This window comes from Gorilla gorilla, chromosome 12 (assembly GCF_029281585.2).
Source record: "Gorilla gorilla gorilla isolate KB3781 chromosome 12, NHGRI_mGorGor1-v2.1_pri, whole genome shotgun sequence".
Classification (NCBI taxonomy): Eukaryota; Metazoa; Chordata; class Mammalia; order Primates; family Hominidae; genus Gorilla; species Gorilla gorilla.
The window spans coordinates 54,028,297-54,098,672 of record NC_073236.2 but is presented as its reverse complement, the minus strand read 5'-3'; the positions used below and the strand labels follow the sequence as shown (position 1 = coordinate 54,098,672).

At 52.8% G+C, this 70,376-nt stretch overlaps 1 protein-coding gene across 1 annotated transcript; it reads left to right on the top strand.

Moving 5' to 3' along the window:
- Positions 1-23,517: 23,517 nt before the first annotated feature.
- ATOH8 (atonal bHLH transcription factor 8) lies at positions 23,518-57,952 on the top strand. Its single transcript, XM_019020676.4, has 3 exons — positions 23,518-24,738; positions 33,770-33,961; positions 56,773-57,952. The coding sequence occupies exons 1-3, from the start codon at positions 23,962-23,964 to the stop codon at positions 56,776-56,778; spliced, it is 975 nt and encodes a 324-aa protein (XP_018876221.3). The 5' UTR covers positions 23,518-23,961; the 3' UTR covers positions 56,779-57,952.
- Positions 57,953-70,376: the final 12,424 nt, after the last annotated feature.

The following is a 70,376-nucleotide window of genomic DNA, read 5'->3' as shown; positions in this document are numbered from 1 at the left end:
AAACTGGACTCATTTTTGGCTGATGATCTGTGTGGTCCCTGAAGCTCTGTCCTCACCCAAGATTGGCCCAGAGGGGAGTGGAGTTGGAAGGGGAAGGCCAGGCATGGCTGCGGCACTCCATTTGCCCCCAGCAGCCTGGCGGTCTTCACTTGTGCTCACCCCACAGGCATTGTGGATACAGGTGCATCACCAAAGGGCCATAAGGCTCCTGTGTCACGTGGGACACCCCTGCCTTGCCAGTCTTTAATTTATTATTATTATTATTTTTCCTAGAAGGAATTTTGCTCTTGTCGCCCAGGCTGGAGTGCAGTGGCGTAATCTCGGCACTGCAACCTCCGCCTCCCGGGTTCAAGTGATTCTCCTGTCTCAGCCTCCTGAGTAGCGGGATTACAGGTGCCCACCACCACGCCTGGCTAATTTTTGTATTTTTAGTAGAGACGGGTTTCACCATGTTGGCCAGGCTGGTCTCGAACTCCTGACCTCAGGTGATCCATCTGCCTCGGCCTCCCAAAGTGCTGGGATTACAGGAGTGAGCCACTGCACCCAGCCATTAATTTTTTTCCCAGGCAGTCTCCCTCTGGGCAGGTGAGTCCCAGGTGGCAGTGTCCGGCAGCCATCCTCGGACTTCTTCCCCGCAGCATGGCCAAGGGCAGGGGAGAGGGAAGGGACGCAGGCCAGGGCATGACATACAGTGGCCCAACATAGGAAAAACATTTTTTTTTGACCTCTCATTCATTTTCTTAAAAGTTCACATGCCTTTCACCTTCTTTTTAGTGCCTCCTGGCAAGTTTTATCATTAAAAACAATCTTTTTTAATGACTTGCATTTCCATTTAAAGCGATTTGTGTGACTGGTTTATTTGCTTAGTCTTAAGGTGATGTCACTGCAACAGGCACCATGGATTTAAGGATATATAAATCCTTACATATCCTTTTTTCTTCTTTTGAGAAGCAAAAAACATGACCACATTAGATGTTAAAATGTTAAAATTAGATATTAAATGTTAAAATATGGGGAAAATGCAGATCTTAGAACGAGGGAAATTCTTGTTGGTAATTTTCATCCTCCCAAAAAACTTTGGAATAAAATTGGTTCTCCCTGAAGATGTGTAACATTTGTACTTGGCTTCATGTCCTTATCCTGCAGTGTTGGGGGGCACAGGGTGAAGTCACGCTTGTTGTGAGCTGGCCCTGTATTTTCCCAGAGAGAATTGTTTCTGGCTACCCAGAATGTTCAAGGGCTGGAGTTCCAGTTAATTGAACCATTCTGGGTCAACAGCCGCTCTTGATAGATTTGAATTTTCAGCATTTGGAGTTAGAAATCTTTCTTAAGAATGTAATCTCATCAACAAGCATTCAGTGAGTACCGAATATGGACCTGTTTTTCTGCTTTTATGTTGTTGTCTCCAGAACATTCAGGGATCCTCATTCAAGCAGTTGACAATTTCATGGAGTTCCTCAAGGCCTTTGTAACTGACACCAGTTTTCTAGAACTGGAAATGAGAGAAAGGAGAGATGGGGCTGCATGAGACGATTCTGTGGGTGTGCTGTACTTTTTTGCCAAGCACTTTGTCACCTGTCATCTCATTTGTTTCTTACAACAATGCTGTGAATATTATTACCAGGCTCTGACGGGTGAAGCAGCTTGCACCTTGCCTGGCACCATGTGTCTGGGTGGGTGCAGAAGGGAATTTCCTCCAGGCTCCCAGGCCTCCCTCTTCCTCATTAGGCTTCTTGGGTGGGGGAAACATCTGGGCAGCTTTGGTTTCATTGGTTTGTTCCAACAAAACTCAATTGCTTTTTTTTTTTTTTTTTTTGGGACAGAGTCTCGCTCTGTCGCCCAGGCTGGAGTGCAGTGGCGTGATCTCGGCTCACTGCAAGCTCCGCCTCCTGGGTTCATGCCATTCTCCTGCCTCAGCCTCCCGAGTAGCTGGGACTACAGGCGCCCACCACCATGCCCAGCTAATTTTTTTGTATTTTTAGTAGAGACGGGGTTTCACCCTGTCAGCCAGGATGGTCTCGATCTCCTGACCTCGTGATCCGCCTGTCTCGGCCTCCCAAAGTGCTGGGATTACAGGCTTGAGCCACTGCACCTGGCCTCAATTGCTTTTTTTTTTTTTTTGCAACTTTTCCCCCACACTGAAGACCAACCCCCATATAACTCCAAGACACAGAAGAGAGAGCGGGAAAGAGACCTCTGTGGCTTGGGGTTGCATGTGGGCCTATGATAAAGGCCTATGTAAGTATATTCAACCAATAACAATCAAACTGTTATTATTTGGCCCTGGTCAAATAGTTATAACTAATATTTGTTTGAGCCCCAGCTGTGTGCTCAGCACTGGGCAAAGAAGTGACTATGTGTCTACAGAGGACCCAGTCAGGCCTGCTCAGCCTGAGCTCTGCCAGGCCTCCTTGGCCTGCCCTGAGGTCCTCCTGGTCAGGGAGCTGGATGTGTGGGCTGTGAGGCCATCTGCTAGCACAGTGGTGTTAGCTCGGTGGGGTGGCAGGGCCGCTGGAACCCCAGGATGGCACTGATGAATCTGTTTGGGGAGAGGGTGGGGCCCCTGGAGAGGACATTTCACAGAGGAAGTGACATTTTAGTGGTCCTCTGAAGAGTGAAAGGAATTCTCCAGGTGGACAGAGGGTGTTCCTGGCAGAGCAAAACTCAAAGAACATAGAGGATGGGATGGGTTATGAAAGTACACGTGTGTGTGTGTGTGTGTGTGTGCATGAGAAAGAGAGAGAGAGAGAGAGAGAGAGAGAGAGACTCCTATCTGCATTCATCTCTCTCTCCATGGTCTCTGGCTTCCCCCTCAACACCCTTCCCCAGCACTCCTGGCCTAGCCCTGGGCTTGGCAGGCCTCTCCCTGCTCCCTCTGGGCTCAGAGTTTCTGCCCTTCCACCCCACAAGTGCTTCTCTGTTCCCTCAGCCTCTACTGGCTTTCAGTTTGTCCTTTGAAAAAAAGCCGCCTTTGAATTTGTTCTTCCAAAGCCTGCCCTATGCTCGGCCTCCAGAAGGATGGACACTTGATCCCATCCATGGCTGGCCACAGGGCGTGGCCTTCGGAGCAGCTGCAAGGATAGTGTTGACTCCAGATGGAAAGTGTCTGGAGAATTCTGACCTGACATCACACCACCACGAACTGCACAGGCAGTCAGTGATCTGGGGGTGCCCAGGTGAAGCTGTTCCCAGCCTGGCTTCTTGTCAAAAGCTGGCTTTGAGTTGGAGTCCAGAACAAAAGCGTGGCCCAGGGAGAGGCCAGCTTCTCTGAGAGCAGCTTGGAGGCAAACGGGCGTCCTTCATATATTCCCTATATTCCCTGTGATGTGAGCCCAGTGGAGGCCCTGCACTCACGGTACTGGCTGCAAGCGGGGCCCGGTATTGGCCTCTCTTGACTCTCCTGCCCACCCTGGGGCCTTGGCCATCTCTCCCCTCCCCGCTGGGCCTCCACTCCCAAAGGTTCTAAGTCCCCACATGTGGCCTCATGCAGCTCAGCCCTTCTGCCCTGCTGAGCCCTACTTAGCCAGGTGAAGAGCTGGGGTTATCCCAGCCACATGCTGGAGGATGAAAGGGGAGCGCCTGGCCACAGCTGACACCGGCACCCTGGGCCCCATCCCAGGACTCATCTTCAAGGCACCATCTGTCGCCTGTGTGGGCTAAGCAGGGACAGAGGGTTGGCATGGGGGCCCAGAGGGCAGGGCTAGGAGGGGAAGTCACAGGGGCCTGCACAGTGGTTTTCACCAAGTCTCTGTGGCGAGTGAATCCTCTTTGGCTTCTCTTCTCCTGCCACCATCGCCCACCCCAGGCAAAGTCTGTATCTGAGGCTGAAGAATAAAGAGTTAGACCTGGCCAGCTCCTAGCAGGCTGGCGTCAGCTTCCTGACATCTAAGAGCATCCCCTTCTGGGGAAGCCAGAGGGCACAGCCAGATGGTCTGTAGCCCAGGCAAGAATCCAGTTCCAGGCACCACAGTGGTCACTGCAGAATCATGAGACAGGAGCTGGACACCAGGCATTGGGCCACAGGACAGGCTGCCTGAGGTTGGCACCCTGCTGACTCTCTGCCTCCTCCCTGGGTGCAGGCTATCCTCAGAGCACAGAGCTGGACACAGCGGGAGGCTCCCCTGGGTAGGAGCAAATCCCCAGCAGGCCAGGGCCTTTGGGACAGGGACACATTCGCAGGGACCAGGGAGCAGGAAGGCTCTCTGCACTCTTGGTGTCTGTGCCCATCACCTGCTATTTTGGAAGAAGCTAGTGGGTTGGAGAGAAGAGAGGAGGGGAAGGCGAGGGGCTTTGGGGATTGGGAGAAAAAAAAAGGAGTGGGAGGAAGGAGGAAAAAGAGAAAAGAGAATAATATAAAGAAGAGAGAGGAGGAGAAAGAAAAGGAGGAGAGGGGAGAGAAAGGGCTGGGCTACAGGTAACACAGACCCCAACATAACAGTGGCTCAAACAAAGAAGATGTAAGTTTCACTTAGATAACAATCATAAGTAGGAGGTCCAGGGCTGCTGTGGGAGCCCAGGAACCTTCTCTTTCCATTATTTTCAGGGTGTCAGCCTCATCCTCATGATCAAACATGCCAACCCCTAAACACAACAGTCTATTTCAAGCAGCAGGGTAGAGGAAGGGCACTGTACCCCACTTTATGGCCCAGCGCAGGAGCTGACACACCTCTTCCCCTGCCTCTCAACGGCCAGAATACACTCCCCATAGCTGCCCCCAACTGCAGGGGAGACTGGGAAATGCAGCCTTGGTTTTGAGCATCCACATGTCCAGAATAAAAATCTCAATGCAAAAGGAGACAATAGATATTGGGGCCGAGGAAAGTAGAGAGGAAGAGAAGCTCTTGGAAGGAGAAGAGGGAACAGGAAGGGAAGTGGGGTAGGCTCTCTGGAGTAGTTTGCGCCCTTGCCAGACCTGACCCCCAGCATGCCTGGCCCCCACTCCTGGGTGACTGGGTCTGAGGGGTCTATCATAAACAAGTTCCTTGAGGGCTGGAAGCCCTTCCCTTTCCCCAGAGATCAATGAACCTGCCACTGGGTGCCAGACCTGAAGTGGCTCTGGATTCCTTTGTGAAGGTCTCTGGAAAAAGATCTGCATCTAACAAAAGGAAAGAAGACAAAGTGCAGGGTTCTACTTTCCTACTTAGCCAAGAAGAGGCTCCAGACAGCCTTGTGATCCTGAAGAAGGACGTGATAAGTCATATTGAGTCATATTCTGCAGGATGCCAGGAAGGAACTTGTCTGGTTTTCTTCAAGGTATATAAAGGAACATAAAACTATCTTGATATGTGGGACTACCTCACATATCAATTAGTTTGCACTGGGCCACCCATAACAGAAAACCCAATTAGAACGTTCAATAACAGCATTCGTTATCGCTCAAAACAAGAAGTGCAGAGGAGGGCAGTTCCAGGATCAGTGAACCCAACAGCTCCATGATGTCTGGGCTCTGGTTCCATCTCCTAGAAATTCTCATAGTTTTTCCTTTGCGTTGTCATGTGGCAGGCTGACCTACAAGCATTATGTCCTTCTAAAATTGCTTTCAAAGGAAGTATTCTCCCCACCACTGTCATTTAATCTGGAAGGAAAACCTTTTCCAGAACCTCTCCACCAGAATTCCCCTTATCTTGGCCAAATTGTGTCACAATTGCTGGCAAGAGCAAATGAGATTACCCCTTCCCATGGGAGGGATTGTTTAGGACAATCCTGATTCATGATGGGGGAGCCACCTTCTCTGAGCACACTGCAGCTGGATCCTGAACAAAGACAAATTCTGTTATCAAAATCATAGGAAGCAATGATTGTTGGTTTGGCCAAGAGCAGACATTAACAATCAATCTTAATTCTCTCATACAGTCATTACAAATCAAGCAAAGTTGGCACATGAGATAAAGCATATGTATTATCTCAGTCTTAGATAATGGGAAGTAAGGAAGCCGTAATTCAAGGCATCTTTAGTGACCCAGTTATCTTGTCATTGTCTCATGGAGTGCTTTTAAATTTGTCTGCAGACAGGGTGTGGTGACTCACACCTGTAATCCCAACACTTTGGGAGGCTGAGGCAGGAGGATCACTTGAGGCCAAGAGTTTGAGACCAGCTTGGATAACACAGCAAGACACTATCTGTACAAAAAAAAAAAAAAAAAAAAATTTAAAATAGCTGGGCATGGTGGTGTACGCCTGTGGTCCCTGCTACTTGGGAGGCTGAGGTGGGGGGATCACTTGAGCCCAGGAGTTTGAGGCTGCAGTGAGCTATGATCACACCACTGCACTCCAGCTTGGGCAACAGAACAAGACTCTGTCTCTATAAACAAAAAATAAATAACATTTTTAAAAATTAAAAAAATATGTCCACAAATTCTTTGACATTCCTCCCTACAAAAGGTGGCAGCTAATTCCCCTCCTCTTGAATATGGGCTGGACTAGTGATTCATTTCTAAGGAATAGAAAGTAGCAGAATGATACTGTATGAATTTTGAGACTATGTCCTAAAAGGCAGGACAGCTTTCACCCTGCTCTTTCTTGGACCACTTGCTGTGAGGGAGGCCAGCCACCATGCCATGAGGAAGCCCCAGCAGTCCTGTGAAAAGACCACATGAGGAGGAACTGACATCTCAGTTCCTGGCAACAGCCATGTGAAGGAGCCATTTGGAAGTGGATTTCCAGCCCCAGGCAAGCCTTCTGATGACTGTAGCACTGGCTGACATCTTGACTGCAACCCCATGAGACACCCCGCGCCAGAACCCCCAGCTAAACCACTTGCAAATTCCCTTCCCACAGAAACTCTAAGATGATAAATGTTTGTTGTTTGGAGCCACCAAGTTTTGGGGTAATTTGTGCAGCCAGGGCTCACACTGTCACTAGGGTGAGGCAAATGGCACAACATCTAAGGAGATGCTCCCTTTCAGGGCTATGACAGTTCAGGGTCCACACATGACCCTGAGAGGGAATGTCTTCTTAAATTCTGTGCCCTAGGCTCCTCGCTTGCCTCAGCCCCGCCCCAACCCTGTGTCTAGCAGCAGATATACCTCCATGGCCCTTTTCCCTCTTCTGAACATTCTCCAGCTTATGTTGGGAATCCACGCAGTTCATTTTTTTCCTCTTTCTCCTCTTGAGACAGAGTCTTGCTCTGCTGCCCAAGCTGGAGTGCTGTGGTGGAATTACGGCTCCGTGTAGCCTTGACCTCCTGAGCTCAAGGGATCCTCCCACCTCAGCCTCCTGAGTAGCTGGGACTACAGGTGTGTGCCACCATGCTCAGCTAATTCATTTTATTTTATTTTATTTTTTGTAGAGACAGCATCTTGCTATGTTGCCCAGGCTGGTTTTGAACCCCCAGGCTGGAGCAATCCTCCTGGCTCCCAAAGTGCTGGGATTACAGGCATGAGCCACTGCGCCCGGCTTTCATGTAGTTCTGAAGAAATTGGCTTTGGAACTGCATGGTTCTGGTTCCAAGGTGGAGCATGTGACTACGCCAGTCAGCACATTCCATTACCCTTTGGTCACAGTGATTGGATCAGTGTGGCATGTGGCCCAGTCCTGTCCAATCAGAGTAGGTGGTGTCAGGCTTTATTGCTAGCAACATGGGGACAAATATGGACCCACTTTTCTGATATTAGCAAGATAAGTGAAACTGTGCAGACTTCTGGCAGCCTTTTTGGGACCTCCAAGGGGAGCCAGTTCAGGGATAAAACTGATATCAGGAAACAGAGAAACTGGGTCCTTGGTGACATTGTTCAGCTGTTAGATTAACCTGAAGCCAGCCTCATCTCTGGACTTTTCAGCCCAGCAAGGTAAAAATTTCCCTTTTAAAATTTAAACCAGTGTGAGTCTGGTTTTCTGTTACAGGCAAAGGAAAGCACAAACGTGATGTTAAACACACGGAGGAGACCCCACATCAGTCACTCCCGCAGATGCTGCCAAGGATCCAGCTGCTCCACACTGTGCCGAGTGCATATCCAGATGTTCTGTCAAAGTGCTCTTGTTTCAGCCAGATGTTTAGTATCTTGTAGATGGAAGGTTAACTTGATTTAGTGCTTAAATGCAAACATCCTTCCCTCTCTCTCACCCACTCCCTAGGCCTGGTATCTGCCCACTCATAGCCCCTGCCATGTGGCTGTGCCCCATCCACATCCTGGGGCAGGCGCTACGTTTTGTATCTTGTAATAGCACCCCCTTGCTTGTCCTCATCCTCTCTAGCCATTTGGGCCAGGGATTGGGATCCAGCCCAGAGAGCCAGTCTAGAAGCAATAACCGATGTGTAGCTTGGCATGAAGAGATGCGCTGGGGCAGTCAGTCTTTCTTTGTCTCTCTGAAGTAAGAGATCTTGAAGAATGAGGCAGTTACAGGTAAAGCCACAAAGCAGAGATAGGCCCTAGAAGAATGTCAGGCAAGTGGAAGTGACGTGGAAGCAGAGATGAGGAGCAGGTGATGGCTACAAGGAAAGAAGAGCTATCCTAGAGTCCGGGGAAAGAATGAGAAGAGGATGGAGCAGATTCAGAGGGAAGCAGACTCCCTGAGAGAGGGGATGAGCCACTGAGAAGGAGATAGAGAGCAATCAGACAGGGCAGGCTAGGTTCTGCTGTGGAAAGAACCCCAAATATCAGGGGCTAAGCCCAACAAGAGTTTCTTCTTGACCACGCATGACCTGTCCATCACAGGTCAGCAGGGAAGGCTCCGTGCACCATAGTCACATGGGAACGTAGGCTGATAGAGGCTGACGCGTGCTTCCACAGTTGCAGAGGCAGGTGAAGGAAGTTTAGCCAATTGTACACTGGCCCTTAAGGCTTCTGTCTAGAGTGACACATGCCCCTTCTGCTTACAATTCATTGACTAAAGCAAATCTCATGGCTGTGCCTAATTTTAAAGATGGAAGAGTCGTGCAATGCTACTGTCTGTGTGGAAAGAGGAGAAACAGGAATATCTGTGACCAGCTTTATTGACTGCCACAGAGTAGGGAGCTGGTCCCTAGAGCTGCCTAGATCCAACAGGCTAAAATTTCATGTGGCCCTGCCATCCTGTGATCCTGGTTTATACTTACACAATGTTCCTCTTACCCCACACATGCTTCGCAGTGCCCACCATCCTCCATGTACATTTGTGTATTTCTTGCAGCTTAAGACATCCCTCCATAGACTTCTTCCTTCTTTTGAATGCTCCTTTCCCAACTGGGGGCTCCCTCCTTCAAACGGTCTAATGCGGCACAAATTCCTTTGTGTCTTTGTTTTGCAGCAAGGTGGGAGGATCTACAAACCCTTTTACTGGGGAATATCAGAGAAGACTGCCAGAAATTCTACTTGTACACATAAAGACCTTGTAGGTTCCCCTGGCAGACACTGTTAATAATACAAATCTATATGGTATTCTAGTGCTCACTATTTGCTAAGCACTGTGCTAAGAACTTTGAATTATCTCATTTAAAATACTTTTGGCTGGGTGCAGTGGCTCACGCCTGTAATCCCAGCACTTTGGAATGCAGAGGTAGGAGGATTGCTTGAGACCAGGAGTTTGAGACCAGCCTGGGCACTATAGCAAGACCCCCATCTCTAAAAAAAATTAAAATATTAGCCAGGCGTGGTGGTGTGCACCTGTAGTCCCAGCTACTTGGGAGGCTGCAGTGGGAGGACCACTTGAGCTCACGAGTTGGAGGTTGCAGTGAGCTGTTATTGTGCCACTGTACTAGAGCCTGGGTGACAGAATGATACCCTAACTCTAAAAGAAGAAAAATAAAATAAAATCCTTAAAACCTCACTTTGCAAATGAAGAAGCTACGGCATAGAGAGGTAAGCAACTCTCTCGGTGCACCTCATATTCCAGTACACACCCAAGAGAGATGGTGGGGTTTTGGGGCTGATGGACCAGCCCTGGAGACTGAGGTTAATCTCTGGGGAGGGAAGTAAAAGGAAGGAGGCTGCTTCAGGTGGGCAGAGCTTACCTCCAAGGAAGAGACAACCTGGGATCCAGGAGAAACACACTTAATGGGGCAGAGTGTGGTGTCCTTCAGATGCACTTGGCCCAGACTCAAGTTATTCGAGAAGATTGAGAAACAAAAAGAAAAGAAGCTGTCTCTGGTTGAGCACGTATAGTGCCCAAACTGTGGTCTCTAACTATCTTTTCTCACTGAAGGGAACCAAGGCTTCTTGGAGAATTGCCTGTTTCCAGGTCTGGGGCAACAAATACACAAGATGAGCCCAGAACATCCTGAACCAGAAAGCGAGGAAGTGACCAAACACCACGAGGGGCATGTCAAAAGGACTCAGGTGCCAACTTGAAGGAGCTCCCACTGGATAAAATGGGATTATTTGTGCATCCCAAAACAAACCAAAACAAACATACAAAAATCCTGCAATGAGCTGAAACACATCAAAAATTGTAAAATCCAAGAATTCAAAATGACAGCAAAAAAGAACCAAGTCACTATTCTGAGAACTGATCAATTAAGGAAACATGTTTTTTTAAAAACTGTCTTTGGGGCCTCCCAGATACACAGTGAATTTGAGGGTTAGTTGGAAGGCACCCCATGTTCTCCCCAAGATTCTTTTTCTGGCTTTCTCCAGGCCTGAATTTCCACCATTAGAGACTCATTTCTTTGGGTTTACAAAGTTTCGGAATCAAAGTCAAAATACCCTTGGGAAAGGTTTGTTGACTACTCTCCTTGAAGATCGTGGTAAAGGGAAAGTGGAAAGTCCTGTGGTTCCTAGGGTCTGGACAGATAGTGCTACAGCCAGAGAAGAGGAGCCAGGAAGGTCAAAGGATTTGGCAACATCAGCTCGGGCAGGGATTCTTCAACTTGAATGTGCAGGAGAATCCCATGGCTCACCATCTAAAGTTCAGCTCCTCAGTGGCCCAATCACATGGGTTCTGATCCAGCAGGTAGAAAGAATGGCAGAAAGGTACATTTTATTACATACTCCAGGTGATTAGGACACAGGCGGTCCTGCCATCGCCCTCTGGTGGACACTGAATCTTCCTTCTTGGACTGTGTACCTTCCTGCTCCAGAGCCCCTGACCATCAAGCTGAGCACCGACAGCCACTGCAGACTCCATCAGGCCCTCTCTCTGGGATCTCTTCGGTACTGCCAGCTCCCTTAAAGGTGCCAGGCTCTTCCCTGTATGGAGAAGCTGGCACCTTAGAGAAGCGACCCAGCCACACGGGTCCTGGTGCCAGCTCTGAGCTGCCTGCTCTCGTCCTGTCTCACGGCTTCCCAAGCTGACGGACCTGCCTGGCTTCTCGTGTGACTGCCCACTCACTCCTGGCCTGATGCTTGACAACACATTTGGGACTCTCCTGGGCCAAGGACCCTACATCTCAGCCCAGGTCCCGCATGTTCTCTCAGTCCTGGGACCCCTGTCTCCTTTCCCATGCCACCTCCCAGCATCCTTGTTCGTGGGCAGGAGGTGCTTTGCAGCCCTGCTCCTCAGCTCTGTGACCCAGCCAGATTGGTGGCCAACTGCCCTCACTCTGGGGTCAGCTAACCACCTCTCTGTCCTCCTCCTCACCCTGCCACCTCACCTAGTCCCTTCCACCTCCATGGACTTCCCCTGGGGCCTCCCTCCCCACATCACAACCCTCCTTTGCTGAGATGAGCCCCACATCCCATGAGCTCGTCCTTTCTTAGCAATGCTTCTCAGACCACGTCTTCCCCATGGACTGAGCCCCAGCTGGGGGCTGACCTTCGGCATCAAACGCCTGGCCCTTGACTCACAGCTCCCCTGTTCTGACACCCGGCCTTTGCCTGACCCCATGGGCAGGCCTGGGCGCCAGCCTTGCCCCCCCTGGCTGGCCCGTCCCCCTGCCGCCTGAGCCTGGGTTATGACATCTTTCCACTGAGCAGCTCTTATTTTGAGAAGGCAAACACGGCGGCGCCCACAGGCATGTGCACACGCCAGCACACGCACACACATACCCTGTCCATCCCCGGACTCCTCGCGCACTGGGGTTAAAATGTGGCTGGCCATGTTTATTTTTCTTCCTCTAATTTCCCCTTTGGAACAAACAACAGTCCTGTAACCCCGATCACCCTCCCCTTTCAGATCTGTGGTCTCCCACCACCCTTCTCCTGGGTCCTCCCCTCGCAGCTGTGAATGAGAACAGAGTAAGTCTTTTAGCGGGAGGCAGCAGCCTGAATGAATTGATCACAGCCTCAAAGCCAGTAGGATGGGGGGATGGTGAGCATGTGTGTTTGCTTCTTAAACGCTCTTTGCACACCCTGAAGCTTCTATTTTTCCATGTGACTTGGAGCAAATGGCTTCCCCCAGCCCTCCATCCTTTTAAAATTTATTTCATTTCATTTTTGGTCCCATGCATTTTGTTTTCTGTTTTCTACAAGGGAGCCCGAATCAGAGCCTCAGAAAAACAAGGCCGAGCTGCCAACTGGAAATGTTTGCTCTGGGGGCGAGTTCGGAGGCTGGCGTCAGGCGGGGCAAGATCCGTGCCAGTGGAATGCGATTTGGGGAGGAAGCTGCAGGTCACTCAATCGCTGGCAGCCGGCCCGGGAGCAACTGGATGCTTTCTGGGCTGTGTGTGTGTGCGTGTGTGTGTGTGTATGTAGAGTTTTTTCCCTCATGCAAACAGAGCTCTGGAGACATGGAGACAGAAGCATTAGGAACAAATGAGACAGAGGGTTGGAAAACCAGGGGATCTGGGGGAATAAGGTGGGCCGGGGCGGGGAGAGGGTGCCAGGAGCTTGAGCAGCCATGTTATTCAGCATGTGCTGTGTGTTCAGCTCTGAGCTGGGAGCTTGCAGGAGCAAGGAGGGCTGCAAACCACATCAGCCCCCAGTGATCTGTGGGTTCTTTGGAGAAACAAGGCTTTCAGTATAGAACACCGGCAGGTGAGCCTGGAAGTTCCCAAGAGCGGAGTGTGTTCCTCTGGGCTGAGTGTGTCCAGGGAAGGCTTCCTGAAGGAGGTGTGGTAGGATCAGAGCCCTGAAGCATGTATGGTACTGCACTGAGAGGAGAGGAGAGATGTTCAAGGTGCAGTTATTAGCTACCATCTGCCAAGCCCTGTGCTCAGCCCTTTACATTGATAATCTCCCTTTAATCCTCACAACAACCCTATGAGGGCCAGTAATCTTTCTATCCTAGCTTTGCAAACAAGGAAACTGAGGCCCAGTGAGATCAAGGAACTCAGCCAAACTCCCAGCTTGTAGGTGGTGAGCCAGGGGTCAACTTGGGACCATCCCTGTCCAAAGCCTGGGCTCTGTCCACCACCGCTGAGGGCCAATTTTCACTTAGCCGAGTTCCTTGTGGAAGGGCTTGTTTTCCCTGCCCCACTCAAAAGAGGATTGTTGAATTCAAGATGGGGAATGTTGGGGACCTAAGATGCCAGGGTAGACTTCCAGGGGGCAGTGTGACAAACGCTCAGAAGCCAGAGAGATAAACTACCTTGTTTCCTTGTTCCCAGGAGGTAGTGGCTGGGCCCCTTGGCAGTCCCCCCAGGGTTCATATCAGGTCAGCCCTCTCCTGCAGCCTACCCCCCTTACCAATGACCCACGCCCCCCTCACACTCCCCCACACACCCCCATCACATGTCAAGTTCTTTGCCACCCCAAAGTGAAGGTCCGCCCACTTCCAGGAGTCCTCAGAAGTTATCTGTGTTGTTCTGAGTCACGCACGAAACTCAGTGAACCAGACAGAATGGATTTTCCCCAGGCAGCCACCACAACCCTGGAGCTGGAATCAGGAGACCTGAGCCAACTGAGTGGGGGGCAATTGGTTAAAGTCAACAGTCTACCTCCTGTGTGATATCAAGTGAGCCATTTCCATTCTTGAGCCTCAGTTTCCTCAGTTTTAAAATGAGGAGTGGCCTGAATGGTTTTTGAGCTGTCACAGATGGAAGGAGAGGCTCTAAGGCAGTGGAACTATCTGCAGGTGTTGGAAGGGTCAGTCAGGAAGACTTTCTCGAGGTGTTCAGCCCACTGCAGAAGGATTCTCTGGCAGAGGAAGCAGGGTCTGTCACGGGCTCAAAAGGGGAAAGGAAAGAAGCCAGGCTGGAAGGGCAGGAGGAGATGATGGTGAGGGAGGTAGAGTCCTGGCCAGGGTGGTTAGAACAGCTTGACTCAAGCTCGTCTGGTAGTAATCAGACGGCCAGTGATCCATCTGATTAGAACAACTTTGTTGACCACTTGGGAGTTCTATTGTCTTGAGCTCAGATACTTGGTTAGCCTCCCCCATGAACTCTTTTTGACCAAACTGAGCACTAATGTTAGGTAGACACTGGCTTGGGGCTTACCTGGGCCTGATACATCACCTACATTGGTTGAACTGACCAGTCGATTCCACGAGACAACTAATTTTACCGATTATTTCCAGGAAACAGGCAGTTTATAGCATTAACTAAAATCAGCAGTTGTTCTGGCTTTTTGGAGACAGTCTTTGGATCTGACATCTTCAGTCCTCAGAGACATTCAGGCTACCTGCCACTGACCAACAGTAGTCAGATTCCTGAGAAGGCTGGGAAAAACCCTACCAACAATGGGCGTCAGGACTCAGTCTCTCTCATCAAAAAAAAAAAAAAAAAAAAAAAAAAAAAAATGGCAGGATCGAACTAGACCAGGAGTGGCAAACACATGGTGTGAATCCTGCCACTCCTTTTCTTTCATCCATGGCAGGCATTGCTAATCAATTATAGCACTCATTCCCAAAGGGACCCAGATGCAGCCTCAGGATCCTTTTCAACAGAGAGCTTCAGGCAGCCTCTACCAATCAATTAGATCTGGCATGCGTGATAAAAAGCATTTGTCCTCTGGACTAGATGATCTCCAAGCCTCCCTCCAGCTGTGCTGATCTAGAACTGCAACTGATTAGGCATCTTGAGGACTCAGCCTGGGGACCACCAGGTCTACAGCTGTCCCTGGGGCATCCAGGTCTGTGGGGCTGCCCTCGAGCTGGTGCCTTATTAATTTTCCTCACCGCTAATAAATGTGCATTGCGTCAGCTCTGTTCTAACCCCTCATGTTCTCTGGCTGCTGCCATCAGTGGGGACTTTTTCAGAGAGCTGCAAAAATAGTTTTTTGTTGTTGTTGTTTGAGGAGCCTACACAGAAGCAGCAGCCAAGGCTTTTTTGCTTCCTTTCTTTTCTGAGGGAATGGGGAAATGCGGAGGGAAGACCTCACAATGAAGGAATGTGCTCCTTGGGGAACTGAAAGTTGTTTTCCTTAAAGAAGAAGAAGATGAAGAAGAAGTCAGCACACTCTAACTTCACATCTAACCGCAAAGCGCATCTGCGGGGATTGCTAACAGCTCCCAGGAGATCGCTGGCTCAAGCCAAGCCTGGTTAGGCTGTTGACAACTAGGTCCTGATGAGCAGAGCCCTAATGAGCAGCTTGCTCCCTGTCTGCCCTCCCGGCTCATCCCTCGTTGATGTTCACTGGGCTCATCGAGGCCCTGGGAGACAGTTTTTCTTGCCTGCGATGGATGTTAGGCATGCAGGGAAGCTCACTTTCTCACGGGTGAATGTTTCACTTTTCCCCACTGCTGTGCTCTGGGGTTTTTAAGAGGCTTAAGACAAATCCTAAGACACTAGGGATGGGAAGAGCTTGAGATCTGTGGGTTCCACCTCCCCCTCTCTTTTCTCCGTTTACAGATGAAGAGGCTGAGGCTTGCGGTGGGGCGGGAGGGGGAAGACAGAGGACAGGGGAGGCAGATGCCGAAGGGTACCAAGCTGGTCCTGGGAAGAGAATGCATCTCTCAACTTCCAGACCACTAAGTCAGAGGTGCAGAAAACTCAGAGAAAGTCCAGCCCAGAGCTTCTTGAACTTGAGTAACATATGCCCTTGTCCCAAAAGGAAACACATTGTCCCAGAACCCTAAGATCAGAATTATGCTCTTGTACTTTATATTTTTAATTCTTATATAACTATAAACCCAAAACAAATTAATAAATGAATACAAGCAAAACTACAAAGGTGATCAAAATTCACATTAACAAACAGGTTAATATGATGAATAATTGTTTTGCAGAAACAGAATCTCACAGGGCACAGGAGAGGAGCAGAGCATCAGCAGGGGACCCTAACCTTCTTCCTGCATCCATCAGAGCCTTCAGAATGAAGAATGTGGGGGACAGGGGGATGTCAGGGGGAGGGAAGAGGAGCAAGAGAAGGCAGGGACAAGTCAGATGCCAGGCAGACGAAGCCGAGAGCCTGGAAACTTGGCTGTTCCAAGGCAGTGCACTTATCCTCTTGAGGCCGACCATGTTTCTTCCTTAGGCAGGGCTCCTTGAGGCTGAAATCATCCCTAACAGACCCTCAATGGTCAGGACAGTGTCATGTCACCTGCCAGTGGGAACCTCACTGGGCTCTGCCCACACCCAAGCACTGCTCCTACCTGCCACTTCCTGTCTCCTTCAAGTGGGGACACAGAACAAGCACACTGCACAAGTAAAGCATAGAGCATGTCATAAGGTGAAATGGCTGGTGGCTCCAGGTGGAAACGGGTGGTAAGGGGAGGCCTCAGTGACCAAGTGACATAATGGCAAATGTTTGGAGGAGGAGAGGAAGCAAGCCATAGGCATTTCTCAGGGAGGTGGTCTGCCTGGCCAAATCCCACCATCTTTCCAGCCTGGTTTAAATGCCTCTTCTTCCAGGAAGTCCCCCAGAGCTGTTTGGCTACAGTCTGAATTCCTACAGCTTTTTCCTTAGTGTCTATCACTTCGTACTGGTTCAGACTTGCATTATCTTTCCTACTGGACTCGGAGTTCCTTGAGGTGGGCACTGTGTCTCCTCTTACTAGAATGTCAGCTCCACAGGGTAGAGGTTTTGCTTTATTCACTGCTGCATAACCCCAGCCTTAGCAGTTGCCCTACAGAGGGTAGCGAAGGCTTATGGTGGATAAAGGAAGGGATAAGGATGGTCTCTTTGCAGGATGTGAGCTCTTGATGGCAGAAACCTCACCAAACTTATCTTTCTTCTTTTTTTTTTTTGAGATGGAGTCTCGCTCTGTCACCCAGGCTGGAGGATAATGGCGTGATCTCGGCTCACTGCAACCTCCGCCTCCCAGGTTCAAGCGATTCTCCTGCCTCAGACTTCCAAGTAGCTAGGATTATAAGTGCGTGCCACCACAACTGGCTAATTTTTTGTATTTTTGGTAGAGACAGGGTTTCGCCATGTTGGCCAGGCTGGTCTCAGACTCCTGGCCTCAAGGGATCTACCTGCCTCAGCCTCTCAAAGTGCTGGGATTACAGGAGTGCGCCACCGTGCCCAGTCACCAAACTTATCTTTCTAACCAGCCCCATTACAGTGCCCGGCTCAGCTCGAGTTCTGTCCAGTGTAAGAATGACTGTTGACTTGAATCCATTGCTCCCAACTCAATTGATCAGGTTGGGGAACCCAATGCCAGAGAAAAGATTGTGGATTCAAGACAACCACAAGTTCTTGGCAGTCAGGGCAGCTGTGCCTTTGACATGACCAACTCTGTCTCTGGATCCACTGTTTTTTTCTGGTCAAAGCAGCTGACTAAATAGCTGAGCAGGTCTTGGTCCAAACAGAGGAGTGGGCCTTCATTCACTCAGTAAGTACTTATTGAGTGTCTACTGTGTACTAGGGATTGTTCTAGCGGCTGGGATATAGCAGTAAACAAGGCAGGCAAAAATCCCTGCCCTCATGGAACTGACCTTCTAGTGTATGGGAGACAGAAACCAAGCAACCAGTGATATCTATAGTATGGCAGATGATGGTAAATGCCATTGAAAATAAAGCAAGGAAGAGGTAGATAATACTGAAGGGGAAGGGTACAAACTTCATAGAGGGTGATTAGGGACAGCCTCACTGAGAAGGGGACATAGAAACACCAGAAAGGGGTGAGGAAGTGAACCCTGAGGCTACCTGAGCTAAGGGCATTTCAGACACAGTAAACAGCCAGTGCAAAGGCCCTGAGGTGGGAGCCTGCTGGGTAGGTTCAAGGAACGGCAGGGAGCCCTGTGTGGTGAGAGCAGAGTATATGGGCTAGGGTGGGGGATGAGGTTAGAGAGGAAATGGGGGACCAGATGTCAACTTTTGCTCCTACTCGAATGTTTCAGTTCTCTATTTCTGTATAAGAAACCACCCCAAAATGTAGTGGCTTAACACAACCATTTAATATTCTTTCTCATGGTTCTGTTAGTTGACTGGGTTCAGCCGGGTGGTTCTTTAGTGGGTTCCCCCATGGGGCTGCAGCCAGCTAGAGGCTGGGGCTGGAGGCACCCATAAGGTTCTGCTAAGCGCCTTCTTCACTCATATGTCTGGCACTGTGTTGCTTTCTATGTGGCCTCTCTCTTCAGCAGAACCCACCGGGATTTCTCACTTAGCAACTAAAGGCTTCCAACTGGCGGGAAGCCTAAACAGCCAGTCGCCATAAAGCACAGCAGCACTTCTGCAGGGCTCCATTAACCAGAGCAGCCACAGGCCAGCCCAGGTTCACAGCAATGGAGGGACAGACTCCACCTCTCCATGCATGCAGGGAGGGAAGGAATTCATAGCAGCCACTAACATCCGAGCAAAAGAATTCAAGCGGAGGTTTTAAGCAGAGAAATGACATATGTCCTGTTTTAACAGGACACCTGGCCAATGGTGTGGAGATCTGTCATGCCAGCCTCCTCCTGTTTTTTGTTGACAACCCTCGTGACCTTTTTCCCTCCCCACTCTTCCTTTCCACTCTGACCAAGAGTCAGGACTAAACCCTACCCCCTGGGCACTGCCCTCTGCACATGTGTTAAGAAGGTACACAGAGCATGTGCTGAGATGGTGCACACAGTGGGTCTCAGGGAGAGAGTGCCCTTATCTGGCATCTGCCCAGTCCCAAAGACTCGGTTTTCCATAATCGGGATGGCCACTTGAATAGAGGAAGGTAGAAGGAAGATTGCAGGAGAGTCTGAAAGAGCTTCCTGCCTGGATGCCTCATCACTGTCCTCTGGATCCAATGTCCTGCTGGTTAATGGTGGCAGTGCTAGCACTGTGAATGGGAGGTGGGGAGGAGCTCTGGATTCTTCTTATTCCCCTGGTTGGCCCTTTCTGGAGCTGCTGTGAGTACCACCCCAGGGGGGCACCATTCATGCTGTGTCTGTTTCCACCAGGAGAGTTTCCTCATGGCAGTCTAGTTTCCACTCTTCCTCCCTTTCTCTAATGGGTGCCACACCTACTTTGGAACAATCTGAACAGCCATAAATAGGGACTCCAGATTCAGGAATGCAGAGCTTCATGTAGCAAGCATCCAAGGTTCCATCCTATCCAGCCAAGAAGCAGCTAATCACTGGCCGGCACCCTGCAGGGCCATCCTGTCTGCACTCGGGTGGTGTGTGCACCAAGGAACTGCTGGGCAGATTCTACTGGCAAGGAGGGAGGGCTCCAGTGCCTGGATACCAAGATCTGGGCTCTATATGCCCTTGCCATCTGACCCTGACTAGAAGGAGCTAGAAGTGCACTGTGCTGGACCAAGGGAGGCCAGTGGCTCCAGCTGAGAGGTTGACAGCAAGAAGCCCACCAGGCTGGCAGCACAGCAGGAAGAGCTGGCTTACACAGGCCAGCCCTATAGGTGGCCCAGTTATCACCTCCCAGATGCTAGTCACTGAGCTCTCAGGAGGCAGCGGATACAGTGGTTCAGAGCTTGGGTTTTGGGGTCAGTTGGCCTGGGTTCAAATCCCATGACTGTTTTTTTTTTTTTTTTTTTTGAGATGGAGTCTCGCTCTGTTGCCCAAGCTGGGGTGCAGTGGCGCGATCTTGGCTCACTGCAAGCTCCGCCTCCTGGGTTCGCGCCATTCTCCTGCCTCAGCTTCCCAAGTAGCTGGGACTACAGGCGCCCGCCACCATGCCCGGCTAATTTTTTTGTATTTTTAGCAGAGACGGGGTTTCATTGTGTTAGCCAGGATGGTCTCAATCTCCTGACTTTGTGAACCACCAGCCTCGGCCTCCCAAAGTGTTGGGATTACAGGCGTGAGCCACCACGCCCAGTGACTGTTCTTTCTGTTGGCAAGATTTTTTTTTTCCCCACTAAGAGCCTTAGTCTTCTTATCTGTAGAGTGGGTTTACTTCCCTGGGTGATGATAAGGATTAGTGAGATAGAGTTTGTATGCGCTCCTTGCATGGCAGTATTAAAGAATTAACGATTGCCTGACTTTCTAACATCTGTTCCCAGTGGCCTGACCCCTAAGCTCTTGCTTTGCCTTCCCTTTTTATCTTTATTCCTTTTCCCTAGACCAACCATCCAAAGGGGTATGGAATCTTCCAGTGACAACATCACTCGATCCCACGGTCACCTCAAACGGTTAATTCAGTGGGCGATGTTTTTAATGAAGGGCATAGGGTGTCGTCTGCATTGTACCATCCAAAGGTGTGAGTAGGGCCAAATGGAGCCTTGGGAGACTTTTTATCCTGGAAAGTCTATGAATTCATGAAATCCACATTACTGTCATTACAGGGCTACCACAATGGGCAAAAGTTCCTCACGGGGAGACCGCAGTGTTGTGTGCAGTCCCAATTGTGTGATACCACCAGGGGGTGCTGCCCAGCTGGTCTCTGCCCCAATTCTCAGCAAGGCTGAGGAAGGCAGAAGTGAGAGCCCTTGGAAGACAGGTTTGACCCCTAGGCTGGTGGGGCGTGGGCAGCCAGCCTGGACCTGGAAGGTCTGCAACCTGGCAGGCTGACAATGGCAATAGCAGGGACTCCACGTCAATCGGCCTCTTTACAATTTGTCGCCTGTTCCCACACACACCATTCCATCTCAAAACTCAAGAGATGATGCCCAGATAGTGAACAGAGGCTCAGAGAAGTCAGGGAGCTGCTCAAGGTTACACACCTGGTACGTGACAAGGTGAAGATCCCTCTGGGCTTGCCTGTTGCCAACTCTGGGGCCCTGGCATTTGGCCAGCGGGAGAGGCAGCATGTTGAGGAGAAAGAGCCTGTCTGGAAGCCTGTAGCCCGGCTTGGAGCCCTGATCTACCTCCACCCTGCATGGCTGATCATTCTTATCCTTCGCCTCCTCCCACCCCATGGGATCTCGGTGACCTTCTCCTCTATTTGGGGGAAGTTGGCACGGGGCTTAGGATCAGTATGAGTGGATCCTTTGGTATTCAGCCAAGATGTGATTTTCCCAGACACAGCTTGGCCTCTTTAAGGACAAAATTCAGTCCTGCTAGAGACTTCTCACACAACCTAACTAGCCACGGGCACCCCAGTCTTCAGCTACACCCAAGTCTGGGATACAAGGGGGCCTTAGCAGCTGGCTGACCCAGGATGCCCAAGGTCACCATTCCCTAGACTCTAGGCATCATGCCACATGCTGCACATGCTGCGTCTTTGAGTCCTTGCAGCTGTGTGAGGCACGGTATCATTACTCCCGTTTTACAGAGGAAGATACTGAAGCTCAGAGAGTGCCTGAGCAGCCCTGGAGAAGGAGTGTCACTTTTCCTCCATCTCTGCCACTGACTGGCTGGATGCACAGGAGGATTGGGTCTCCAGACAGGACTGTAAAGGGCACGAGGGCTGCTTGTCCTTATCAGAGGTTTCCTGAGCACCAGCCCTTAGAGACAGGGAGGAAGGCAAGAGTGCGCCTTTGAGGAACACACAAGCCCAGGAGTTCCAACAGGGCTGCAGTGGAGGCTAAGTTGCAGCAGGACTTTTGAACAAGCATGCACAGAGGCCAGCAAGAGCAATTGGAGGCTGTGGTGAGCAGGGAAGGTTCGCAGGAGGAGGGGGACCGGAGCTGGTCATCGAAAGGTGAAGAAGAGTGTGCGTTGCAAAGGGGAGCCGCAGGAGACCTGGGAGCAAAGGCCAGAACTTTAGGGTTCAAGGCTGAGCAGGGAAACGACAGGAGAATGAGGGCTCCTCTTTGGCAGCACACCCTTGGTCTCCAGGACAGAGATAAGGTGCAGGAATATGCAGGTGTCCAGGGAAGAGGGTGTCTCTGGGAGCACATGCTTTATGATGCTGGCACCCACCTTGGTGGCAAAATGAGATTTTGCATTTACTATATTCAGAAAACTGCGTGCCTCAGTGTGTGTGTGTGTGTGTGTGTCTATGTTTGAAGTCTTATGTCAAAGTCCTTTGACATCCATCTCTTTGTCCTTTCCCAGCTACCCTGAGAAGGTTGGCTGGAAATATCCTCAAAGATAGAAAAGAGTGCCGGTGGGAGGAAACGTCTTGCTCATGGTCATGGGGCTCCATTGTTGACAAGCCAAGGCTCAACCAGGGCTGCTGGCCGCAGCTCCATGCTCCTGCCCCCGAAGCTATGCCCAGATCCCCATCCCACCTCCCAGCACCCTGCGTGCCATCTGCCTCCTCCACCCCTAGGCATTCTCCCATGGAGGAGAGAAGCACTCCACTCTGTGTGAGCCCTTGTGTTTTCATCAGAGTTCAAGGCCAGGGTCAAGGGTCCATCTTCTCCCAAACCACCTTGCTGGCTTTTAGTGTCCACCTTCCTTAAGGAGTAACAGTCACAGAGAAGGGACCAGCAAGGAGTGAAGCCCTGTTCTGAGCCTCGGAAGGGAGCGGCTGGGAGGTAGTCCTCTGGCAAGGACATCTGAGGGCCTACTAGTTTGACCCCTTCTTTCCAGAATCTCCAGTGGAATGGCACTGATGACTGAGGGTCTGGGGGGTCTACCTCTGCCCTTTGCCAATAACCGTGGGCACCTGCAAAGCTCTCACCTGGTGCCAGGCACTGCTCTGAGTGCCTTGCGCATACACGCTTTTCACACCGCCTGGGGAGGAAGGTACGATTATGACCCTCGTTTTACAGGTGAGGAAAGGGAGGCACAGAGAGGTTAAGTGACTTTCCCAAGGTCATTCAGTGAGTGGCAGAGCTGGGGTTTGAGCCCAGGAAATCTGCCTCAAGTAGCTGTTTTGCCTCAATAAATAATAATAACAACAACCACAGCTACCATTTGACGACCCCTTCCTATGTGCCTAGTGCTTTAATTCCTCAGAGCAATGCTGTGACTTAGCCGTTGTTCTCCGAATTTCTCATTTCATAGATGAGTAAATCCCGGTTTAGCAGGGCGCCTGGAGTGAGGTGACTGCGGAGGCTCGCAGACGTTAGGTCTGCCTAAATCCGAAGCTTCCACCCTCCTCTGCCTCTGTGACTTGCTGCGTGACTTTGGAGCTTTCGGAAACTCAGTTTCCCTGTCTTAAGCCCTCTGCTCCTCTTGCTTTCCCGCTCCAGCAAGTGAGAGTGGACTGGGTTGCCGTGCCGGGCGGGTGTGGGTCGCCGGGCAACTCCGGAGTCTCCCCTTCCCCATCGGCCCCCAGCAGAAGTCCCAGCTCCCGGCGTTTTCTGTCTCGTGGCGAGTTGGGGCGGAGGGAGCGGCGGGAAGGTGCCGGGTGGGCAAGGTCGGAGCTGCGTCACCGAGAGGCCGGCAAGGCCAGGGAGAAAAGGCCCCGCTGTGATTTGGGGAAGGGCCGGGGGGCCCATAAGTCACGTGCTCGGGGCGGTTGTGCAGGAGCGGACTGTCCTCTGGGAACATAGAAGCGCCCCCGACTAGAGTAGGGGCGGGGAGGGAGCGCCGGAGGAGGCAGGTTCTGGGCCAAGGGGATGGGGGTGGGGGGGAGGTAGGGAGCCCGCGGACAAAGGAGGCGGCGGGCGGCCCAGCTGTTTTGAAAAATGCTTCCTGTTTCTTTAAAGGCGCTCGCGGCTCGGGCGGCCGGGGCTGGGCAGGCGGTGGCGGCGGGAGCTGCCTCCTCTCCGGGCGGCGGCGCTGACTGATCTCGCGAACTGGGCTTCTGTGTAAACTGAGGCTAAACAAACACAGATGGAGCGCAGCGGGCGTTCTCCAGAAATGCTGGCAAGGAGGCAGCGACTTCAGATGACACTCTGAGCGCTCCGGGAACGGACAGCCCGGCGGCTTCCCGAAGCCGGCGGCGCAGCTGCCCCGGGCGAGGGGGAGAAAGGCAGAGAGGGAGGGGGAGGGCGGGCGAAGGGGGAGAGCCAGAGACTCCTCGGCGCTGAGCGCGGCGGCGGCCCGGGCAGCCCCACGCCCCTGCCTCGCGCGCCGCCCGCGCCATGAAGCACATCCCGGTCCTCGAGGACGGGCCGTGGAAGACCGTGTGCGTGAAGGAGCTGAACGGCCTCAAGAAGCTCAAGCGGAAAGGCAAGGAGCCGGCGCGGCGCGCGAACGGCTATAAAACTTTCCGACTGGACTTGGAAGCGCCCGAGCCCCGCGCCGTAGCCACCAACGGGCTGCGGGACAGGACCCATCGGCTGCAGCCGGTCCCGGTCCCGGTGCCGGTGCCAGTCCCAGTGGCGCCGGCCGTTCCCCCAAGAGTGGGCACGGACACAGCCGGGGAGCGCGGGGGCTCCCGGACGCCCGAGGTCTCCGATGCGCGGAAACGCGGCTTCGCCCTAGGCGCAGTGGGGCCAGGACTCCCCACGCCGCCGCCGCCGCCGCCGCCGCCGCCTCCTGCGCCCCAGAGCCAGGCACCTGGGGGCCCAGAGACACAGCCTTTCCGGGAGCCAGGTCTACGTCCTCGCATCTTGCTGTGCGCACCGCCCGCGCGCCCCGCGGCGTCAGCACCCCCAGCACCGCCAGCGCCCCCGGAGTCCACTGTGCGCCCTGCGCCCCCAACGCGCCCCGGGGAAAGTTCCTACTCGTCAATTTCACACGTAATTTACAATAACCACCCGGATTCCTCCGCGTCGCCTAGGAAACGACCGGGCGAAGCGACTGCCGCCTCCTCCGAGATCAAAGCCCTGCAGCAGACCCGGAGGCTCCTGGCGAACGCCAGGGAGCGGACGCGGGTGCACACCATCAGCGCAGCCTTCGAGGCGCTCAGGAAGCAGGTACCCGCTCTCCGCCGCACGCCCTCACTGCGCCGGGGGACAACTGCGGGAATGGGTGGGCGAGTGGCCGGGGCGGGATAGAGGTGTGTTTAAGGGGCAAGCTGCCCCGCCCGGTCCGACCCTGGTGCCCAGACAGGTGTGGGCAGTCCTGGGGTATGGATCATAGTTTTCACAGTGACTATAAGAGTTGGTTATCTCTGGCCCGAGCGTCCCCCGCCCTCAACCCCCGCCTCGGGGGTAACGCTGTCTGCGCTTCTGACTTCAGCCTCCATAGTTCACTTTTATGGCAGCGAGTATTTGCCTGCCGGAGTCCCCTGGGCGCGGTGCGGAGTGGAGAGGGGAAATGTAGGAATCTATCAGGGGAGGAAGTGGGGAGCCTTCTCCAGTTGGTGGTGGCAAGGTCCGGAACGCTGCAGTGGGACAGTCCGGGGGAACTTGTCAGCCCCTCTTCAAGCCCCAGCGGTGATGCCCCGAACGCTCAGGTTGCTTCCGGGCTATGCACTCCTTGCCCTGACATCCTCAAGAACCCGCGCTACAAGCCTGTGCCCTCTCCCCAGGGGTGGGCTCAGGAATGGGCTGGTGGGAGTCTTTCTAGCAGATCCCTTCCTTTCACCCGTGGTGAAGCAGGCAGCTCTGCCGAGGGGACTGCCTAGGTTGGGGATTCCCTCTGGAGCATCTTCAGAGCCTAGTTCTGGGGTGGGTCCGGGACTTTTTAGTTTGGGGCTGGTGCGGGCTGTCCTCACCAGACAGTGCCCCTGCGCAGGTAGTGGAAGAATACTTAACCCAAGAATTATCCGTGGTGGGGCGGGACAGTCGCTTGGGCTTCTAGGCTTCTTATTTTCCTGGCGAGAAGGAGCTCTAGGAAGGAGGTGGTGAGTTCTCTCCCACCCCCACACAGGGCGTGGGGAAGGGTTAGGGTAGATGTGGCTGGTTTGAAGGGTGTTTTCTTTTTCTTTTTATTTGCATACTCTGCAGCTGACTTGCTGTGTGACTCCAGGAATGTTGCTCAACTTCTCTGGGGTTTATCCAGCAACAAAACATTTCAGAAACCATGATCTTCTTTTTGGATCACTCTCCTCTTCCCGCTGGGGGTTGGGGTGGGGTGGGGCAGTAGTGCCTGTGTCCATCCATGGAAAGGAAATTGAATCCTTGGAGGAAAGAGGCCCTATGACTTTTGAGCCAAAGTGTCTTGCTTGGGCTTGGGGAAAGTGGTCAGTGAGGTGGGCGACGGGTGGCTGTCACAGACCAGGCTGGGCCTCTGCCCTCAGCCACACCAGCTGGAACCCTGGGCAGTAGGCCCAGTGGAGCAGTCAGTCCCACCCTGAGCCAGCAGCTCTGTGTCTGCATCGCTGGGTAGAGGTGGCAGTGCGTGGGGGATCCTGCAACCCACTCCCCAGGACAGAAGGATAACAGAAGGGCAGAGAGATGCCTGTCCACCTGCCTACCTTGCCACTAGGGAAGCCCCTCCTAGACTGGGGAGGCATGTGCCCAGAGCCTCATAGCTGTTGAGTAGCAGGTCAGGGCTGGCACCTAGGGGCTTTGACTGCAGGTTCTGGGCCCTTGTGCTCCTCTATTACCTCTCTGTATGCTGAGAGAATACTCATCTGAGTGCATTGTTACATCTCATGTGCCCGCTGACTTTTACTTCATTCAACAATCAATTCCATCTCATTTGATCTAAACATAATCCCTGTCAAAATTGGATTAACTCATTTTGTAGTATGGAACACTGAGGCCCAGAGATGGAAGGAGACTTGTCCAAGGTCACCTAGTGGGTTAGGGAAGATAACAGCAGTTTCTGGAATGCCCTCCTGGCCAAATGCTTCCCACAGTGCCATCTGTATCGGCGTCATGTACCACCCCCCCAGCCCCCAGCCTGTGATGTTTGTTAACAATCAAGGCAGGGTGCACACTTGGCAGACCCTTTGAGATGAGATTGTTCATCCTGGTCTCCTTTTACTTCCCCCCTTACCGTGGGCAGTTCTCTATAAAAAGGGTAAATTCAGTGTATCTAAGTAGAAGGCACACCCATGCCCTCTCAGGGAGAGCGTGTGTATGCAATGCAAACACACAGGCAGGTACACACACACATGCTCCTTACACGTGCTCAAGAGCACACACAAATGCATGGTCACAGAAGCACCTGTTCCTGTTTGTTTCCTCCTGCCCTAGCCGTTCTGCCCCTTCCCTAGAAAGGCTGCCAGGCCATAGTGGGCACCTGCCTGTTAGCTGGGAAGGAAAGAAATACAGCCAGGACGTTTCTGGTCATAGAACCAGGGGCCAAGGCCACACCCACCATGTCCTCCTCACCACCATGGCACCCATTCGATAGAGGAAGTCCTGTGTTCTGGAGGAGCCCCTTCCTCCTCTGGGCCTCAGTCTTCTCTGTAAAATATACTCCGCACTCCCTCCCCGAATCCAGACGAGCTGCAGCTCTGGAGCTAGGCTCGGGCCTGACTGAAATGGGTCCTTGGAAATGGCCAAAGGCAGATCAGCTCTGCCTGAAATGGGGCCTTGGCCAGTGTGGCACTGAGATGGGTTCTGGGATTGTGGCTCTGGCCTCGGGCTTCATTCTCCTGAGCAGCTTCCTGGTACCATGAAAGAAGCACTGATCTGGGAAACTGGAGGCCAGGCATTGAGTTGTTCCTCCCCTGCATGGCTTCTGTGTGGCTGTGGACAAGTCACTGACCCTTTCTGGGCCTCAGTTGCTGAAGTTGTAAAATTTGCTGACCTCATTGCTGACCTCATCCAGTGTTGAGAAGAGAAAGTGAGGAAAGGTAGGAGGCCTATAAGAGCAGTGAACATTTCTTTCATTTCATTTCATTTTTTTTTTTTTTTTTGAGACAGAGTCTCTTTCTGTTGCCCAGGCTGGAGTACAGTGGTGTGATCTCAGCTCACTGCAAACTCCACCTCCCAGGTTCAAGTGATTCTTCTGCCTCAGCCTCCCGAGTAGCTGGGATTACAGGTGTGCGCCACCACACCTGGGTAATTTTTTGTATTTTAGTAGGGATGGGGGTTTCACCATGTTGCCCAGGCTGGCCTCGAACTCCTGAGCTGAGGTGATCCACCCACCTCTGTCTCCCAAAGTGCTAGGATTACAGGCATGAGCCACTGTACACAGCCAGAGCAGTGAACATTTCTTAAGCATCTCCAAGGTCCTCAGGGCTGGGCAAGGCTCTCGACAGATGAAGCAATAAGAATTCTTTAATTGTTTTAATAACTGTCACAGAAATTAGCATTCATCACGTGCTTACTTTGTGCCAGGCATGGTGCTAAGCTTGTTATGTGTATTAGTTCATTTAATGAAATATATATTATCGCACCCCCTGCCCTGTTTCACAGATGGTGACACTGAGTTTCAGAGAGCTTATGTAAGTTGTCCCGGTCTTTTGCCACTGCACGTGGCCTTGTGGGTTTTGTGCTACATGCTACCTTGGCATGCCGTTTGCCAGCCTCCAGGGTGGTGGTGCCTCGTGGTCATGTACAGTGGCAGCCTGCGTAGCTGTGTGCCGCTGTTGCTGCGGAGCTTGGGTTGGACTCCCAGGGCCCAGACTCCTAACAGCTCTGCTCCTCAGCCTGTCTAATGTCCTGGAGCCATCTACCCTCAGCATGAGGACGCCAGACAGACAGGCTCCCATTGTGTCATAATCCACTGTCCTCTCAACCAGGAAGGGAGCAGGGAGGGTGGCTGCAGGGCCGCAGGTGGGGAGGTGCAGGTGGGAGAGAGGCCCTCTGGTCTGGTCTGGGCTGGGTGGTGCAGGGCAGATGGTCAGGCCCCAGCACATGCTACCAGCGCAGCTGCACCAGAGCCCTCCCTACTGCCTCATGTGAAGGCCATGTGTGCACAGCTGGCCTGGCCTGGGAGTGGGGCTGCTCCCTGCCAGGTGGGAGGGGTCAAAGGGAAAGGCTGGCCTTGAGGGGTGGTGAGGGAAGGGGCCAGAGTGGCAGGACCTTCTGTCTCACAAGCTGTGCCCACCCTTGGGGCATGTGGTGTGCGTGTGGATTTCCTCTCTCCCTTCAGGGCCCCTCAGGGTTGATGGAGGATGGCAGCAATGGAAGACAGTGCGGGGCCCCGGCTTCTGCCGTAGTCCTCTCCACGGAGGACATGCCAAGCAGCTGGGGCCCGGGCTACCTCCCCTGCTGCCCCTGGAGCTTCCCAGGGGGTCTTCATCGAGTGAACTCAGGGTGGCCCTGGAGGTGGCGTGGGAATGGTGCCCTCAGCACCTCCCTCACTCTGAAACCCCACAGGGTGCAAGGAGGGCATAGGGAGTGCAAAGCAGCCTGTACACCATCCTCTCGGGCAACGAGGGACAGGCCTGCTTGCACTGGGGGCTCCATGCAGGTAGGTAAGGGTGACAGAGGCCTTCCTCCTGTTCCATCATGTCCAAAGTCACCAGGGTGGCTGCCGTGGAGCCTCACTGCACTGAGTGAGGCCTTACCTGAGCCTGCTGTGGGATGTCCGTAGTGCTGTCTTCCCATTTTACAGATGAGGACACTTACAGAGAGGTGACGCAGATTGCTCAAGCCCACAGAGTGACCAGGATCTGTACTGAGGCCTGTCTGGCCCTGGGGCTATAGCTCTTAACCACCAAGACCCAGGTTCTCAGGGTCCAGCCTGGTGGCAGTGCAGGAGGCTGGGATTTTAAAGAACCTATTTAGATAGACTTTGGGAAGGACATTGAACAGCTCTGGGTAGAGTGGATTCACGTCGGGAGTCCAGCACTCACTGACACGAGACGATCAGATGACAATTTCAGTGGAATCCGGTGCTCATCTGTGTCTAGTGGATGTGGTGCTGTTGGAGCTCTACGGGCCCAGGAGTCTTGGTGGGCTTCCAGGAGGGCATCTTGGGCTGGGTCTGCAGGGTGGGCAGGAGTTGGCACAGAAGCAGGAGCATGGAGGGCTTTGAGGCCTTTCTTGCATTCTCTGGTGGGTTCTCAGAGTTGTTTCTTTAGGAAGTTTTCCCACATTTGCCCCTGCGATCTCATTCTGAGGTAGCAGGTGTTCTAATGCCCATTTTACTGGTGAGGAAACTGAGGTCCTGTAAGCTTATGGACCTGCCTAAGGTCACATGGCTGGCCAGGAGTGGAGCCAGGCCCTCTGGCTCCCAGGCCAGTGCTCTTCATGTTTTTTCATGCTTGCTGGAACTGGGTCCAGCTTAGGGTGGGTGGGGTGGAATGTTTTGGGGGCATATGGGACCTCGCGAAAATGCCAAAGTCCGTTCCTCCAAAGTTTAAAAATCCTTGTGGGATGAGCACAAGGCAGATCCTTTTACTTTTCTGGAAGTTGGGCAGTCTGTCGGGAGTGGGAGCCAGGTAATTCTGCCTCCTCCTTTGGCCCGTGTCCTCTGACCAGGGTGAGCCAACAATGGCTGTGGGGGACTCTGTAGGCGATGCGGGTGGGTGGGCTCTAGGCCTTGCTGTGGATACTCTAAGAGGGATCTCATGGCATCATCAGCCCAGAACTCTCCATCCCCAGCTCAGGAGGATGGACTGCCTACCTCCTCACCTTAAACTATAGACACTTATTCAGATCCCCAAGCAGTTCATGCTGGAAAGAGCCCAGCTAAGCCACGAGTTCAAAACCCAGCTCTTCACTCACCAGTTGGGAGATCCAGGAAATTCCTACATGCCTGAGAATCACATGCTTTTCTGTAAAGTGGAAGTGACCATTTCTACCTCATTGGGCCACTTAAAAGATGAATACAGACATTGTATTTGAAACATCCACCCTCTGCCTGGCCTTATAGATCGTAATAACTGCAAGGTGGCCTGGGCCCAACAGTCACGGAGAATCTGTGCCGCTCAGACTCCGGTGGAAGCTGCTTGATGTAGTCCTTGAAGCTCTGTGAGCTGCCCAGGCATTGCTACTCCGACTTTCCAGATGAGGAAACGGAGGCTCTGAGGAGTGAAGGCACTTCCCAAAGTCACACCGCTTGTAAGTGCCTGGAATTCAGACCAGCTCTTTCCACCATACTTCGACATCCTAGAACCAGAATGGGTGCTAAATTCTCACTTTGCAGTGGCAGCCCAGGCTGGGGTGCCTCTGAGCTGGGCTGTTGGGGGCTGAGGGGCTGCATCCGGGGGCATGGGCACCAGGAGGATCTGGAATTGGCCAGGTGGTAAGGAGCTGCCTCTAGGGGTCGGGGAGAAGGAGAGGGGAGCAACCTGAAAGATGCCTTTGGTGTCCCTTATGTGGCTACCTCTGGTGTGGTGGTGGGAGCTGGGAGAGCCAAGTGGCTATGTGCCTGGTGTCAGTCAGATGAGTTTCAGGCTCCAACCAGGTCTTAGCTGAGTGATCTGGGGCCCAATATGTCACCTCTCTGTTTTTGTGTGTACAGATGGTGGGGAAGGTTTTAAATGGGCTAATACTACCTGTAAATAGCTACCACAGTGTCAGATATACAGGAGCTCAATGGATGGGTTTCTTCTTGTTAGATCTGGAGCTTGATAGAAACAATAGGGCAAGGTGACGTATCTAGGACAGAACTGGCCCAGAACCTGGCATGGGGGCCTCTAGATTGGCCTTGGCCTCAGCTGTCACTTTGTGGTCCTATAGTGACCCTGGATCACAGTGTACAGATCCCTTCCAAAATCCCTGCTCCCTCCTGGAAGCCCAGCTGTTACGGGCCATGGGCTGAAAGAGCTGGGTCTTTAAGGGAAACTCCTGGTGTGGCCTCTGTGTGAAAACAGTGCTGAGGGCTGTGTCACAGAGCTGCACCCAGTCCCCAGAGTCTCCCTCAGGCTGCCACACCCTCCCTGGGGTGAAGAGGAGGCAGAAGTGCTGGCTGGCCCCTGAGACCCCCTTCCCTGCCCCAGGACTACCAGACCTTGTTTATTTGTTCAGGTTGATAAAGCAGGATTCCCTGGACTCTGGCTGGGAACGAGCAAAGTGCATTGTTCTGCCAGCATTTCTGGGATGGGTTTGGAGCTGCAGCCAGGGCTGGGAGTGGGAGATGGGGTGAGGGATGGAAATGCATGGGAGCTGGCTTTCTCTGTTGCCTTCTTCTCCCTCTCTGGGTTTCCTAGTCTCAGCACCCCCAGAGGGTGGAGGGTAGGGCAGGCACGTGTCCTGGCTCCAGACCTCTGGCTTCTCACTTCCTCTGGAGCCCCTCTTTGAGGACCTTCTGCAAGACCAACCATAATGCTTTCACAGACCTCTATCAGGCCTTACTCAATGCAATGCACACATCATCTCATTTAATCCTTACCTCCTTGTGAGATCAGTCCTGTTCCCGATATGACAAGGAAACCGAGGCTCAGAAAGATTCTGTCTCTTGCCCAGAGCATTACAGCTAGACAAAGCTAGAGCCAGGAGTTGAACCCACATGACAAAAAGATACGCTTAGCTTTATGCCAGATAGCTTCATCTTCATCATCAGAGAGAGGAAAGGTGTTTGAGCCCAGTTCAAAATATTCTAGAGTGAAGATCCAGAGGGAGAGATCATTCATTTGTTCACTCATTGCCTTAATCAACAAACCCTTTTGAGGGCCTGTTATGGGCAGGACCTGTGCTAGGCACTGCAGACATAGGCCTTCCCCCCACAGTTCATAGGGAGACTGAGCACTAAAGGGCCACAGTATGGGCAGTTAAGGACAGACGGGGTGCTATTAGGGCCCTATTAAGGGCAAGCTGTCCCTCCTGGTGTAGGGTAGGGGAGGTCAGGGAAAGTTCTTGGACACAGTGAGGTTTAAAGTGAGATCAAAGTGGGCGATGTGTTTAGGGTCCCCAGTCTGGGGTGACTGCCTTGTTCATGCTTTTTCTCCATGCTCTGGAATAGGGATTTCCATCCTTGGCACTATCGACATTTGGGGGCAGGTAGTTCTCTGTTGTGGGGGCACTGTAGGATCCTGTGCTCTGTAGGATGTTTAGCTACATTCCCACCTCCGTCCCTGCAATGCCCCCACTCCCCTGTCCCTAGGGGACAAAATCATCCCTGGTTGAGGATCACTGGCCTGAAAGAATGCCTGGCATATGGTGGGCGCTCACTAAATACTTGTGTGGATGCATCGTGCCGTCCCACCCCCTGTGGGATACGAGTTCATCAATGATATGGATGCCACGTGTAGATCCTCAAGAGCCATAGCGAGGAGAAAACCAGGAGCCATCGTTGCTGGATTGTTAGCCCTTTAGGTGAACAGTACATTATAGGAACAGTGGGGTCTATTAGCACCTATCAGGTTGATTTTGTGGAGCTATTTCCAGGTTCCAAGACAGAACTCTGTTCAAGTGTACCACAGTCTTTGGAACTTTTTGCTCATGCAGCACAAATATTGGTGGAGAGAGATATTAAAAATTAAAGGCTCCATCTTTCACCCCATACAAATCCCTGTGCAATTAGTGAGGAGCTAGTTGGTGATGAATCATTGACAAATGTGTCAAGTTTGTTCAGTGCCGTGTGTATTACGCCACTGTTGTCTGCCCAGCAGCACCCCAAGTCCTGAGGGCACAGAGTAAAAGATTTTTAAAAAATGAAAACCAGCAATGTTTGTGTCTTTCCAGCTGAGCACTGACACTTTCCTTCCTGTATGTCCCCAGAGTCCCAGGTGTGACATTATAACCTCACTCGAGTGTAAGTTCTCTGAAGTAGGAATCAAGTCATTCATTGTTGCACTCCCCAAGTGCCCAGCAAAACAAGTGTTGCTGAATGAATGAATGAATGGAACATCAGAGCTGAAAATAAAAAATGCCTCTCAGGAATCTCAGAGAGATTCCTGCTCAAGAGGGTGGAGGACAGAGCTCTGTAGTGGTCGTGGAAATTCACTGAGCTTAGATTCAGACTGACTGGATGGTGGGCATAAGCCAAACCTGTTTCTTCCCCTGCAAAGTGGGAATGTGGGTATATCTCAGAGCAGATGAGCTGACGTGTGTGTGTGTGTGTGTGTGTGTGTGTTTGTGTAAACAGCAGGTGCGTAGAGCAGATCATAAGATTAGGTGGAGGGCTCAGATATACCATAGACAGGCCATCTCCCATGCCTGCCAGGCTGGGCACTGCGCCCCTGCAGCCCCTCCTGACGCCTTCTCCCCTCAGGTGCCGTGCTACTCGTATGGGCAGAAGCTGTCCAAACTGGCCATCCTGAGGATCGCCTGTAACTACATCCTGTCCCTGGCGCGGCTGGCTGACCTCGACTACAGTGCCGACCACAGCAACCTCAGCTTCTCCGAGTGTGTGCAGCGCTGCACCCGCACCCTGCAGGCCGAGGGACGTGCCAAGAAGCGCAAGGTATGCACCAGCTGGGTGGGCGGTAGCTTCTGGGGAGCATAGGGGAGGCAGGGACAGGAACCTGGGGGTGCCCTGCCTATGCCCAGAATTCTGAAGGGGCCAGAGAGATCAGCTCTTGGAGGTTTGCTGGGAGTTGCCTCAGCTTCAGTGCTCCTCAAATCCCTGGGATTATAGGTGTGTCTCTACTTCTGGTAACCGGCTGCTGGGTGACCTCGAACAGTCACCCAGGGTCTCTGGGCCCCGGTTTGCTCCTCATTTAAATGAAGAGGACCATTTATCTCTAAAGCCCCTTCCTGGCCTTAGGTGCTCTGGTGCTGAATTCCTTGGGTGGCCTCTGATAGATGTCATACCAGGACAAGATTCCCCTGAGCAGGGTGACAGCCCAGGAGAGCCCTTTGGCAGGTTTTGGGAGGGTGACTAGGCCTGTGGGTTATCTGAGGCTATGCATTAAGGGCGGTGATGGTCATTCATTCATTCATTCTGGAGAGACTGATGAAGCTCCAACGATGTGCCGAGCACACTGGGCAGGGGTATAAAGATGACAAACATATGGTCCTGGTCCCCATGCAGCTCACAGGAGGGTCAGGGAGACCCTCTTGTAAGTAGATGAGGGCAGGAGCCCTGTGCTAGGGGCAGTGGAAGGCCAGATAGAAGAGAGACAGATTCACTCCCTGCCCACGGGAGTTTGAAAGGGCATCTTAGTGTAAGTGGTGTTTAAGCTGGGACCAGCAGGACAACCAGGTCACCAGGCAGATGAAGGAGGGAACAGCATCTGAGGCAGAGGGAACAGCTTTTACGAAGCCTGATGTGGCTGGGGAGATGCATGCAGGGGGAAAGGTGTTGGGCACAGCTACAGGTCCCCAGGTGGCCAAAGCTCTGGGCATTCCCAGTCAGGGGTCAGTGCTGAGCAAGGCTTAGTGCAGCCCTCCGGATCTCTGTTACCACGTGGCTTCAGGGAGAGCAACAGAGAGTGGGATCCAGTCTACATCTGTGAGGCAAGAGGCCTGTCCCTGCCTAGGGCAGGGGGCGGACCCTGTCATCCTCCATCCATTCTTTCCGCTGCCTCCTTCCTTCCTGGCCTGCCCCTCCCCCATCCCTGACATTCCTCTCCAGACCCCTTTCCAGCAGGCCCCTCTGTGGGTTCTCCGGGTTTCCCGGAGGTCCCTCACGGACTCCAGACTCATGCCAGGGAGGGTCACGACACCTCCTCAGGGCTCCCCGCTGCCGCTGCCACGGTAACTGCACGTTGCATTCCTGGGAGTGCTTTAATGTGGACCAATTAGACAAAATCCTCATCAAGTGGGTGAGAGAGGAAGCGCCACTGGTGGCTCTGGGCAGCTTTCCTCTGGAAAGTGACACTGGTAAATTAGGGCGTGATTGATGGCTCCCGCGGTGCTCGGTGACAAAGGAGGTTTGTAAACTCTCGGTGAACTTCCCCTGGCATTCAGGCGGTCCAGAGGTGTAGATGGGCAGAGTGGGCAGGCGCCCCGTCACCATCTCAGCCCCTCACTGCCCTACCCCCGCACCCTCCTCTTCACCCAGGGAAGGCAGAAGCCAGCGTGGAGGTCCCGCCTTCCCGGGTTCTTTGAATGGAGCAGGGTCTTGGGCTGGGAGGAGGCTGGACACCTGGCTGGTGAGGAAAGAGGGACAAGTTGGGTGGAGAGGCCCGACAGAGCCGAGCTTTTGGCTTCCCCTGAAATCACCTCAAATCTAACACATCTTAGACACCCTCTGGGCCTGGTCCAACTTCCCCATTGTGGAGAGTCTGGGACTTTACCTGAGGCTACAGATTGTGGTTAAGAGCATCGCACAGCCCTGAGTTCAAGCCCTGGCTCACCACTCACCAGCTGTGTTATCCTGCACCCATTGCTTAGCCTCCTCCGCCTCAGTTTTCTTGTTGATAAGTGGGGACGGTGGAAATACTCACTCATGGGCCACCGTGAAGATGAAAGGAGTTACTGCAGGAGAGCGTGTGGTGTCTGCATGGTCGCCGTCCTCAGGGTAATGATAATGAGCCCCTAAAATGCTTGAGCTGTGAACTTGAGGCTTATCCTATGGGGCTTACTTATGTGGTGAAATTGCCCTGGAGAGGGATTTTGGGGGTCGGAGATGGAAGTTCCAGGGTAGGAACTCGTCTGTTTCCTCTCCACCCTCCCTCCCCCACACCCAGCCCGGGCCTGAGGGCACTTCCTGCCTCCTGCCCTCCATCTTTCCCAGCTGGGTGAGGAGGTCACCCAGCTGGGACTCTGGGAGGTGGGGTCTGTATGTTTTTGCCCTAATGACCTTCATGGTCTCGCAGACTCACATCATATGTGTGGTGACACATTTCTCATATGAAACCACTCAGGAAGCCCTGGCTGGCCCTGCGTCTCCCCGTGGGGGCCGGTGTTCATAATTCCAGCCCTTCCCATACTAGCCCCTTCCATAGTTTTATCTGGACAACCAGGATTTGACCCGGCAGCCTTTGCAAGTGTGGGCATCTCAAGCAGCCAGATTCCTTTCCAGCTCAGGACCCCTGGAGTCGCTGGAGCCTTCGAGCTCCGAGGCGGCCCTTCCAGGCAGGCCCCTGTGTCCCGCTTCTGGGCACCTATGCTTTTGCGGTCATAATTGCTAGCTGTCACCCTCCATCTGTCTGTCTACCTGTCTTTCTCTCTGAGTCTGGCTCACACTGTTCCCCTCTTTATCCGCTCTCTTGGTGGGGATGTGTGGCCCCACACTGAAGCCCAGCATAGCTGGCCTTAGCTGGTCCCCTCGGCAGATGTCCTGCCCCAGAGTGGACTCATGGGCCCTGACACCGAAGGGGCCTGAAGCCCCAGGGGAGGGTACTTCCCTGCCTCCTGGGGCCCCTTGTCCTTCCCTTTTTTTGGGGGGCTTGAGATGGCATTTGAATGAGGAGCCCATCTTTAGATGTGTCCTGGCTTTCGAGTTGCAATTGGAACCTCACCGGTTTTATTTTCTTCCTTTTGTGGCCTCCCAGCCTGGGACTCCTGAGGCCCCACCTCCATTTACAGAGATTCTGTTTGGGGAATCAACCCCCAGGACAATTGAACCAACAAATATTCTTTCCTCATGTCTAGGATTATTTCTGTGAAAAGACTTGCAAAGGTCTACCAGTAGATTGCACCTGGTTATGAGTTTTTGGGAAGAGGTGACTGAGAGCACGCACTGCTCACAGCGCTCAGTCCTGCCACACCACAGCCTGGGAGCCAGGCAGGGGCCAGGGGAAGCCCAGGAACTTGTAACAGGTGCTGGGAGGAAGAGCCCTTCTTCCCTACCCTTCACCCTCTTCAGCAGGTGTCTACCCCCCCTCAACAGGACATGTGACTACTGTAGGGGTCCCCAAGCAAGAGATGGGAATCTCAAAGTGCTTCTTGGTATTCCCTCTTCCCCTCCCCTCCCCTCTCCTTCCCTCCCCTGCCCTCCCCTCACTTCATCCCTCCCTCCCTCCCTCCCCCTCCCCCCTCCCCTCCCCTCCCCTCTCCTCCCCTCCCCTCCACTCCCCTCCCCTCCCCTTCCCTTCCATGAACAGCTATTGAGTACCCTCTATGTACCTGACACAGTGCAGGTACAAAATAATTTACCACATAGTCCCCACCATCATGCAGCGACTGAACACTTCTTGGTCTAGAGGATTTGGGAACCAGGACTGGTTAGGGTGAGAAAAAGGAAAAAGCAAACCAAAGAATTTCTGCTTCTAACAGAAATTTCTAGCCATCAGGGGCCATCAGGAAGCTGTGGACTGTGGAGGGGACCCAGGAGGGCTGGAGAGATTGCCCAGAGTCCTGCAGGGGCACAGGAGGGCAGGAGAGGGGTGAGAACTAGAGCCTTCCATCCAGACCTGCTTTGCCCTGTCTGGGTCAGGAGGTGGGTTCATGGGTTGGAGTCCCCACCACACAGGGTCTGGATTAGCACGCAGTCCCTGGGCCACCACCCTGGGGCTTGCCTCTTGGTGTCACCTTGGAGATGGCCCTGGGACAGGAGCGTGGGCCCAGTTTGAGTCTGAATGATATTACGAGTGTGTAGTTTCTCTGTGGGGCCCCTCCACCTGACTTCAGGCCACTGTCCCTCTCATGACCACTCAGGGTTGCTGGAGTCCCTTGCTGTTCCTCTCTGGAAAATGAGATGACCACCTAAGGCCTACTTGCTTCCCAGCCCTTCCTACCCCAATGAGCCACGCTTGCCGCTCCATGTGTCTGTGGCTGTGGAAGCCTGCCTGGTAAAGGAATTCCTGACAAGGTGCATGGTGGCCCATAGCTTCACAGTCACCCTCCTGGCAACTCAGTTGCATGTTAAAAGCCTTAGGGGTTTAAAGCCTTAGGGTAGAGGACTGCTGACGGGCCTGTCAGGCAGGGTTGCAGAAGCCTGGGAGCAAAAATCTGGACCAAAGGCTGTGAGGCCGCAAGCAGATGCCTGCTGTAGCAGCTGTGATGGCAGTGGTCATCGCTGGTGTGATTGGTGGCCATTTGAACTGTCCCATGCAGGGACTGCTTCCTCAGAGCTAATGTGTCCAAAAGAGGCTGGGCGTCCCTCCTTCAAGATGCCCACTTGGGAGGTTGAGCTCAGTGTCCTCTGAGGTCCCTCGCACCCCGAGGAGCTGCACTGTGGGTCCAGGTCAGCCTTAAGAATGAGATTTAAAGGGCACTCAGCTCCCCCTCCAAGCCCAGGTGCATCCTTCCGCCCATCTCAGCCCTCCTCGGCAGGGGGTGGGGAACCTGCATTCCTTGGCCAGTGAATCCTCCCCTTCTGGGCCTCACAGATCATGACTTTGAGGATTTGGAGCCCCATTTGGAAGCCCCAGTAGTGCAGAGGCCCATGTCAGAGGCCGCCCAGCAGAGAGACGGGCGGGAGGCCTGGAAGGACTCTGGGGAGTTCAGTTCTGACTCCGGCTGCAGCCGGAGATAATGCACGTTAAGCACCTGGCTCTGGGCCACGTTTCCACAGCTCCTGTTTTTAAAGCAGCAACTCCTGGGAGCTTCTGAGGAGGAGGAGGGGAAAGAGGAAGACAAGGAGGAGGCAGAACTGTTCTTCCACACCTGGGCTGGGTGGGCCACCCCCAGATCTATGGAATAGGAAAGCACTGATTTTGCACAAACCAGGGCATTGTCTTCTAATGATTTTAAGCCATCAGGTAGTATAATACTAACTACAACAACAGCTACTCAAATTGATAGCATGTTTTGAGCCCTGGCAATAAATGGCCAGTAAGTTCCTGCCGTCAAGTTGCTCAAAGGCCCTGGTTTTGCATGGGAGACAAGACGGACCAGAAAGTGCTGAGTTGAGGGCTGTACCAGAGGCTTAGCCAGCAAGCTAGACCCCCCCGGGTGGTGTGCCTGCAGCTGTGTGTGCCAGTGCTGGGAAGGCGGGGTCTGCAGGGCTGGGAGGTTTGCTCCTGGCCCTGTGGGTAATCTGAAGCCAGAGGTGGCAATTAAGCCAGTGCAGCTTCATGAGATCTGTGTCCTCCCTCTTTTCCTTGCTGCTTTCTGGGGACAGGAGGCAGGTCCTAGTATGGCCTGGGTCCGCTTTGGAAGAACGTCTCGGGTGCAGACCCCTGTAGCTTCGGTGCCAGGGACAAGATGAAGGCATATTGGATTTTGTCGGGTGAAGGGGGTTTGGTGTGAGCTGAGGGTGTGTAGGAGGGGCCCCCTTCTGTCTGGATAGCTGAGCCCAGGCCTCGGACAGGATCCCTGGGTGCCAGCCCCTTCTGTGGACTGTGGGAGGCGGAGTCTCCAGAGCCGCACCCTGCCTGGATTCAGTTCCACCTATGGCCCCTACGGTGCCCACCAAGGGGCACTGTCCCAGCTTTGTTCCTACCTCCCATGTACATTGTCAGCCCTGCTAAGGCCTTGTCTCTGAAAAGTGAGGAGCTGTCATAAGTGATTCATAAGGCCCTTGCCAAGCCCACCTAAATCCTCTTTCTGCTTTAATGACTGACCCCTGTGTTACTTCTCAGGGCATTTCACAGAGATTTGAAAGTCGCTCCTAGAGACTGTTGGGACCTCAGGGCGGTTTGCCCTGAGAATACTGGCAACATCTGATGTTCAGAGAGCGTGGATCATGTGCCAGGCATGTGCTTGGTGCTTCCCGGGTATCACCTCGTGGGCTCCTCTCACCAACCCTTGAGGTGGGGGACTGGTGTTGCTCTGATGCACAGATGGTGAGTCCGGGACTCCCTGAGCCCAAGGAACTTGCCTGAGATCACCTAACCACTAACAGAGGTGTGTGCCCCCAGCTCCTACCGCTTCCCTGTCCTGCTTCTCACATGGGAGTGGGGTTGAGGGGAGGTTGGTGGCTCGCATCTCCAACCCCCCCCCCGGCCCAGTTATTAAGTTAAATACCATCTGCTTTCAAAGCCCAAGGAGGCCATCTATGCTGGGGAAAAGGCAGGTGGGTGGGAAACCACCATCAAATTCCCAACTAGCCATAAAAATGGATGCAATTTATTTTTTCTGGCATTCCAATTACATAGACGTTTGTCGCCAGCTGTTTGTTCTAACACGGAGTGTTCTCTCAGCTGCCGTTTCTCTTCTCCCATTTGACACTGTTAGGCCACAAGTCTGGCAGGGCCTGGGCTGGAGGGGTCATTGGCTGGGGAGCCTCCCAGGTGAGCTGAGCTGGCTTTCCCTGAACGTGGACCGTGCCTCTGAGGTTCCCCGGGTGGTCTCGAGGCGAGGCGCGGGGAAAGGCTGGGGTGCCGCTTCCTCCCTCTTTTCACACTCTCTGCCCCTTTCCTCCTCCTCTCTCTTTTTCCAAATTGCTCCGAACCCTCAACATGTACTCCCAGGCCCCACCCTTCTCCCCAACACACTGAGAATGAATGAAAACTCAGGATCTCTGACCTAGGGAGAAAAACCAGCTGTTCCTGCTCAGAAAGTCTCAGACGTGGGAAGTCCCCTCTGATGCCCTAACTGACCACCGTGGGGAATGCAGAGAACCCCCTGGAGCACCTCTGAGCCAAGATTCCCCTCTGGAAGCCCCTGTGGAGGCTCAGTGGCTCTCGGGACGCTGGAGAAGGGGTGTCTGTGTAGGGTGGGGGCTAACCCCAGAGAACGCTGTGGTTCTTTCTGGTGCTCTGTAGTGCTATCATTTAAGGCACAGGAACGCACGCTATGGCGGCCCTCAGCAAAACTGTGAAGTAGGCAAAGTGCAGAGCTCTGGGGCTGGAGACCTGGATTTGAGTCCTGGCACTGTCACTTCTCGCTCTGTGGCCTTGGGCATGTTATTTGACCTCTCTGATCCCCAGTCCTCTCATCTGTAAAGTGAAAGCACACAAATCTGCCTTGCTCCCTTGCTGAAAGGATTAAACAAGACCGCATATGAGAAAGGGCTGGTGTTCCCGGTGAGTGCCAGAGAGGAAATCTCATGAATTTATAGCTACAAGGAACCCCAGGAAGGAACAGCTCAGAAAAGGGCAGTGCCAGGGTGGATGAATGACTGACCAGCCAAAAGGCAGATGGGGAAGGACCAACCTTTCTGAGTGAGAGATTCTTTCCCCTCTAGCACTTCAGCTCAAACCCCTGGTCCTGCACCCTTAGCATAGGGTGCAGCCTGCAGCCCATCCAGAAATCCTTGGATGTCAAAGTAGAGGGAGTCATACCAAGAAACATGCATAACATGTGGTCATATAATAATGCTAATCAGCACTGCAGCAGACCACCGCCACCACCAAGCACATCAACCATGTGGTGAGTGCCATTGTGTCCCCTTATGGGCATCCCACTCACATTATCTCTACCCCGTGTTATACTAACCCCAAAGTTGGGACCACTTCCCTCATTGCACAGATGGAAGACTGAGGCCAGGAGAAGGGCGTAACTTGCCTGGGGCCACATGGCCAGGAAGTGGCAGAGCTCAGTTTCCAACCTGTTTTGTCTCTTTGGTTCTGAGTTCTGAGTTCTTCAGTCCTGAGGCCAGCCTGCTGCCTGAAGCTCGCACACTGCCCAGCACAGTGGCCTGTGCCCAGGAGGCCCCCAGCAAGTGCCTGGTGCCGTCCCTTGCCCAGAGCAACAGCTCTTATGTAAGCAGCCCGGCTGCAGCGCAGTGCAGGCTCCATTTAGCTGTGGGGAGCCAAGAGCCCGCTGGTGGTGGCCCTGGTGGTGGCGAGGGGTGGGTTGGGCAGGGAGGTGTCATCAGCTGCGGGCACCCCCAGCTTTGCGCCGCCGGCGAGGACTGACACCAGGTTAAGTCGCCTGGCGGCCTTTGGCTGCAGCTGGGAGCGCGCCTGGTTCCCATTCGGGCGCTGTGGTTTTGATTAGCTGTTCTGCGAGGCGGGCCTGCTGGTGAGTCCATGGGAGCTCCGCTGGAACAGAGGGTCCCCCGCCCGGCCGCCGCGGCCCCCCCTCCTGGCAGCCCCAGACTCCAGATGTTCCGAGCGCTCGCTGGGAAGGCCTGCTGGCGCCACGGAGGGCAGAGGGCAGGGAAAGCACGCGAGCTGGAAGCCCAAGCACTCAGTCACCACAGGCCTTGGCAGCCCGCCCGGCCCTCTGCTGGCACATTCCCCAGCTCTCCCCTGGCCATCTGTTCCCAAAAAACCCTTTCAGAGCCTCATCATCACTCAGGATACAACAGCGCGAGCAGCTGGTTTGGAGGCAGCAGGGAAAACCGTGCAAAAGGTTCTTTGTGAGAGAGGAAACTCGCTTATGAATAACAGGACTGGACGCCGTAAAAGTTGGCGGCTGGAATTCTTGTTTCTCAGGCGCCGCTGTTTTCTCTTGACTTTTTATCTCTGGTTTTTATTTTTTTCCCGTTTTCTTTTAATGTTGTTTCTTCCTCTTCTCACATCAGTTGTGACTTTTCTTCCTCCTCTGCGAGCCCGAAGGCCACCTCATTAGTGCTCCTGACACTGCGGAACTTTTCTTTCTCAAGGCTGTTGTCACTGGGGATGGTTGAAAGTGACTATTTTTCTAAGAAAACAGCTGGAGGGGACATGGGAGCAAGAAGGTGTTTGGGAGGGCATCTCAGTGTTGAGGCTGAAAACAGGCAGCGCCATGGCAGAGTCATTCCGCCGTCACCCTGAATAAACCCCAGGCACACAGACGAGAACAATGTCTCCTCAGAGGGAGGGTCTGGGAGACCGGACACCATGCAGAGACCCCCATCAGCTCATCAGAGAGCTTCACAGAGATGTTCTGGGAGGACGATCACGTTCATAAATACGCCGGTGCCTCGGTTCTGCCGCTGACTGCAGCATGACATGAAGCCTTTTTTAAGAATTGGCTGCTGCCGCCAAAGCCTTCTGGGAGATGTCTGCCTGGAACCTGGGCACCTCCTGGGAGCAGTCACTGGGTGGCCTGTCAGGGGCTGTGGGGTCCTGGGGCAGGGCCGGCAACTGGAAGCCAGCCCTGGGGAGGAAAGGAGAGAAGGGCAAGGCTGGGCTGCTTTCCTCACAGTCCCTGGACCCTGAGGGAGGAGCTGAGTTGGGCCTGGGGCTGCCATGTGTCAGACAGTGGTGATGTGATGGGGGGACACAGGTCAGGGGCAGGGTACTGGGAGTTTCCCCTTTCCTTTCTCAGTTCTTTGCACCCATTTTCCATGGGCTGCCTCCCCAGATCCGGAAGCCCCAGCAGCCCCTCACCCCAGCAGTGGAAAAAGCCCATCATTGACACGGCTGTGGGTGGCCGGCTTTGCAAAAGCCTCACATTTGGGGCTTTGGAGGGCGTTTTGCATTTCATCTTTACACAGGCTCCTGCACCTCATTCCTCTTGCCCTCCTCTCGGCTTTCCTCCCACTTCCAGTTAGAGAGATGGCAGCTCTGGCAGGACCAAATATTGATGTTTATCACAGTTTTAGGGCCATTCGTCTCACCATCTGAAGGGCTCAGCGCAGGCCCACGGGATCCTCTCTCCTTGAGTGACCTCTGGGGGCAGGTATCTGGTTTGGATGCTGGAGCTGGTCCCTACTCTTCCCTTGGGGGCTGTGCGGCCGGGTGCTCAAGTGTTTTAACCTCAGGACCCTGATTAGTTATCATGAAGCTACCCCACCAGCTCCTGGGTCTGTTCACGGATTAGTGGCATAAAGGACATAATATTGTTTTGCAAAATCTGCTCTCCCTCCCGTGTCTCCTGCCCAAGAAGTTGGTCTTCATGGGGCCAAAGGCAAGGAGGACCCGAGGAAGGAAGAGGAACCACTGTCCCCAGCCCCTGGTATGGCATGGAGTCAGCCTAGTGACCAGAAATTGCTTTTGAACTCTGAGGCTTCCAGAGGACAAGAGGAAGAGGAGGACAGGGCTGCCCTGCCCACTGCTCAGCCTTGAGCCCTGCACCTGGCACAGTGCAAGGCCTCAGACAGAGGGTGTCAGCAGGCCCTGGCTCCCCACATCCCATCCTTAAACAGGCCATGCCCTTTCTACCTGCCCCAGCAGACCAGAAAGCAGTTTCCAAGGGAAACAACAAACCTTCCTTGTGCTCCCAGGATAAGTGTTTCTAGAGGGCGAAGTCGGGAGCCATTCTCTCCTTTAACGCCTTGCCACCTCTGCCCAGAATTCACAGCCACCGGCGCCTGTCTTAGCTGCCCTGGCTGTCAGCCCCACCAGAGCCCCTCCTGGCTGCTCTGCTGAAAGCTGGTCAGACTGCCTCACTCCATCCCCTACTTAGCTCCCCTAAGGCCTAGGGGGCTCCCTACAGGCCAAGGGATGAGGCCAGACTCAATAGGACACCTGATGGGCCCCCCAAGTGACCTGGCCCTGGCCGGTCACTCCCTGTGTCCCAATTTACACCCCAGCAGCACAGAACTCCTTGCCCAAAGGGGCTATTTTTGGCCTCTGTGCTCATGCCATCCCTTCTGCCTGGAATGCCCTTCTCTGCTGTCTGTCTGGCTAACTCCTGCTCATTCTGGAAGGCTCAGCTCCTCCTGAAAGCCCTCCCTGACCCCAACCCCAGCTTCTTCCTCAGGGTGTCGTAGCACAGGGATGCTTTTGGTCTAATTCAGGAGAGCATCATGTGATATGCTTTTAAAGTAATGAGTTAAAATATTAGACAATATGAAACTCTATTATGTGATATATTAGATTTCATGTCATTACATTGTATTATATTATATTTTTAGGTGGTATGCTATGTGACATAGGATGCGATGTGATATTACATCCCATGACACTATGTTACACAGTGTTGGATTAAATGCCTGTGTCTCTGGCTAGACTGTGAGCCCCTTTCTCTTTGTGTCCTGTCTTCTGGCACATACTAGAGCCCCCAAATAATGACACACCATTCTTTCCACTAAAATCCACACTGCTAGGGCTGAATGTCCCTATGCTGATGGCAAGGGACATTCCCTTCTAGGGAAGGATTAACTAGGGGCTTTAGGACACAGCTAGGGAGATGCCGCTGGGCTCTCCTGTGCTCCAGTTGGGCTTATACCCTTGTTCCCTTGAATCTGCAAGGAAAGCATTGTGTTTCAAATAACAGAAACCCCTCAAGCAGCAGCTTAAACTAACAGGGGCTGGCATTTTTCATAGTTCAGAAATCAGCTGCTCCCTGGGATCCAAGAGTCCAGGCTTCTTTTGATCTTTGCCTTATGGCTGCAGAGTGGTTGCCACAGCACCGAGCTTTTCATCCTCAAGCTGCATCTACAGTCAGGGTAGGGGGCCATGCTAGGAAGAGTGTTTCTCCTCACCAGGGCAGTCAGTCTTGCCCAGACAGCCCCTCCCTTCCTCCAAAGGAAGATGCTCCCCTTGAACCCGAGAAAAACATCAAGGTCTGTCAGCTGGGAGGGCAACAGAGAAAACAGCCACGTGGCTCGTGTCTGGAGGGTTGACCCTGATTTGTGACAAGGTGGTTTTCTTCCTGGGGAGCTAACTGTTGTCATTACCTTAACCACAATGTCAGAGCCCCACTTCTTTGAGCTTTCCCAGTCCTCACCACAGCCCCACAAATTGGGTGTCACCAGCCCCATTTTCAGGTGACAGTGCTGAGGTTCACAGAACTGAAATGACCTGACTAGGCCCCCAGCGACCTCGTTCCTGTGCACAGCACTTTCCAGTTTGCAGAGCCCTCTCACACCCATGATTTTCTTGAATCCTAGAACAAGCTCCTGGGGTCCACATTATTAAACATGGGAGTGAGATGAGGCGAAGTCGCCCAGGCTCAAGCAGCTGGGCAGGGCTGGGTGGGGCTTGGACAGGCTGAATCCAGGCCACCACTGTCCTCTGTCCTCTGTTCTCTCAAAGGCGAGGGTGTGAGCTTCAGGGGTTGCCTGGCGGCTTGGGGCCTGAGGCTTGGAGGCATGGTCTGAGTCTCAGCTCAACCACTCAGGAGCTCCGTAACCTCAGGCACTTGCCTTCAACAAGCTTCACTTTCCTCATAAAATATGGATAAAACCAGATGAGGAGCGTTTGAGGAAATGAGGGCTGTGAAAGCATTTTGTCAACTGGAGGCACAGCACTCAGAGAGGGTCACTGGAGGCCACTGCTGGCCCATCAGGAAGGTGGGCAGAGGGACTTCAGTGTCCCCTCCTCACGCAGTGACTTAGAGAATGTGCATGCATGCACACACGCAGGTGTGCTGGTGCGTCCATAGGCACCGTCTGCTGGGGTACGGTGGAGGGCCTCCTGCATGGTGGGCCGATTTCCCATGCACATGGGAAGGAGGTACTCCCTGGAAGGCGGCTGATTGACTTCAAGGATTTCAAAATTGCTCTACCTGCACAGGGCCCAGGAGCCATTAAAGATGGACCCTCAGTGGCAGGGCAGGGCAGGGCAGAGCCAGGCAGCTGGGCACATGTTGGGCAGCTCTGGGAGTGAGCCGTGTGGAGCCCACCTGGAATCTGGAGAGCTTTGACCGGGCATTGCTGAGAGCTGTCCATCCCCCTCTCAGCAGCTGTGCCTCCCACCTCGCTTTCTTGCCAGCCCTGTTCCTGCCACCACCACGTACACACGAGTCCCTGCCACCACAGCCCACCCACCCCCTCCACACGCACACACAGGGGTTCTTCACTTGTTCAGTCTTTTTAGGTACCTGAGTATTAAAAGATGAGTAAAACATGAAGGGCCCTGCCCTGCACATCTACTTAAGAATAAATCGCCCTGAGTGTTTACTCTGTGTCAGGTACTGTTCTAGTGCTGGGGGCATTTTGGAGAATAAAACAGAGGCCCCACCCGTCGGAACTCAGAGCTAAACTATAGAAAGGCTATGCATAAAAATTCAGAGGAGGGCCCCTCCATACGGTCTTTGGAGCCCACTGCACTTAGTCTGCATACAGTTCTTACGAGCTTGACTCTCAGGCCCCTCAGATCTGAACCTCAGAACAAAAACAGCCTGTGAGGGCAGGGGTTGGGGTATCAGGCCATGGAGCAGGTACAGAGATAGCACCCAGAATCAGCCAGTGGCCTCACCGAAGAAGAAGAAATAGACACATGATAAAGAACAAGGCCAGAGGCTCAGAAGGACCGAGAGGCTGGGGGCCCCCTTAGTGTCAGGGCAGAGAGCCGGCAAGCCTCAGGGACCTTAGAATTGTGTGTGCACTGATGTTCGTGGACTTGACCTTGAGTTGTCAAGAGGAAGCTAAAGTACATCCAGTAATGTCAGGCTGAGAATGCAGGGAAGTGCATCAGTTATTGGGAAGGGGCCCATCCAAGCTGTTTTGGCACAGAAAACATGTGGCTTCCTTTCTCCAGGGAAGTCTGCTTCTGTGCAGGAGCCTGTTCTCCTAGGATGGCGGAGCTGGGAGGGCTGGGCTTCTCGTCTGTTTTGTTCACTCTGGGATCCCCAGAGCCTCCAGTGGAGCCTGGCATGGTCTAAATGCTTGGTAAACATTTGCTGGATGAATGGAGCAATGGAAGCATGAGGTAAGGCGGTGTTTTCAGTTGTTTTCCACAAATACCGAAGGGCGGCTCCTCTGTGCCCATACAAAGGGAGGCCCTGGTGATCTGAAGTGGAGACAAAGTTCCTGTCTTGAGTTGCTGATGGGTAAATGGGGTGGCCGGGGACCCTTCCTACCCACCCCGATGGAGTCTCTGTGCTCCGACATGTAGCTACTAAGCACTGAGTGCTTGGCTTTGCAGCCATTGTGTTCTTTAATCTTCCTGACAAGCTCATGCAGTAGATACTATTATTACCATTTTATAGGTAAAGAAACTGAGGCACAGAGAGGTTAAACATCTTGCTCAAGGCCATGCAGCCGGTAGAATGGGGAAGTCAGGATTCAAACAGAGGCCGTCTGGTGCCATAGCTGGCACATTTAACCACTGTGCTGGATTGTTTGCCAGTGAGTGTGCACACGTGCATACGTGTGTGTGTGTGCGCGTGTGTGGCAGTGAGTAAAGACCTCTAATCAGAGATGTCCCTACCCCCACCTGGATCCCTCGGTGGCACCTGCATCTAGCTAGGGGAGGGGCTTAGGGACAATGGAAGAGGCTGGGGAGGTGTTCCTCATCTTAAAACTGCATTTGCATGGAACGCACACTGTTTTTGCTGAAATCACTGGATTATTTGGGCTTCCCAAACATCTCACGGCCTCTCCAAGCCATGGGTGCCCCAGTGGTCCTGAAGTATCCACAGCCGGGCTCCGTCCTGGGAGTCTCCTGGAGAAGCACTGTGATCTCTGTAAAGGCCTGCTGGCCAGCACTTTGGTGTGACTTGGCTTGTCTGGTTGGTTGGTGCCCATCAATCCCTGTTATCACTTTGCAGTAAGGACTGGGGAGGGGAGGCGCTTCGAGAGGCAGCAGGGTGATGGGAGCAGTTCCCAGTCCAGAAGGAGGCAGGCCTGACGGGGACCCTCCACTGTGGTCGGGGCATGTGAACTTACATGTCGTGTGGGGGTGTCTGTGTAAGGATCATGAGTCAGGCCCACAGGGCAGGTGAAGAGCAGAGCCTTTCTCGCATGGCTGGGCCACCAGTCTGCCCACTGGTCTGCTCTCCACCAGCCTGGGTGCCTCCTCCAGCCTGAGTGGGCTGCCCCCTCCTGCTTGAGTGCCCCCTCCAGCCTGGGTACCTCCTCCAGTCTGGGTACTCCAGCCTGGGTGCCTCCTCCAGCCTGGGTGCCTCCTCCAGCCTGGATGCCCCCTCCAGCCTGGATGCCCCCTCCAGCCTGGGTGCCCCCTTGAGCCTGGATGCCTCTTCTGGCTCTGCAGTGCGGCCATGGGTCTTTTCAGCTGCTGGCATCTGGAAGAGCAATGAAGCCAAGTGCAATGACCGGACAGCATCGCAGGATGGAAGCAGATGGGAAGCCGCAGCAGCTGCCTGCAGCTTCGCCTGGGCAAGCTCGACCCTCACAGTGCCCCATGCTGGGGGTGAGCTGGGGTGGGGGCCAAGAAAGACAGATAGACTGATGGATGTGGAGAGAAAAACAAAGAAGAGGCCGAGGCAGAGTTGGCAGAGACACACAGGCAGAGCATGGAGAGGGAGACAGCTCGGCAGCCAGAGAGAGTGGCCTGCAGCCTGAGAAGGCGTCAGCATGGCATGGCTGTCTCTGCAGGCCCAGTGGGCTCCTCTAAGCTCTGGCCCTGGCCCTGGGGGTGCTGGGCCTCCCACTGCCAGCCACCTTCCCTTAGGCTCCAGGAGTCGAAGGCCAAGATTTTCTTAGAACCAAGGAGGTGACAGCTGGCTGGATGGCTTGGGGACCTGCTGTTCCCATTTGCCAGTGAGGAAACTGAGGTCTGTAGGGGTTAAGGGTCTACCTTGCCCTGCTGCATCCTAGCAATGTGGCCTAGGGCAAGTGAGGTCACCACTGAGGCCTCCATTTCCTCATCTGCAACATGTGTGCAGCGGTAGGCACCTCCCAGGAATTGCAAAAGACAACGCATGCAAACAAGTGTGGCACGGTGCCTGGCAAGGAGCCGCCCTCCGTAAATGGTGGCACTGAACACTAATGCACTTGCTTCTGTTCCCAGGCCCTGGGAGGATGGGGTGCTGGTGGTGGAGGTGTGTGGGGTAGGTGAAGGGACCGTGGCAATCACACCGACAACCGTTCGTGGCGTAAGGGGATGTAGGAGGAATTGGGATAAAGAGCTTCGGGAGTTCAGAGGAGGCACCTGTTGTCCCCACCTTGCGGTGGGTGTGGGGCTGGTGGGGGTAAGAGGGTGGACATGAGCAGGCCCTCATTGTCCTGGACTAGGGAGGCAGCAAGGACTCCAACTGGCAACCCCCAGCCCCAGCCCTGCACTTGTGGAACCTACATTCTAGTGGGTGGAAGTAACTCAAAGTAAGGGCCTGCAACACTGTGGAGTACCTGGTAGGTGCTCAAGAAATGCTAGCCTAGGATACCTGGGACCCAGCACCACCTCTAGCATCTTAGCACAGGAAGGGCTCCCCCAGGTTACCTGCTCTCATCCTCAACATTGCCTGATGCAACGATTGTTTCTTACTGATAGGAAAGTTCTTCTGCACGGCCTTGACTGACCCTGAGGTTTGCACACATCCACTGGCTTCAGTGAAGGAGGGGTTTGACCGCTGGCCCTACCTTGCTCCTGACCTGGGGCCTGTGGGGCAGCTGTCTGCACAGCACGGCTGAGGCCTGTGCCAGTCCCCTCCTCTCTGGTGAGCAGCCTTGAGAAATACAGAAATGACTGGGCGGAATCCGCAGCAGCAGCCAGCAACAGTGGTCCTCAACTTTCCCCTAGAGTTAGACTGTAAGCTGCCGCAGTGCCTGGGACAGGACTGGCCCCTATTAGGAACTAATACATCTTTGCTGAATAAATGACTTTTTCTCCCCATTCTTGGTCCCCAGGCCAACTGTCCTGGCTCACTGAAGGCTCTGGCCATAACTGAAACTCTTAGACACTCGGGACCTTGAAGGGCCCTCCAGGCCCGGACACAGCACTATCCTCGATTCATGCCATGTTCCCGCCCCCCGCAAATAGCAGCCAATTCCAACTGCTCATAAATTTCCTGCCTGTCACCCATGGCGCCCAGGCCAGGCAGGCAGGAGGTGCTGGAGGCTGACTGGTCCATACCTGCTTCCAGGTCCCTGGGGAGCTTGGAGGCCAGAAGCCCAGGCTTTGCGCCTGTGCCCAGAATAACCTCTGCAAAGTCTGGCCCTTGGAGAAGATGTGAAAGCAGATCTGTCAAACGCAAGGATGTGCAGGCTTGAGTGTTAAAGAAAACACCAATGCAGCTTATGATGCAGCTTGTACAGCGTAATTCCACTTTTCGTAAAATACTGTATGTGAGTACGCATATGCATGGGAATAGCCTATGGGACAATAGTTAACCAAATGTTATCAGTGGTTTGCTCTCCGTGGAGAGATTAAGGTGACTGAAACAATTTTCTTTCTGTTCACTCTTCTGTATTTTCTTTTTCTTTTTTTTGAGGCAGAGCACTTTGGGAGGCTGAGGTGGGCGGATCACTTGAGGTCAGGAGTTCAAGACTAGCCTGGCCAACATGGTGAAACCCCGTCTCTACTAAAAATACAAAAATTAACCGGGTGTGATTACATACGCTTGTAATCCTAGCTACTTGGGAGGCTGAGACTGGAGAATCATTGAACCCAAGAGGCAAAGTTAACGTGAGCCAAGATCACGCCACTGTATTCCAGCCTGGGTGACAGAGTAAGACTCTGACTGAAAAATAAATAAATAAAGATGAGGAAACTGACCAGGACGGTGGCTCACATCTGTAATCCTAGCACTTTGGGAGGCTGAGGTTGGAGGATCGCTTGAGCCCTTAAGTTCGAGACCAGCCTGGGCAACAAAGTGAGACTCCGTCTCTACAAAAGATAAAAAAAAAACTAGCCAGGTGTGGTGGCATGAACCTGTGGTCCCAGGTATACAGGAGGCTGATTGGGGAGAATCACCTGAGCTTGGGAGGCTAAGGTGGCAGTGAGCCTTGTTTGCACCACTGCATTCCAACCTGGGCAACAGAGCAAGACTCTGTCTAAAAAAAATAAAAAATAAATAAAAATAAAAAAAAAAGATGAGGAAACTGAGGCTTGGAGAGGTTAAGCATCCTGCTCAGGGCCCCCCAGCTGAGTCTGGGGCCAAGATGAACCCCAGTAAGAATCAAGAGCAGCATTCAGAGGCAAACACGAAGCCCCATTTCTAGCCCACATACTGGTGTACTTAACAGTGAAAGGCAAACTAATACTGTGGTTTTTGAAAAACTCTCCTCCCATGCCATATCTGCTCTTTTTTTCACCTTTTAGTTTTAAAATAACATTTGAAATCTGCCCTTTTTGGGAAAGACCAATTTAAAAAAAAGTCAGGATTTCAACCGCATTGGAGGTTTATTCCTCCCTGCATGTAGAAGGCTGTATCAAAATTGCTTAAATACAAAAAATGTATAATTTGAAATAGTGGAAAATGGTTAAGTAGGTAAAGTGGGCATCATAGACTTACAATAAATGTAAAAGGTAAAATAACTTAAAGGAAGATAAAATCATTTTTTTAAATGCCCCAAAGTGGTAAAATTACCCTGCAATGCACAGAAGTGATCAGGATAGGAAAACAATTAGAATTTTTTTTTAAACTGGAAACGAACAAAAGCATAAAGGTTGCTAAATTGTTCAAGGGTTCATAACAATTACCACAACTTCCCTGCAAGTATAGATAGACCCATTTACAAAAATGCTCAATGTTACATTTGAAGTAGGAGAAACATCTTGCAATATATAAAGCCACAGTGAGTAAAATGCCTGTGACCAAAAGTAGCTATGATTGAGTCAACCAGTATTTATTTGTTGTTGTTGTTGTCGTTGTTTTGAGACAGAGTCTCCAGAGTCTCCCAATGACACCCAGGTTGGAGTGCAGTGGCATAATCTCAGCTCACTGCAACCTTTGCCTCCTGGGTTCAAGAGATCCTCCCACCTCAGCCTCTCAAGTAGCTGGGATTACAAGCATGCGCCACTACACTCAGCTAATTTTTGTATTTTTAGTAGAGATGGGGTTTTGCCATGTTGGCCAGGCTGGTCTCGAACTCCTGACCTCAACAGATCCTCCTGCTTTGGCCTCCCAAAGTGCTGGGATTACAGGCGTGATGCCTGGCCCAGTATTTACTGAGATACTGCTGTGTGTTAGACACTGTTCTGGGCATTGGAGCTACAACAGCAAACAAAACAGGCCACATCCCTGCCCTCGTGGAGCTGGCATTCTGACTATAAACAAGTGAACAGATAAAAAGGTGATTTCTGCTTGTGATAAATGCTCCCACTTTGCCACACCGACCAAATCACCTTGCTCTGATTCAGCACGTCAGAGCAGCTGAGAGGGACCTGTGAGGCCTTCTCATCTAGTCATTCTCAAGGTTAATTTTAGCGCAGAACCTGTTGTTTAAAGGACATCTTCGGCTGGGCATGGTGGCTCACGCCTATAATCCCAGCTCTCTGGGAGGCCAAGGAGGGCGGATCATCTGAGGTTGGAAGTTCAAGACCAGCCTGGCCATGGTGAAACCCCGTCTCTACTAAAAATACAAAAAATTAGCCAAGCATGGTGGTGGGCACCTGTAATCCCAGCTACTCGGGAGGCTGAAGCAGGAGAATCGCTTGAACCTGGGAGGCGGAGGTTGCAGTGAGCCGAGATCGTGCCATTGCGCTCCAGCCTGGGCAACAAGAGCGAAACTCCGTCTCAAAAAAAATAAATAAATAAAATAAAGGGCATCTTCTGTGGTGGCGGGGGTTCTGAGGACAGTAAGCTAGGGAGTAAGCCGGACCCAGAGCCTTGGCCGGCAGCAGAAACACAAAAACCCACAAAGGGCCAGTGCTGCGGGGAATGTAAGCCTCTCGCACTGTGCCCCTCACATGGGACACAGGATGTTGCCAGGCTTTCCATGGAAGGGGTTCTGTGGTGTGGTGGTCACAGCGGGGATGCTTGCTATTCTCCATATTTGCAATTATGCACCCCCACATGCACCCCCCCCGCCCCCCCACACACAGCCCCTTATGAAGAGGTATCATTGGCATCTTTGTCTTCTATCCCTCGGCCACAGCTGATTGGTCCAGGGGAGTAAATCAGACCTAGGCTAGACCAATGGGCGTCCTCCACTGGGTCTTGGGGATTGGCATGCTGGGAGACCAGGCCAGTCAGTAGTCAGGGAGGAAGGCGGATACCTGCAAGTGGCTGTTATTAGCAGGCGTCTAGAGGGCAGGGCCACAGAATGCCCCTGCTGACCTTTGCAAGCCCTTTGCTACCTTTCCTGAGACCTTCCCCCTGGTCTCTGTGAAATGCCCTTTTGTAACTTTAAGTGAGCTTCCCTTTCCTGGAGGGTTGAAGTGAGTTTCTGCTCCTCACAATGCAGTAGCAATTACACGGTCAAATCAGTTGGGAAGGCTGGCTGCAGTGGCTCACTCCTGTAACTTTGGGAGGCTGAGGTGAGGGGATTGCTTGCATCTGGGATTTCAAGACCAGCCTGGGCAACATAGTGAGGCCTTGTCTCTATAAAAAATAAAATAAAAAATTAGCCGGGCATGGTGGTGCACGCCTGTAGTCCCAGCTCCTTGGGAGGCTGAGGCGGGAGGATCACTTGAGCCTAGAAGGTCAAGGCTGTGCTGAGCCATGATCACAACCACTACACTTAGCCTAAATAACAGAGTGAGACCCTGTTTAAAAAAAAAAAAGTCAGTTGGGAAACTGGGTCATTAAAGCCACACAAATTTGTTCACTGCAGGACTTTTCGGAGCCTTTGACATGCTAATACATGCAGTGACTTTCCAAGTGGGACCAAGGTATGTGGTATTTCCCAAACTCATGGAATGCCTCACCTAGCTGGTGTTCACAGAACACCTTTTGGGCAATGCTAATCTGCCTCCCCTCCCCTCACTGTACAAGTAACGGAATGAAGGCACAGAGTGGGAGAGTGAGTTACCCAAGGTCACACAGCTGCTGAATTGCAGAGAAAGTCCTGGCACCTGAGGCCTCCTAGTGTTCTTCCCATTACATCCCAGCTGTCATAAGACTTCCTTGGATGGATGATGTATGTGCTGAGATTCTTGGACCGAGGTGGTGGTGGTCCAGTGTAGACACCAGGAAAAGGGTGAGGTCAAGAATTGAAGGTCAGGCCTTGATGAGAGAAACCCCTGTCTCCTTTAATCCTGGATGGTAGCTGTGGCTTCAGCGGGGACTAAGAGCCAACAGAGGGCTTGCGGCTGGCCCCAGGCTGCCCCAACCACCTTTACAGCATGCCCAGGAGGACGGCTCCAGCCAACCCAGCCTCCCCTTCTTCCTCAGGCCACGGGCAGGCTGAACAAGAGAAAAAGCTTTTCTGCCCATGGCAGGGCCCGCCCAGGCAGCCAGCGCCGGGATGACGCGAGCTGTAAATCACCCCGTGGACCACAGACCCAGTGCCATCCCCACGGGTTTCCTTTCCGCTTCTTAATCCTCCTCCTCAGACTCGGTAACACAAAGCAGATTCCTGCTGGGGCCAGCCATGCACAGTGGGCTTGGAGAATGTGAGCCTGGGATTTACCACATCAAGATGCTCCCGCCTCTCACTTTTCCTTTTCTCCCTCCTGAGTCACTATTAGCTGGAGAGCACTCCCTCCCTCTGGCCCGGCTCCCTCGACCTCCTTGGACCCCACTTCAGCCTTGCCCCAGACTTGCGTCTTGGCTGGCTGCCCCGGCCCGCGGGGCTCACCAGGGCCTGTGGTTAGCAGGCCCTCCATGTCGTGGTTTGGCTCCATCCTGGCTCCCCAAGCCTCTGTCTCAGTGAGAGCAGCCTCTGTGTGGTAGAATGAACACTGCCGATCTGGATTCAAATCCTGGCATTGGCAACTTCTAGCACTTCCTTCTCGGAGCCTGGGATTGCTCACTCATGAGAGGGGGGAATGAGAATGCTCCCTGGCAGGTCGGAGGTGCCTGACAGATGTTTTGCTTTAAAAATAACTACTTATTAATAGCTGTTGGTTGAGGGTTGGAGCAGGAATCAAAAGGGTGTTTGGAGTTGCTTTAAGAGGGTTATGTTGTACCAGGTTCAGGGACTTTGTTACTTTTCATCCTGGGTGGATCTGGAGGTCTCACAGAGCCTCCCCACCGGCTCTGACATCCCTAGAGAGCTAAAACCCCACAGGACCCATGACCTTGCCCCCTGTCCCATCCCTTCCTGGTAGCCAGTTACACCCTCTGCTCAGAGCGCCAAGTTCAGCTGCCAGAATGAAGATTGCACAGATCAGGGCTACAGGGAACTTAAAGGTGGTCTAACCCGGCAATTTTCAAACTGTGCTCCTTAGCACCCTGATTCTCAGACATGTCCGAGGCTCTCTGTTGGAAGGAATGCAGTAGGTCTCTGGGTCCCCCTTCCTCTGTGTCCCCTGACTCCACTACAATCAAATAGACAGAACCATGTTTTCTGTGTTAGTGTTCCATGTACTTCATTCTCTTGCTTAAAAGGAGCTTTCATCGATCTGCTCCAGCCACGCCATTTTACAGATGAGGACACTGAGGCCTAGAGAAGTCAAATGACTTGTTTCAGGTCACCCAGCTGGCAGGTGAATGTGCTACAACTAGAGTGGGCCTAGTGACTCCTAGGGCAGCGCAAGGAAGCTGCAGATGGCCATTCCAGTGGGACCGAGCCTGCAGAGGAGCCTGCCACCCCAGGGTGGGGACGGGCCTCTGAGATCCCTCAGAGGGGTGGCCCTGGGGATTGTGGTGTCAGCCCCAGGTGTCCCCGAGCTTCCAGCGGCCCTGGCTCCCACTACCCACTGTGGTCCTCTTCTTTCCCCAAACCAACCAAAACGCAGGGCCTCTGAAATGCAGCACTAAGGAACAGGGGGACAGTGTGGGCTCTGGAGGCAGCCAGGCCTGGGTTTGAATCCTGGCTCTTCCACTTATCGAACCCTTCAAGGTGGAGGCCCCTCTGCCTGGAGGACTCAGTGAAGGGACGTTCTGCAGCTGTCCAGAAACAGGAACCAGGTGGAGCAGGGGCAGCTTTTAATGGCTGGTCATGTCTTTCAGGAGTGACTGGCTGCAGGCAAGACCAAGGCCACCACTGTGGGCCTCCTTCCAGTCAGGCCTGAGGACAAGGTGAGCTCGCTGAGTCCAGCCTCGTGGTCTTCTCCAAGATGCCGCCAGACGCCCAGCCTACAGCCTCTCAGGGTCGGATCGGAGCACGCCTGCCTCCCTCTCCCCTCCGCCCTCACCCAGCCACTCCGAGGCTGCTTCGCACTTTGCCCTCTGCCTGGTGGGGAGGGGAGAGCTCAGCCCCCCACTCACTCAGACCCCAAGGCCCACTGTCCAGCTGCAGAAATTCGTTGCCAAAGATTGGACAGAGACACCGAAGGAAATGGGGTGATGAAACCCCACAGCGAAAAGCCACACCGTTGCTCTGTGACTTTTGCTCCTCCTGTTGCCTGAGCCCCATCTCAAGCCAAAGATGAGTCAGTGGTTCTGCTAGGAACTCATGGAAGGGATGGGCATTTGATGACCCCTGGGGGTCATCTTGGCCCTCTTACCTGGTGCTCTCTCTCCACTGGGCCTTGCGCTGGCTGAGTGCAAGACAAGCCTTAGGGGCTGTGAGAGGGAGGCTGGGGTGCCTGGGCGGGGCTGGGGTGGGGCCTGAGATCCCTGCCCACTCTCTCCCCTTCATTGGCTGCCCAGGCCACTGGCCCCAGTTCTCAGTGTCCCCTGGGTCCAGGCTCCTTGGGCCCTAAGCATCACCAGAAGGGAGTAAGCAGGGAGAGAAGCAATATTACTCCCTCCCCTACACCAGGGACTTGCCCCAGGGCAGCTACCTATGGGTCTTTGCTCCCCCAGCCAGCCTCTCCTCACTGTGACCCACCCCCATGGGCCCCCATCCCAGGCAGCCAGCACCATGGGCAGGCCCTGCCACAGACAGAAAAAGAGTTTTTCTCTTGTTCAGCCTGCCCGTGGCCTGAGGAAGGAGTAAAGGCTGGGTTGGCTGGAGCCGTCCTACTGGGCAAGATGGCACCCCACTTGGAGGGCGGTGGTCTGTTACAGGGTGTGCAGGGGCAGGGAAGGAAGGGACCAGGGGACTGGGCCAGTATGTGGAGGATGGGGGCTGCGTGTTCAAAGCCAAGGCCCACCCCTTCCTTGTGCTCAAATGGCCAAAGCTGTTCACGTCTGTGCTCAACCATCTGCTTCAAATTGAAGTAAAAGCCCCAAAATGTCAAGAAAATACTTGTGTTGAGTGGACTCTGTGGGTGACCAGGACTTTGGCCGGTCATCGGCTGGGGAGTGTGAGGGAGGGGGTTGGTTTCTACCTACAGGTTGAGAGCCCTTCAGGATCAGGCGCTGTGCGAGTGAGAGTGTGTGTGTCTGTGTGTGGAAGGGGGTGGAGGGCGGTTCCCACAGTAGTCTCAGCCTGGACTAGTGACCAGGAGGCCTGGTCAGGAACACATGAGGAGCCCTCTCTGTCCGCACTGCACTCAATCTGTACCATGGATTTATGAGATGGGGGCCCCTATTATTAACCCTGTTTCACAGATGGGGTAACTGAGGCCTCAAGTAGACAGGGTCAGTCGGTGACAGAGCCAGTCATCAAATCAGGATGGGCTCACTTCAAATCCTGTGCTCTCAAGCCTTTTCCAGCCCCATCACCAGTCCCAGCCCAAAGTCTCTTGTGTGGCCTTGTCACATCGCTTCACCTCAGTGGGCCTAAGGTAGGGACAATAAAGGCCCATTGGGACTGGGGGAAGGGGTGTTAAGATAAAAAATAGGAGAGCACTGTCAAGGCAGAAGGGACAGGGCTGGCCAAGGAAAGGGGGATAGGAGGGGACCGGAGGCTGCAGCCATGCAGGACACAGTTTGTCCCTTGGTTTCACCAGTGTCACTTTCTCGTCTCTGCTGCTCAGACTCCTGGGCTGGGCTGGGGCTGGCTGCAGGGAGCCCCCCTTGCAGTAGTGTTTCTCAGGCTGGCCCTTTACCAAGGACCACAGTGTCCATGCTGTCTTGGATCCCTAGGCTGGCACAGAAACAGAGGACCCAGGTGGCCCTGAGCACTCCTCAGAGCAAAGGTGCTCTGGAAGCAGACTGGACAGAGTGGACATGGAATGGGGCCAGGAGGGTCTGTTAGGAAGGTTCAGCCACCCTGTGACCCTGGCACAGATAACAGCACTGCTGTGTTGTCCCTCAGAGCCTCTGAGTAACCCTGATGGCACTTCCTAAGGCAGCAGGACATGTGGACTGACCAGCATCAAACTGTTGACATAGAAAACCATTTCTATTACCAAAGGGAGTGTACCCCATTCTGCTGCCAAGGGAGCAAACCCATGGCCTTACCACCCAGAAACAGCCCATCCTCCACCTCCCATCCCCCTCCTGCATACATACTTCATTACATGTTTCCCTTTCATTCTGAAGCATCATTGATGACCAGCTGCCTGTCAGACACTAAGATAGGCAGTGGGAATGAAGAGATGGATCTTGTGTCATGCATGGCATCACGGAGCTCTGGGTTCTGTACGGAGGGTGGGACAGACAGGTAGACAAGCAAATAATTATGATTACAGCAGATGACTAAGGTGTTGTCGGGAGCTTCAGGAAAGGAAGAACTAACTCTTGGGGAGGTTCTCAGGAAGGATTTCCCTGGAAAGTAGCCATGGGACTTGCGTCTTAAACGGTGAGTAAAAGCTTTTTGAGCAGGGGAGTAGGAAAAGGGCTTTCTATGCAGAGGAGCACTCAGCGCTGGCAGGAAATTGGAATCACCCAAGGAGATTATTAAATATTAAATATTGATATGAAGTATTGATGCCCAATTTCATCTCCAGAAATTCTGATGTATTGGTCTAGGGTGTTGCCTGGTCATTGGGATTTTTACAAGCTCCTCAAGTGATCTTAATGTGCAGGCAAGGTTGAAGCCGCTGGTCTAAGTGGGGTCTGGTCTACGATAAGAAAGTGACTTTGAGCCATCGATTTGGGAGACAGGCTCTGGGTGGATGTGTGTGTGTGCACACATATGTATGTATGTGGATGACTAAAAGTGCATGCTCTCCTCTCCTTTCCCAGCTTCCTCTCCAGCACAGCAATTTGTGTTCGTATGCACACACATGCACACTCTCTCTCATGGGCACATGCATACCCACACACACACTCGTGTACATTTCCAGAAAACGGAATTACATTTCAGATAGATTCAGATTCCAACGGCAGTCTTCTAAACACTTTTATGCAAGCAGCCATTCAAGGAGACCCTCAGCAAAATATAAATGACGAGGAGCTGCCTTCATGGGGCCCTGTGAAAGCACTTTGCAGTCCAGCCTTGGGTTTGTGGTCACAGAGTCACCTGTGGATGTTTGTAGCACACTCTCCTTGTCTTGTCTGCTCTGGGTCACCAGGCACAGGCCATAAAGGGATGAGGGGGCCCTCTCCAGGGGCCCACAGGATCTACATGGGTATGTCTGCATGAAGCCCCACGTGTGCACACCCATCTTCATGTGTGTGTGTGCCAGCCTCCTGCTCTCTGCAGGACAAAACCAGAAAGAATGGCTCTGGGAGTTGGAGATCTCAGCTCACAGGCCAAGCTTTGCAAGACTCTCCAAAGACTGCCCGCAGACTGTGCTGCTTCCTGGGTCTGGCCTGAGACTATCCCAGAAGAGAGGGTTAAATTCTGGAGATGAGGTTTTGAGCAAGTGTTCATCTCCCCACACTATGCTCCTTCCTGTCTCCATGGCCACATCCTTCAAGGCTCTGTGCTGTTCTCTTTTTTTCTGGATTTCTCCACCTCCACCAAATTCCCCTTTCTCACAGCTAGTGGAGGCAGGAGTAGGCAGGTCCCAGGGGCTGGGAACTGGGTAGCATTGCCATGTGCAGGGACTGTGTTGGGAGCTGCAGGTACAGAGCTCCTCTCTGCTCAAGAGCTTGCTGGTGAGCCTGGACGGAGGCATAGGTGCAGCTAATTAGGATAAGACAGGGGCTGCGCTGTGGTCAGCTGTGGGAAGCCGGCGAGGGGACTGGAGTTGGGGCTACACTTGCCTCCCTCCTATGCTGCTTCCTGAGCCATGAAGTGGTCATTACCAGCATCCCAGGCAACAAACAGCAAGACTCAGACATCTCCAAGGAAACCCTTTGAGTGGATCTGTACGGTTGTTCTCATCTTGCTCTCTTGCTGCCCTGCCACCTTCACAGCTGCTTTCTGTTTCCTGGTTCCAGGAAGACAGCGGGGCACAGGGTCCCTGCTTTGTGAGGAGCAGCTGGCTTCTCCCTTTGCCCCCAGGTTTTGCCCTCCCACATGTCTCCCTTCTGGTGACCTGGACCCCAGACAAACTATGCCTGCCTCCCTGAAGCCAGGCATCCTGAGGAACTTAGATAGACAAACAATGACAGTGTTTTCCAGAACTGTGGGTACGTGTCTAATCTCAGATGGTACTATGAATTCCTGGGGAGCAAAGTTTGGATCTGATTCAACCCCTGATCCTCGAAACGGCCTTCTTGCAAAGTGTATATATTGGTTTCTTTGCTGAATGAATGAATAAAACATGGAAAATGTGGTAATTCACTCATTTTTGTTTTCTTCCTTCCACAAATAACTCCCAAGCATCTAATTTGTTCAAGACCTGGAGAAAACAGGACCCAGGCCAGGTGATCTTTTATATGGCTTCGGAGAGGCTTGAAGGGAGAGGGGCTTAGAGCCGAGAGAAGCCTGGCCTTGGACCTTTTTGCTCTTTATGTGGCCGAGTCTTTGAGAACTGAGCGAAGAGGACAGAATCACAGCACACGTGCTGGCACACAGGCACTGAATGAACAGTTACTGAATGTGTAGATGAGTGAATGAATGCCGCCAAGCCTCCTTACAGCCCTGCTTCGGACATCACTAATCAATAGTGGCTCTTTTTCTCCAGGGGCTCCTACACTGCCTGAATTCCGCTCCAGACAATGCTCCAAGCAGTTACTACTAATCGATCGGAGAGATGAGCTCCCTCTGCCGCCCTGGTCCCGTGGCCTCCCTGGAGTGGGCCAGCCTCCTCGGGCCACCCCAGCATGGTGTGTTTGAGGCGATGTCAGGAGCTTCACCTTCACTGTTGCTCACAGGCCACGTGGCTGCCTCCTGACTGGCCTCTCTGTCAATGGTCTGTGACTTCCAACCCTGCCTCTGCCATGGCTGATAGGGGTTTATTTCCAAACTTCCTCCCTGGGCCCATTGCCTCCAGACTACAGCCCAGGCTCCTTAGCTGACCATCATGATGGTCTTGTGTGCCCTCCAGGTCCACAACATCTCCCTGTCGCCACTACGTCTGGGCATGCCCACAGCTTGGCCGTCTGGGGGTGGTGGCCGAATCCCATCCTGAGATATCATTAACAGCCCGTCTTTCTCAGCTGTGGCCCTGTGTCCTTCTCTCTGGCTGCCCATGAAACAAGATTCTTTCTGATCTTAATGTTTGCTGCAAAGGAAGCAGTTTCTTTTTGTCCTAACATTACCCGGCGTTATCCTGCCTAGCGCCTGGGTCCCCGGGGAACTCTAGTTCTTTCAATCCCAGAACCTGGGGCGGACAGAGAGGCCCTACTTAACCTGGCAGCAACAACCTAGATGGCCGCCCTTCTGCCCTCAGGGCTCATCTTGCCTTTTCACATATAAATAAAAACATCTCCACTCCCACGCCATGTTCAGTGGGAAGCCAGCCCGGCATTGCCCGTGTCTCTGAGGATTCTCGAGGGACTTACATCCTTGGCTTTGATCTTTGGGGCCCACTGAATTCATCTCTTGCTCAGGGGCTCCCTATGGCTGCCTCCTTCTCTCTACCTTGTGGCCCTCAAGGGAACACACACACCTTTCCTCAGTTTCCCCAAAACATCCCTCACCCAAGGCAGTGGTGTGGAGAGGAATTATTTTTTCCATTCCTGATGAATCTTTTTAAATGCTTACATGCATGAACAAACAAACAGGACCTTGCCTTTTACTTCCTAACTTATGCAGCTGATTTCATGTATTTTTGACAGGTTCATCATGTTTCCGGCAGTTGTAACTTTTTTCCCCTCTGGCTTCACTCCCTGGTGCTACATTTCTGGGCTGTGACTCACCCGAGGTTGTCTCACAGCTGGCACTTAAATCTAGTATTTTTTTTTCATTCTAACATCTTCCCCTGCCCCCCTTCATGCCCATCACCACCAATATGGTGGCTAATGGATAGACTATGAGCAAATACAGCAGCTGGTGAGGGCGCTCACCCAGCCTCGGCCGCGCAAGTATCCAGGATCTCACCTCCGGGAGGAAAGATGCACCTCCCTGGACGAGCCAGCCTCTCCCTGGGCTCTCCTGTCACCAAGACTTGTCCAAAGGCAGCAGATGGGCCACACAGCGGGGAGTGAGGCCAGGACAGAGCCTGCCCCCTCCCCAAGAAACCGACAGAGCCAAGCCTGTGCCCCCAGCCACCTCCAAAGCCATCTGGCCCACAGACAACATGCTTTCATCCTTTGGGATTTCATTTCCAGCACCACGACCAGAAGTTTCTAGAGAATTCCCCTCTGGCAGGCACACACATGCACATGATACACACACACAAACACATACACACACACACATTTTTTCTTTTTTTTAAATAAAGAACTCAAAAATGTTTCCAAATCCCAGGAAAGGAATCTCCGTTTTTGGAGAAGAAAATAGAACAAAACCAGCAAGTTTATTTATTTCTTTATTTTTAGTATGCTTTGAGATGGCCACACTGACCTTTATTTCCTAAATAAAAATCAGGACAAGAGGTTTGATGAAGATTTAAGTGCTTTTTCTGGACAGGTCCTGGTGTGAGAGGCAGCCTAGGAAGTCAAACATTGTAATCTGGGGAGCAGCTCTAAGATGAATAAGATTAGGCTGTCTAAAAGCAACTGATTCAATGATCCTGTCCGTTGAGGACCACAGTGTAATATATCCTTTTCCTAAAGGCCCTGAAAAGTCCTGCAGAAAAACTCATTTAACTTTTTAAACTCCGTGCCTCTCAAACTTTTATGAACACTTATCCTTTAAAAAAATGTATTATGGTAAAATATCCATAAAATAATATTTAGCATTTTGACCATTAAGTGTACAATTCAGTGGCATTAAATACATTCATAATATGGTAATATGTGCAACCATGACCGTTATCTGCACCCCAAACGTTTTCATCATCGCCAACAAAAACTCTGCACCCATTAAAAAATAATTCTCCCTCCCTGCCTCCCCCCAGCCCTGATAACCTTTATTCTACTTCCTGTCTGTATGAGCTTGCCTATTCCAGGTACTTCATACAAGTGGAATCACACAATATTTGTCCTTCTCTGTTGGCTTTTTTCACTATGTGTAATGTCTTCAAGGTCCATCTGCGTGTTGGCATGTATCAGAATTTCATTGCTTTTCATGGCTGAACAATGCTCCATTGTATGGATAGACCACATCTCTGTTGATGGAGAATGCTTATCCTTTATTACAGGGACCCGTCTCTCATGGGACACCAAGAAAGGTCCCCAGAACATAGTTTGGGCACTGTTGGTTTTTGGAACCACTAGAATGTTTGGATTTAGAAGGGGCCAGGATGTTCATGTTCTTACCCACATGGTTGCCCCAGGCACTGACAGAAGGCCTTCAGTGAGCTCAGTCTCCAAACTTAAGGCAAAGGCTGAAGCCCTGAGTGGGGAAGCTGTCTGGGAGGTACCTGGGGAGTGGTCACCCCTGGGGGGAAAGCCGGGGCCAGCCTTGTTCTCTAAACTCCACAGGACACTTGGTCCTGCTGGACTGTGGGGCCTGCTGGGAAGGCTGACAGCTCAGTGTTGGTGCCATCTGTCAGGGCTGCCTTCCCTGGTTTTGAGAACACGGCTGGACAGGAACCAGGTTTGAGGGAAGCAGTTGCCCGGGAGGCCCTGGCCCCTTTTGGCAGCCTCACAGGTCCTGTTCCTACAAGGAGCTGGACACGCTGTTCTGAACAACTGCCCCTGCCCTTCCCTGTCAGCACCTCCCACGGAGACCCCTTTCTAGCGGGCAGACAAGCTGGGGATTAATGGGTTAGGGGGCCCAGAACCCCAGTTCAGGCAAGTGAGGAGACGTCCAGAGTCGAGCCTCCATGTTGTCCACGCAGACAACATGGGTCCCTCTGGGAACCCGAAGGCCTGGGCTCCAGCTTGGCCCGATCCTTCACTCCATGCCTGCAACCTCTGAGGTCACTCCTGGCTTGGCAGTCTCCCACCTGGTCCTCACACTGCCTTGTCCTGCCCCGATGCTGGCGTTCAGGGTCAGATTAAAACTCCCCTTGCTGGCTCTACTGCCCCCGGAGACCCAGGGCGCACCCTGTTCTTGCTGAAACAGCTGTATTTCCCCTCCTGAGAGATTTTCTTTTGAGCCAGAGAATTATTTGAAAGAGCAAAGACCTTTCAGAGTTGTTAAACAAAACAACACAGCATCTCTAGAGGAATTACAAATAAACGGGGATTCACCCTTCAAATCTGGATAAAGCTCCCCTCCCCAGACCTCAAACTTGCTGCTCAACTAAAGCTGCTTCGACCTTGGACCAGACCTCCCTGTGCCTGGGCCTTCCAGGACATGTCCTCTCTCCCCGGTGGCCTGATTCCTTGCACCTCCATCTGTCTTCCTGGCTCCGTCGTGCACTCCTGGAAGGTAGTGAGTGTGGTCATCTCCCCAGGGCAGAACGGCCCTCAGGACCTGCGTTGATGCAGCCCTGCTGGCCTGGGCTAGAAAAGTTTTTCGCGATTCTCTGCCCTGGCGAGTGGCTGCAGGGTCCTGCCCACCCCAGCGCAGCCCAGCCCGGCCCTGGGGTTATCCTGCAGAGCCCAGCAGAGTCAGGTGTGGGAGGGAAGTATGAAGTAGGATGAATGCTCTCGGCACAAAATGGCTAAGGAGCTGGAGCCAGACGGAGCACACAGTGAGGGGAACCCCGAGAAGTACTGCGCTTCTCCAGCCCAAAGCCATTTGGAGGGATTGAAGTGAATGTCTCGCGCACACGACAAGGTGGCAGGGTTCATTCCTCCCAGGGCCTGTCTGCAGCCCCCAGCCCCAGGTCCTGAGCCTACCTTGAGGCCTGCCTCCCTAAAGAGCTTTGTCTCTGTCTCCCACTGAGCCAGGCCTCTCCTCAGGACCCCCTTTCCTCCCCACAGAGCCCACCCCTCTCAGAGCCAGCCCTCTCTCAGCTCTCCCCACTTTATCCTGGCCCATTCTGCCTCAGCTGCTTTCCTCAGTGCGTGGATTCCAGTGGCAGCAACATCTGCTGGGCACTGTCTGGCCCGCGGGTGGTCACAGGGTGCCAAGGGCCCTAGTGCTGTTTCTTGGCCCTGCCACTCACTGGCTGTGTGACCCAGGGCAAGTCGCTCCCTTCCCTGAGCCTCAGTTTCTCTCTTTGTAAAAAGTGGTTGGAAGAGATGGTGACTAAAGCCTCTTCCAGGTACTTAACGGACGCAGCCCGTTCCCCTGCTGAGATGCTGTCTTCACTGGCTCTGCACCTCCGTCTCCCTGGTTTGGCTCCTGCTTCTTTGGCTGCTCCTTCCAGGCCCCCTTGGCCTGTTGTCACACTCCGGGGCTCAGTCCTCGGGACTCCCCACTCAGGCTGCTGACTTCCAATTCCTGTCTGTATCCCAGAGATGGATAGGATAATATCTGCTCATTCAACACCAGACTGAGTTGAATATCTAAGGAATTTCTACTCTAAACCCAGCGTTTAGAGCCAGCCCTGCCCCACTGGGCATCATCCACAACAGGCAGGCAGAGGCATTTCATTCCTTCTGCCTTCCCCCTCAGCACTGGCCCTGGTCGGCCTGTCCTTGCCCAGGTCCTCTGGGCCCCTCCCAGGGCTGTGGCCTTCCTTTGGCTGGGACCTTAGGCAGGGCTCATTTCCTCCCAGGCCTGAGCACTTTCCCAAGGAGCCAGCGCCTGTCCCTGCTGCCCAGTGCTTCCTCAGAGGCAGGACTTTGGCAAGCACTGCCTTGCTGCTGATGAGACTTAATTAACGCAGGGATCTGCTTTCCTCCTGGCCCTGGGAGAGCGGCGCCCGCCTTGGAGCTCAAGGACACAGGGTACCCCATTGTTCTCTGGAGAAACACAGCTGCCCCTCCGCAGCTGCTGCCCCGGGCCTGTCAGCTGCCGTCTCTGCTCTCTGAGGTCCTTCCCACTCTCCTCCCTGAGGGGCTTATTCAAGTGCCCACCAGCAGCGATCCACATCCTTCCCTTGAGCTGGTCTCTTCAGGGTGTCCATGGTGCTGACTCCACAGGTCGAGCATTAGGCCTCATTGGACTGGACGTATCAGGCATCGGCGCAGCCCGTTCCCCTGCTGAGATGTTGTCTTCACTGGCTCTGCAGCTCCGTCTCCCTGGTTTGGCTCCTGCTTCTCCAGCTGCTCCTTCCAGGCCCCCTTTGCCTGTTGTCACACCCCAGGGCTCAGTCCTCGGGACTCCCCACTCACTCAGGGCCACGCCCTTCATAGGCTGCTGACTTCCAATTCCTGTCTGTATCCCAGAGACGAATAGGAATAGATATCGCTCTGTCTATCACAATAGATATTCCTATCTGCGTCACTCAGAGCGAAGCTGAATCCTTGCCTTCAAGGCCCCGCACCACCTGCCCTGGCACCTCCTTGACCTCACCTTCACTGCTGTCATCTGTGTGGTTCTTTGACACACCAAACCCAGCCACCCTTTGCATTAGGCCTTCGCATCGGCTGTTCCCCCTGCCTGGAATGCTCTTTCCCCAGTATCCGTTTGGCTCGTTCCCTCATTATCTTCAGTTCTCTGATTGAATACCACCTTCTTAGCAAGCCCTTCCATGATGGCTCGATTTTATTTATTTATTTGTTTGTTTGTTTGTTTTTTGAGACAGAATCTCACTCTGTCACCCAGGCTGGAGTGCAGTGGTGAGATCTTGGATCATTGCAAACTCTGCCTCCCAGGTTCAAGCGGTTCTTCTGCGTCAGCCTCTGAGTAGCTGGGATTACAGGTGTGTGCCATCACATCTGACTAATTTTTGTATTTTTAGTAAAGACGGGGTTCCACCATGTTGGCCAGGCTGGTCTCGAACTCCTGACCTCAAGTGATCTGCCCACTTCGGCCTCCCAAATTGCTGAGATTACAGGTGTGAGCCACCACGCCCAGCCAATGGCTCTATTTTAAATCGCAACACTCCCCTACTTCCCCAGCACTCTCTCCCCTGCTTTATTTTCTCCATAGTACTCATCGCTCTCTGCCACACTATGTCAGTTTGAAAACGCTATCACCTCCCTCTAGACCGTAAAGTTCATGAGAGCAGGGGTTTTTGTTTTGCTGACCACTGTATCCCTAGTGTCTAAACAGTGCCCCCTTGGGGCTTTTTGGAACTAGGAATGCTGTCCCCAGTCTCTAGTAGCTGATGAACAAATATTTGTTGCACAAATGGATGAGTGCTTCATTAAATGTACTTGTACATGTATCTTTATGTCCTGGTGGTTTGACTTCTGTAGACTAGATCATGGAAGTGTGGTTATTCTGTCCAGTGTATGTATAGAGTATTTTTAATGTTAATAAACAACTCCAGATTACTTTTCCAAGAGGTTGAAGCAATTCATGCCCATTTCTCTGCCTGTGCTGGACGTTATCACACTTGAGTTCTTGCCAGTCTTCTGGGGAAGCAGGGAAGGCATCTCATTGCTTTAATTTTCATTTTCCTGCCTAATAGAGAAGAACATTGTTCATATTTATTGACCACTTGAATTTCTGTTTCTGTGAATTGTCTTGTTTATTATAGTCTTTGCCTGTTTTTGTTTTTACAGGGGAGGTGGGTGGGGGAGGACTGACGTTTTCTAACGTGTGTAAGACGGAATCTGCATTTTTTTTAAAGCATCCCAGGTAATTGTGATACTTATGGCCATTCCCAGCACTATCGCTTAGTATGAGGATCCTCCTGGTCTGCTACTGCCTGGCAGGCTCTGGGGTCCTCTATGGGTTTTAGAATGAAAGGTTTTAAGGTTTTTTTTCGTTGCTGGTACTCTGTACTTTCTACAATGATCTTGTGTTACTTTTTTAAAAAGGACATTAAAAGACAATCATAGGAAAACCCTTGTACTGTAATACTAAGTGGAAAAGCATTTACAGTTAGGATGTACTTTCTGATGAGAATGACATAAAAAGGCTCTCTGTATGCAGAAAACTCTAGCAGTGAATGGCCAGAATGAAAACATAGGATTGTGGGTAATATTCCTTACAATGGAAGTTTTCCTTACGATGGAAGGCAGACAAGTGGGGGAAGAAGAGGTGAGGGTGAACCCCTAGTGGAAAAAGAGTGCCTGCTGGAATGGTGGCACTTGGGCTAAAATACCCTCCTTTTGTGGCTTGGCAGACATCACTAATTAATCACTTCAGCAGTTCCTCCTAAGCTCCAGCTTGGTCTTAGAATCTTTCTCAGCCCCATAGTCCAGAGAGCTACTGTCACAGATCAGAGCTGGCAGGTGACATTAAACCCAGTCACCATCCTTGCCTGAGCAGGGGGCAGCGCAGTCACACCTGGCAGCCAACTCTCTTGCTGGGGCAGCAACAGGCTCCCTGACAGCCCTCGTGGCTATGTTGGGGCTGCAATCCAGTTGGCTGCTCCTACCTAGCTGTGCCCTGGGGGTGGGGGTGGCACCTGGGGTCTTTTCAACCTGCACTGGCTCCCATCTCTTATATAGAGCATAGCTTCCTGGACTTTCTTCTCCTCCCAGCCCTGGGGGCTTGTTGGAAGTGGGAACATTGTCCTCAGCCTGATGCTTGGCCCTGATGCAAGGTCCACATGTTTTTTCATCATTGACATTCAGGGTCAACATGTGGACCCTGGACCCTGAAACATCCCCTCCAACACCACACCTTGGCCACTCTCACCATTTGGGCTGACTCTGCAGCCTCTGACCTCTGCTTTCATGATTTTTGGCATAATCCCTCTCCACTCACATGGTCCCAGCTGTGACTTCATGCCCTGATGCTGTGTTCACTGGCACATCCTGACTGTCTAACCAGGCCCCTGGCCCTGCCCCACCTGCCTGCCCTGCACTTGGCATGACTCAGAGCTGACAGGTTCACCAGCCAGACTCACTGCACAGCGCCAGGAATTCCTCATCAGTCTTCTTCCTCTAGACCAGCTTGGGGTGGGGGCCAGTGGGGGGTTGATTAGAAAGAGTAGGAAGAAATATTTTTATAGCTTTTTCTGTTTTTTTTTTTTTTTGAGAAACAGTAAATGATATAGAAAGATAACATAGAAATATATGAGGAAATCACCAATAATCTAATGACCTGGAGATAACCACAGTGACTGTGTTGGTGAACATCCTTCCAGGCACCTCTCTGCCTCCACACTCACTGATATATACATATGCACATTGTCATAAATGGCATCGTGCTCTATTCAACCTGCATTTTTCACTCAACTATATGTCGTGAGCATTTTCAAGAATGTCAATGATGAAAAAACATGTTTTCTTCTCCTAGAATGTAAATTATATTCCACAGGATTCTCTTTTTTTCCCCCTAGCATATTTGTGTTTTTGCTTCCTCTGAGGCAGAAATGTTATTAATTTCCCATTTCTCTCCCATAGTAATAGACCACCAATTTCTAGTTGTGTGGACAGCCACTACAATGAAGACAATGTATCTCAGCTTCCCATGGGGTTCTGTACGGCTGTGGGACTGA

Bases quoted from the DNA above. Each gene is read 5' to 3' on its own strand.
- ATOH8 (XM_019020676.4), top strand. From the start codon at position 23,962: ATGAAGCACATCCCGGTCCTCGAGGACGGGCCGTGGAAGACCGTGTGC. The intron at 24,739-33,769 runs GTACCCGCTCTC...TTCTCCCCTCAG, and splicing joins TCGAGGCGCTCAGGAAGCAG to GTGCCGTGCTACTCGTATGG.